Genomic DNA, 72,089 nt, shown 5'->3' with positions numbered 1-72,089 from the left:
CCGACCATGCATTTGCACACACACACACACACACACACACACACATAGCACCAGGTCAGAGTGATGCACATGATCTATTATTTGTTGAAAACCACGAGGAAAAATGAAACCCGATAAGCTCTAAGTGCACTTTCGTGTAACTGTATTCTTGTTTCTCTTCTGACGATATTAATCACACGAAAGTGCACTTGGGTCTTACTGCATTTCATTTTCTTGGTGGATATATATATATATATATATATATATATATATATATATATATATATATATATATATATATATATATATATATATTTTTTTTTTTTTTCTTTCAAACTATTCGCCATTTCCCGCGTTAGATCCAATAGAATATATCTTCTCAAACTCATCATCAATAAACTCTGGACTGCAAATACGTAATGCCCTAAGGAACATAGATTGAAATGATGATAATTTGATCTTTCATTGATAAATCCCTTAAGTTAGCAAGGAAATCATTATATAGAATTGAGCCCAAACCTCCCATTGACACCAAGAATCTTTTAGTTTTCCCTTTTAATAATAATTTCACTTTACTTCCCATGTTGCTTAAATCCTTTAATGTAAATGTTGCCTTCAGCAACAATAATGCCATAAAGAATATCTTAATCAGGAATTCACCAGAAAATTCTCTTGGATGCATCAATAAAATGCCATGTGGAAATTGTGATAGATTTTATGTTGGGCAGACTGGTAAGGATCTTTCTGTTAGAATTAAGCAACATAGATATAAGAACGGGACAAGAATCAAATGCTTTGTTTAATTACGTTAGAAACTATGATCATTGTATTGACTGGAGTAGTGCCATCTCAGTTATTAACTCTAACTCTAATACCACGAGAAATATCATTGAACCTTCTATTATTGAATATACAAAGAATTATAATCTTAATATTTGTGATGGTCCATACAAATTAGATGACTTTACTGTTGATAAAATTTGTAAAATGATAAGTTTATGAACGCTCGTTGTATGTCCTGGACAATCGCATGTTTACCAAATGGTGTCCTAGCTTCGTCTCTTCGGTGTATATCAGCTGACTTACATTTCTCTCTTGTGTCTCCCCTGATGATGTGATTATTACGCGAAAGTGCACTTGGGAACTTATCGTCTTTCAGTTTCTCCGTGGACTCATGGGAATATCTTGATCACACGCAAAACTGTGATCCTTTCCAATATATATATATATATATATATATATATATATATATATATATATATATATATATATATATATATATATAGGAAAAGTTGTCAATGATAATTATGAACCCTATTTAACTCAAGTCAAAAAATTTGTTGACTAGAGTAAACAAAATTTTCCTGAGCTTAATGTTAAGGAAACTAAGGAGATGATATTCAATTTCGGAACTAAAGATAAACATGTACCCAACTTATTAACAATTGAGGAAGAACACGTTCAAAGAGTAAACCAGTACAAGTATTTGGGACTTATGATTGATGACCAGTTGAAAGGCAGTGTTAATACGGATATGATGTCAAGGAAATGTAACCAAAGACTACACTTTGTACGTATATTGCGCAACCTAAATGTAGATAAAGTGATCATTAACTTATGTTACAGATCAATATTAGAATCAGTTCTAAATTTTTCAGTGACTGCCTAGTATGGGAAACTTACTTGTAAAGATAAAAATAAGTTGGGAAGAATTGTTAAAAAGGCAGGAAAATTAGGTGCGGCGACCACATCACTAATAAGCTTTATCAGACAGGCGAAATGAAACAAGTAGATAGGAATATGAAAGATGTAACCCATCCGCTATACAATTGTTACATATATTTAAAATCAGGAAGGAGGTTAGCTTTGCCCATGCAGCGTACTGATAGATACAGAAAGTCTTTTGTACCTAAAAGCATCCTCCTTTTCAATCATTTGTTATCACAATAGGAAAGTAAAATATTAAAGTGTTTCCTTTAATATTTTATTTCTTTATTGATTTTATTATTCTTTTAATGTAGAAACACTAGGGAGCTCTCAAAGCCAATAAGAATTTCATTTTGTAATATATCTTGTATTACAATTTGACTAATAAAAACTTACTTACTTACTTACTATATATCACGTAAGAATAAGAATGTATTCTTTATTTCCTTATCAAGACGCACATAAACATATCCTTGTTATATCCTTGCCAGAATAGCAGTTATTTGACTGATGGTTGCGTGTATAGCATAATATGTACATTCTCGAGGCCACAGTTCACATGAGTGTAAAGTTTTAGTCTTATAATCTCAGTTATCAGTGTAAAGAATAAATATTACCATGATCACTGCTGTATTTTTTTGCTCCAGTGCAAGTTGAAATATTTGCAGGAAGTATTCACGGACAATTAAATGACTGGGACGAGTCTGGACGCCATATATACTGTACCATAGAATATATCAATATGGTGCTACGAGTATTTTTGTCTTACATAACAAGGAACCGATGACAAAGAAAGGAGAATTTATGTGGATCAGGTGTCTGCTTTTAAGAATGTGAAAAATATTTAGAAAAACAGATGGATTTGTATGACACATTTATGATCTGGAGAAAACATCTGACAGGGTTGATAAACATGCCTTGTGGAAGGTCTTAAGACTATAGTGTGGGAGGAAAGCTGCCTGAAGCGGTGAAGAAGTTTTTATCAATGGTTTAAGGCATATGTATGGGTAGGGAGAAGATGAACGGTTCCAAGATTGGTTTGCGGCATGGGTGTGTGATGTCACCATGGTTCTTTAATCTGTTTATGGATGAGCTAGTGAGGGAGGTAAATGCGAGTCTTGGAGAGAGGGGTGAGTATGTGGAGGATAAGTGGGCTTGGAAAGTTAGTTGTTTGTTGATAATATAGTACTGATGGCGCACTCGAGTGAGAAGCTGCAGAAATTAACGACGAGTCTGGAGGACTGGGTGAAACGAGGAAGTTGAGAGTAAATTTGAATGAAATTAGGTTATTAGGTTTAGCAAGGTTGATGGACAAGTTAATTGGGGTGTGAGTTTGAATGAAGAAAACTTGGAGGAAGAGGAGAGTTTTAGATACCTGGGAGTAGACATGGCAGCAAATGGAACTGTGCAAGAGGAAGCGAGTCATAGGGTGAGTGACTGGACGAAGGTTCTGGGAGCGCTGAGGAATGTTACTGGACTTCACCTGCTCATGGTTACGCCGCGAGTGAAAAGTCACCTTTGATGAGACTGTAACAATGGGAATAACGTCGTCTACATTTCCCTGTTACTAGAAGTATCGCAGGCTTGGGATGCAGGGAACCATTAGAAATGTCTTAGGCAACACCCAGAATCTTTCATATGCATTAGTTGTAAGACAATGATTAATGATATGTACATAAAGGCGCGTCATAGTCTTCTCCTACTGGTTGTGTCAGTATCTGTTGCCGGAAGAGATTTCAATCGAGGAAGTTCTCACTCCAAAGGAGTCTATCATCTCCCTGCTTCTGAATGTAGCGCAGTTGAAGCATTAAACCCGCTTACTCTTCTTGATAGACCGGGTTTGTTTACCAAGTATGCAGTAATAATGTTGTTCACGTAATATATATATATATATATATATATATATATATATATATATATATATATATATATATATATATATATATATATATATATATATATATTCGCCATTTCCCGCGTTAGCAAGGTAGCGCCAAGAACAGAGGACTGATCCTTTGAGGAATATCCTCACTTGCCCCCTTCTCTGTTCCTTCTTTTGAAAAATCAAAAATAAGGGAGGCGGATTTCCAGCCCCCCGCTCCCTCTCCTTTTAGTTGCCTTTTACGACACGCAGGGAATACGTGGGAAGTATATCATATACACAGTTACACAATCAAATGTACCTAAGAGAGCAAAGCTACGGGAAGGTTAGCTTGATGCCACTGGAAAAAAACACCAGCCAAAGATCCACTGCATCATTAGTTACCCACTGGTTATGACGACAGGCTTCAGGTGGGAGTGTAACCAACCAACGTGGTTAGCACAACAGGCAAGAGTCAGAAAATATTTCGAGATGATATTTTCATATTGAAAATTGCGTGTGGATGAGTGGAGCAAGCCAAGTGAAGAAGGGGTGAATGCAGAAAGAAATGAATCTCAAAAAAGAATATGATGGAAAAGAAAGGTTATGGAATTAGGCTACGAGACTGTGAAACGCCTCTACATATGTGCAGACAGACAATTACACACTGTGAGGAATGCTAACCCCATCATGAGAATACCAAACTCATTCAAAAGGTTGAACAAAAATGAGGAAGTTTGAAAGCCTTTACGTCAGACATGCACGTTAAAAGATGAAACCTGACCAGTGTGTGTGTGTGTGTGTGTGTGTGTGTGTGTACCTCCGTAGACAACATACACAAATAGGTGATCACACACACACACACACACACACACACACACACACACACACACACACACATTTATGATTATCAGAAGTGATTATCAGCAGTGACACTCATGATTAATCAACAGTGACACTGGGAAACATGCTATTATTCTTAACACCTGATATCCAGTTTTAGTCATGTACGTCAAAATTTCCCTTACCAATACAGTACTTCATGAATGTGCGTGACTACGTGGAGGGAGTGGGCTATACACTACATCTTGTTTCTGCTAAAGTTAGCAGTTGAGCACTGACGACGATTCATGACACATTTACCTAAATACAATTTTTCTTTCATGTCTAACTCATGTTTGGCAGGAAAGAGAAAAACATTTGGTAACGTCTCTATACTATAAGATTTTTTTTTAGTATATACGTCCATAGTTACCCAGGTATATATGAATATATAGTTACTGAGGGGTCACTGTACAGCAGATGAAGGGTCAGTTAGCCAACAGCTGCTAAGGTGTTTGGTCTATTATTAAGGTACAACTCCCCTACAGATGACGCCGGAGAGTGGCGGTAATCGTCCAGGGTGGAGTGGCGCCGCCGTCGTGACACGGGAGAGGATCTCCAACTCCTCCGCCAAGATCCACCAGTGCCCCGTCTGCCCCTACAAAACCCCGATCACGTCTAACCTTAAGAAGCACGCGCGCATCCACACGGGGGAAAAGCCATTTGCCTGTCCTCACTGTCCATTCCGTGCTACCCAGATGGAGAATCTGAGAAAACATGTGCGAACACACACGGGGGAGAAACCCTATGCTTGTTCCCATTGTGCCTTCCGCTGCACTAAGAAGACCAGCCTGATGACCCATTACGTGTCGCACCATAATTAAAGGTAAACTGAAGTTCCATTTCGTGGCCTAAAACTTCTCCTGTTACGTTTACTCTCTTGTTCAATATGGCGAACCATGAACCTCCTTTCATTTCTCTATTACAAGTAATGTTCGTTGAATTTCCAATCAGAAAACATGTAGGAAACCTTTGTTTGGCGTTTAATAATATGGTATTGTATGATGTACATGATGTCCCCCCACTACAGTGTAACTCCATATGGATCCCTATTGTTGGAAGAGGAGGAATTTCCTCTCTCACTAGCGAGAGAATGTATGGATGATGCGAGAACCAGTATGGATGATGCGAGAACCAGTATGGATGATGCGAGAACCAGTATGGATGATGCAAGAGCCAGTATGGATGATGCGAGAACCAGTATGGATGATGCAAGAACCAGTATGGATGATGCAAGAGCCAGTATGGATGATGCGAGAACCAGGATGGATGATGCAAGAACCAGTATGGATGATGCAAGAACCAGTATGGATGATGCAAGAACCAGTATGGATGATGCAAGAACCAGGATGGATGATGCAAGAACCAGTATGGATGATGCGAGAACCAGTATGGATGATGCAAGAACCAGTATGGATGATGCAAGAACCAGGATGGATGATGCAAGAGCCAGGATGGATGATGCAAGAGCCAGGATGGATGATGGATGTGATATCCGAAGATCAAGACACGATTGCTTACCAATTGATAACTGTGTTGTTGGTAAGTGTTCATAATACCCAGTGTACTCAAGTGGGTGTCAGAGGTTAAGGGGTTGAGTCTTGATCATGTGGGACCCGACTTTACTCAGTACACATAGCTAGCCTCCAGCCTCAGTGGGCTCTCTGCCTCCCACTCCAAGACCATGAGTAGGAGAGTATCCCTTGCGCAGGAAGAAGGACATACGCGAAGACTTAAAGCGGACGTGTGTGCGCCAGGGAGAGGCGTTGAGGGAGGCGTAGTTAGGTAGCTGACGAGGGTCGACCCCGCAGGTGCAAACTCCTCAACGCTTCGCGGTAAACTCGGCCTTGTGACCAGACAGATGGGTGTGCAGTGGACATAGTAAATCACGGTTGACACAGTTTGCGGACATAGTTAGTAAATCACGGTTGACACAGTTTGCTGACATAGTTGGTAAATCACGGTTGACACAGTTCATAGCAAATTCAGAGATAACCGAATGGGTATACCGGTTAAGCTTAACTGGAAACATGAATTGATTATAATTCACATTATGTTCCATCTTTCGTAAAAGGAAAGATGAACAATAGTTTCCTAAGATTACGTGATTGGCTGAGATTTTGAGGCTTCTGAATATGTAGGCTGACCTAACTGCCTATTAGAACAGGTCATACATCTGTTGTGAAAACGGCTAAAAAAAATCAAAGATGTATATGACACATCTAACGCTACTGTCTTGAGGCATAGGATTATCGTACCTCTGATGTGCTACATCTAGGCTACAGCCTGACGCATGTTTGCATTCATGGGTTATCTGGTTACCTACCTAAATACAAGGAGCTTCCACGTATTATGCAGCATACAGAACACTCTGGTACTTGGATGAATACATAGTCACAGAATGATAGGAGAATAAGCTTTCAACACACATAACAGACAGACACAATATTCATAGTATATTCATCCACAGACACAATATTCATAGTATATTCATCCACAGACACAATATTCTTAATATATTCATCTACAGACACAGTGACACAGTATTCATGATATATTCATCCAAAGACACAATATTCATAGTATATTCATCCAGACACAATATTCATAATACATTCATCTACAGACAAAGTGACACAGTATTCATGATATATTCATCCACAGACACAATATTCATACTATATTATGCACAGACACAATATTCATAATACATTCATCTACAGACACAGCGACACAGTATTCATGATATATTCATCCACAGACACAATATTCATAGTAAATTCATCCACAGACACAATATTCGTAATACATTCATCTACAGACAGAGTGACACAGTATTCGTAATATATTCATCCACAGACACAATATTCGTAATATATTGATCCACAGACACAAATATAAAAAGAAACACGAAACAACGAACATTAGTGCAAAAGTCTTTCCTTGTAACATATAAGTAGGAATCACAATCATTGACAAACCATCTGCTAGCAAATATTAGAATCACATCTAAGTACATCAATAATGAAATGTTTGGCGAGCTATAAAACTAAACAAAAAAATGCTTCTCCGTTTTGGTTACCACACTTATAGAAGCACAAAGATCTGATAGAGAAGGTACAAAGGAGTTCAACAAAGATGATACACGAATTAAGAAAGTTGAGTTAGATTAAAAGCTATGAATCTGCCCACCATGAATGAGCAAAGGGTGAGGGATAATGTTGCCAGTCACAGTTCTTTAAGGAATGCAAAAACAGTGTAACCAACAATAAGTTATCAAGAAACAACTTCGATTTGAAAAACTGACTTTTGTCGTATCAAAGTAACTGATAAAATTTTTTGATTGAACCAGAAGATAGAACTGTGAATAGATACAGTATGAAAAGAAGTTCTATGATAATTGGGAAAGGTAGAGAGATGGGGGCCCCACGAGTGTATCATCACAAACACACACACACACACACACACACACACACACACACACACACACACATACTATATATATATATATATATATATATATATATATATATATATATATATATATATATATATATATATATATATACGAACATAGTGCATAGAAACCCGCACCTTCATTGAACATACAAACCTCCAACAGCCAGGATCAAACCCGGGGCCCCTGTGCAAGAGGCGGGAATGCTAACAATACCCATACAATACTAACAATGCCCATAGCCTAGCGGTTACATTCCCGCCTCTTGCACAGGGGCCCCGGGTTTGATCCTGGCTGTTGGAGGTTTGTATGATATACATATGTATGGATATATATATATATATATATATATATATATATATATATATATATATATATATATATATATATATATATATAACCACGAGGAAAATGAAACACGACATGTTCCCAAGTGCACTTTCGTGTAATGATCATATCGTTAGGGAAGATGCGAGAATGAAATAGATGTAGAACAGTTAGTTGATATACGCCACCAACCCGAACACCACCAATCGGAAACACTTGTTTACCAACGGCGTCTTAGCTTCGCCTCTTTGTATATCACTTGACAGTTTTAAGTCTTTTATCTCATTCTTGTATCTCCCCTGACGGTGTGTGGCCGGCAGTATGCAGGTGTTTGAAAGGCTACAGAAAGTTCAAGAGATGTAGAACTTTCTGCTGCCACTGGACAGTTAGGTGATCATACACACAGCCCCTCGGGGCTGGTTGAACAGTGAGTACGTGGCTAAGGCTGGTGTGTGTGTGTGTGTATGTGTGTATGTGTACTAACACAGGAAGAAAGACAGTTCACATATATACAAGGTTAAGGACGGGGTAACACGAGTATAAAACTCTCTCCCCGTAACACACACACACACACACACACACACACACACACACATGGTTCACTTGTCCCTATGCTTCAAGTGTCTACATTGTCTTTAAATGATTTTCAATGATTCTTGCTGTTTCACATGAAACGTTGAGGATCCAGATGGAACTTCCTACACACTGTGGACTAATGTTATAATTCTTGTCTGACAGATGGTGAACCGTGGCGGTGGCGGCAGACGTGGCGAGGACGCTGTGAACCTCTGGGGAAAACTTCCAAGGATCGTTCTGACCAGTGGAGGAGGCATCGCTGGTGGTGAGGCCAGCAAGACCCACCAGTGTCTGTACTGCTCTTATACCACCAACCTCCGATGTAATCTGCTGCGACACGAGAGAGTACACACTGGGGAGAAGCCATACCCTTGCCCCCACTGTGATTTTCGGTGTTCACAGAGCTGCGATCTTAAAAAACACATTCGTATTCATACTGGCGAAAAGCCTTTTGCGTGCGCACACTGTCCTTACCGTTCATCTCGGAAGGAAGTCTTGCGGAGTCACATGCGTACGCATGCAGCCAGTAAGGGGAGTTAAGCTAATTACGAAGAACTGTTCTTATCAAATCTTAAATTAGAAATAATTCAACGAATAGTGTCAGTCGTTATCGAGGATGTAATGAACTCTTTGGGAAGAGTCGGCCCTCACGACAGCACAAGTTTTGACTAGCTGCAAAGATATGTTCTGTTCGTCTGTGTGTATGTAAGTCTAGGGCCTTTGCCTCATGAGCGGAAGCTCTTCTACCACGTTTCCCTTATAAGATTTAAGGTACTCTAAGGTTCTACCGTGCCTCCATCACTTAGTGTGGTACGGACAAAATGATACACGAGTTCCTCGAAGCACAAATAATGAAGGTTGAGGAGTATTTACATAAACTATGGCAAACACAAAGTGACAGAACAATAGTCCTTATTCATAACTTCGTTCCATTTCTATCTGTTAGGCTTTTCTGGACCTTCTGCCTACTAAAGTTGGATAAGATATCGGTAAACAATTGGAGATCTTCACTACAATCTAAGACTTGAGTGCCTAGAGCAATTACGATAGGTTTAATGCTTCTATATGTTGTGAACTATCAATGCATATCCATATGTTATCCTTTATCTAAGTATGTACTCTTCACTATCATTACTAGTTAACGAGATGTTTATATTTTCTATGCACAGCTAAGTTACCATTATCACGTGAACTGCCATCCTTGTGATGGGAGAAAAATGTTTGGAAATAATCAATAAAGATGCATACTAGTAAAAAATGTTTGATTTACCTTTTCATACTTACTCTCTCTCGTTCTGTAACATTTCAAATCCAGATTAACGTCTATATGAAACATATGCATCTACAATGATTTTAGAGGAAAAAAAAAAATAGCACATTATTTTTTTAAACAAGTTGTGTGAGCATCGCTCTGCAGCTATCCGTCTTGGCTGAATCATTAGCGAAGGACCTGCCTCCTGGTGACCAGGCATGTGAAGCCTCTGTGAATGACTAGCTAAAAATCTGGCTAACTTTGTTTTATTGATCTTGTGGACAGTGTGGTGCCAAGTATCTTTCATGTGAAGAGATGTCGGAGGACAGTGTCAAATGGTGCGTTTATACTAGAAGTGTGTGGGAAAGGAGAGTGTGGTAAGTTAATCTATGATGCGTTGCGTGAGGTCCATGTGCTGTGTGGTAGCGGAGCGATGCGTTCAAAACCGTCCTAAAGAAACATGTTCACACAAAACCACACACCAGGAAGAGAGAGAGCATAGAACAACCACAGAGTCTAAACAACACCGTCACCAACTTAATTACTGGAAAGCAACCAGCAAACTGGCGTTCCTCAACTTAGCGATCTTAAACCAAAACTTTGGCGAGAGACAAGGACAATCCACATCTTCACACGATCAACTTGTAACCCAAACCATCATCTTTCAGAGACAAATATATTCAGGAAATGCGACTCAAATGTCAGCCACAAACCAGCCAAAATCATAAAAGCCCTACACATTGTCCACCCTGAAGCAACGGTTGCCCCACCCTTCCGTAGTTTCTTTATCATGTTGAAGACATAATTGTCTAACGTAAGGTCTGTAATCAGACCTACAATGCCTTCATCACTCACTGTGGTACGAAAATGATATACATTTCACCAGTGTTATGTGTTACGAAGCACAAATAAGGAAGGTTTATGAATATTTCCATGAACTATGGCAGACATAAGATGGAAAGAATTTTTATTCATTGCCTCATTCAGTTTTCATCTAACAATCATTTTGACTCAATGTAACATTAATGGAAAAGATATCAACGAAACACATGGAAAGGTTTGCTGTAGTTGAGTGCCTACAGGAATAACGGTAGGTTTAGGGCTTACTGATGTCCTAAATTATAATGTGCATTAATTGGTTATCATTTATGAATGTGTTCAACGGATATCCTTTCGATATATATTGAATTTTCACTGTCATGATCACCTTTCAAGATATCTACTTTTACTTTGCAAAGTTAAGTTACCACTATCCTGTGCTCGACGATCTCCATGAAGAAAATGTTTTGAAATAGTAAAAAATTCTGATAAGTAAAGATGTCTAAAGGTAACATTAGGGACAATTCAGTAATTTCACCGTTAGAGTTTTAGGTCGTTAGTCTAAAGGGCGATAACAGCCCATAACGAGGTAAGAAGTACGACTGGATACAACAAACCACCATGAAAACTTGGTCTTATGATGTACTTTATACATCAGGTTAAACAATATAGTGAAACAGATCAGTAAGTGAATAAACAAATGAGTCACAAAAATAGAAGCCGCGATCAACCAGTCTATATCAACCTATCATCATTAACTAGCATGTAAAATACACAATACAGAATATAAGATCATTCTTAATGAGACATTACAAATACACTTAACTGTAAGATGACGTCGACCCAGAACAGACAGGAGCACCAGATGGACGGTGGGGCAACAGACAGGAGCACCAGATGGACGGTGGGGCAACAGACAGGGGCACTAGATGGACGGCGGGGCAACAGACAGGAGCACCAGATGGACGGCGGGGCAACAGACAGGAGCACCAGATGGACGGTGGGGCAACAGACAGGGGCACTAGATGGACGGCGGGGCAACAGACAGGAGCACCAGATGGACGGTGGGGCAACAATAGCAGCAGACACAGTCGGTAGTGGTGTCGGGCCGGGATCAGTAGGGCACGGGTGATCACGCCAGGGAGGGTGGCTGGACTACACCGTTGCCAGATTGGTATCAAATATATACACATCTTGCACACCAGAGTCTCAGTAAACACTACGTGGCTGAATATATCACAACTTTGTCTTACGTAGAAAACTTAACAATCGTGGAAAATGTAATAAGACATAAAGATTTAATGTAACACAACAAAATATCAACTTTAATTACCCGCTACGAAACCCGACGAATAGGCGAGGGTCAGTAAACAAGAGTTTTTGATCCGTAACTAGCAGTAGGGCAGTTCAAACTATACCGTCCCATTACACATAGTTAATCACCGTGCAGACATCCAGTCCTGACACCTACTCTCTCTCTCTCTCTCTCTCTCTCTCTCTCTCTCTCTTCGGTCACATATACCACTTGTCAACAAGTAACTCATGCATACTCACCATTTCCCGCGTTAGCGAGGTAGCGTTCAGTTACAGATGACTGAGCCTCAGAGGGAAAATCCTCACTTGGCCCGAGTCTATGTTCCTTCTTTTGGAACAGTATGATCTGGGCGTCACCAGTCACTTTCAGAAAGTGAGTCGTGAGGAGAGAGCCTAGACGCTGTGCGTGGTGGCGCCTTACTCTGAAACAGGTCGATGCCATACATTCACATACCTATAGCAGAGACTGAGCCAACCAGCTACCAGCAGCCCAGCGGGACTTCGACGTTCGTCAGACTCAAGTCCAACTCGAAGTAAGAACACAGTAAATCCTTATAATGTGAGTCAGGCTTAATACTGTAGAAGAACACGTCAAAAGTAATCCCACAAGTAAGTCATGCAATAATGCAAAATAAGGTTGAAGACGTGTATACAGGAGGATGAAGACATGTGTACAGGAGGATGAAGACCTATAGACAGGAAGTTAAATAACTATAGACAAGGTTAAGACCTATAGACAGAAGGATGAAGACCTGTAGACAGAAGGATGAAGACTTATAGACAGAGGGATGAAGACCTGTAGACAGAAGGATGAAGACCTGTAGACAGAAGGATGAAGACTTGTAGACAGAAGGATGAAGACCTGTAGACAGAAGGATGAAGACTTGTAGACAGAAGGATGAAGACCTGTAGACAGAAGGATGAAGACCTGTAGACAGAGGGCTGAAGACCTGTAGACAGAAGGTTGAAGACCTGTATGTAGATAGGGATGTTTCGAATTTTGTTTTCAGTCGACATCTGTACCTCACACAACTTGTGCTGAACATTGAAAAAATGTAGGAAGCTGCTGACAAATAAAACAAGAGCAGACTGTAATACTGTATTATATGCATGAATCATGATACAAAAGCAGACTACAATACTCTACGAGGTGCCTGATTTATAAAACAAGAATAGACTGTAGTGCCCAAGTTACAATACAGTGTTTGAGGTTCGACATTTATAGCTTCATAAAGGTTCAATGATCGTCAGAATCCGTTACAGTATAGATCTGTTGTCCAAGTCTTGGTGGCTACATCCATCCAATCACAGGAAAGATTAGTCATAACAAGGAGCAGCATCGGCCACCTCAAGGTGCTTGTGTTGTCGTCTGTAAAGTACAGAGCAATAAGGTCTTGGCTTATTGCCTCTGCAAAGCCGATGAAGTGAGTGCTAGGTTCCTGCGGTATCCCTATGGCGCTGTCGTACAACTTAATACAGATCATATGGTCTTGGTTCGCTCAGCGTCATGGTGACAGTGATGCCACCCGAGTTCATAACAGCACAGACTTGATTCTTTCCTTGCCATGTTATCTGGAAGTTGTTCGCTATGGTACAGAGCAGTTCGAGCTGGGTCCATCCACCCTCAGAGTTTGGTGTTGGCCATTAGCCAGAGACGATGAGTATTGTTCAGCTAACGTCGTCAGTAACAGGGATGTGGGTCGTCAGTAGCAGAGATATGGGTCGTCAGTAGCAGCGGTGTGGGTCGTTTCATGATTACAGATTTTTTTCATCGTCGACAGATGCTATACATGACAGAAGCTATACATGACAGAAGCTATACATGACAGATGCTATACATGACAGATGCTATACATGACAGATGCTATACATGACAGATCACTTAAGAGAAAAATTGTTCTAACACTATTTTTTTGTTCAATATGCAATATACTCTTTCCTTCAAACATTTCAGATCTTTGCACCTCCCACATCTTGCAGTTGTACCATTTTCTCTTTCCATCACTCGTCTGCTGCATATATTATCCAAAACTCCCCCTGCATCCATTGTTTTCTATTTCCGTTATGTCCACACAATCCATATTGGAGCATAAATCGCCAACAGATCACTTCTTTCTATTCTTTAAAGTGTACGTTTCTCAATGTTTTCCTTCCTCCCCAAAAAGGAAATAGAATGCCATTATTTGCGCACTTTTTGTCATGTTGTTGCTGGAGAAATATGTTGCAGTGCAATAAGATGAACCACATCTTCCAACAGACCCCACAATATCGTCATTTCTATGTTATCCTTTTCATGAATCATCGGTAATGTGATCAATCACTTCTTGACCTGCAATCTAACATTCTCAATTACTTCAAACTATATTCGATGAAATGGGTTCCACTTCTGAGATGCATCCATATTACTCTTATCTACTCTAAATTAATCTTTCTGTGTATTTACACTCTCTGCGAACACAGTTTCTGCATAATACTTTCAGAACATTGTTTCAGCACACTTCCAGCACGCTATACCATGTCGTGTAGCGTCTCTTGCTGTTTCACTTGTGGAAACATTACCGTCCTCGTAAAGTTGAGATCCATAAATATCCAGACGTGCACCAATATCTGCTACTACTACTACTATTGTTAGTGAAGTGTTTTCCTGAGTTCTCTCACTAAGGAAGCATTGCAGAAATAATCTGTCTCACGTCATCTCTAACCACCAGATTCCTAAGACGTTCCTCTCATTTTTCCTTGCATGTCCTCTGTACATAGAACCTCATTGCTCCTTTCTATTACTTTCTACACATAGCGCTGTTGATACGTTCTACGGTCTTTTTCTATCTAGCTATTTTTCTATATTAACAAAGGCACTTTACAGCCAACTTAAACTACTCAGGATTTTTTTTTTTTTTTCATCAAGTCAAAGGTCTGGTCCGCACCCGCACAGCAACGCCTCCAACTTTCAACACACAAACGAAGACAACAGGTAGACTTTCGAGAGATTATCTATTGATTAAAAAAAGAAGAAAAAACAGTTGAATTACATAATAAATATGAGATGAGGGCCTTAGTATCCCATTTTCAAATAGGCAGACACCAGGCCATTATACTGTTCTAGTTTAGTTTCCAGAGGTCACTGCTTAAATCAGGGTCGAGTTCGCTGGTCTGTCATTTCTCGAACGGCGATGGGGTTCTTGCTATGTTCACCTTACGCTGGTCAGCGAAACTGTCGTTAAGAACTAACGTGTGGGAGTAATCATACCAGACGAGCATCTTTAGCCATGCCATAGAAAATGGAGTCGGGGCGCTCAAGTAACGCCGACGGGCTGTCGAACTCAGCAATGCTACCTTCCTTCAGCACCATCACCCTAAGGGCAGAAATGTCTCTTATGATTTTCAGACACAGAATAAATGCTTATAAAAAGTGAAATATAAATACAAGATACAGATACAGATCCCTAAGTTATAGTGCAAGGAAATTTTCAGTTCAGCAACTACAGTATGAAAAATCCGAAGAGCCAAGTATAACACAAAGGTAAGTGATAAATGATATAGAGTGATTTACTTTGTACAGTGTACGGTAAAGAGCATGACACATTCATTCACCTTTCAGAGTCCACGCACACTCACTACTATGATCCACGAGTCCATGAGTCGTACAGTATAATGATTGACCTAACATGAGTCCCTGAGGAGAGAAGCGTTATTTAGCAGCCAAACACTAATCTCTAATGTTAGTACGACATAGAAATTTCCCAGTTACAGCCCTAGTCACAGATGCGACGTGTAACCCAACTATCGCAATGCATGAAGAAGAAATATGATACAGTGACATGTTACACTGTACTACGTCACTGTCAAGATATCTGATAGTGATATATAGTGACTTACCGATCGCAGTCCATGATGGTGTTAAGACGGTGAGCTATAGTGAGGACGGTACAGTCAGTAAACTGGTTACGGATGGTCGTCTGGATGAGGTGGTCGGTGTGCAGGTCGACCGCTGCCGTCGCTTCGTCTAGCACAAGAACTTGTGAGTTCCGGAGCAGCGCCCGTGCTAGACATACCAACTGTCTCTGGCCAACACTGGAAGGAAATGTGTGTACTTTAGAGTAGATCCCTAGCTGTCTAGGCGGTTACTACAAGACTCAGAAACACTGGCTATAAAGGAAAACGGGTTTGCAGAAGAACGAAGACAAAGTAAAGGCGATACCAACAAATGGGTTGAATGGGAGAAAGCCTGATTATTTTTGTGTTCCTGAAAAAGACTATATGCTAGCAGGGATAATAGATGAAGGAAATTTGGGCTACTTAGAAATATAAAGTAAAGGTTTTGATAAAGCATGGATGAACGTAAATTAACTTGATAAAAGATAAACATTCAAGTGATTTCTTCATTTTATCTCTCATATCCCTTCATTTTCTTCTTAACCGAGATGGTCATGATCGGGCATGTTTTGACCTTGCCATTTCGGTCACTATAGTTTTGAGTAGACATACTTGTGTTAAGTGTGCCTCATTCTAAGTGCACCAGTATATTTCCCACAGCCCGACGATACCATTGCATTGAAAAAGAATTGACTATCTGTTACGATATTTAACTGTGCCACTTACAGCTCGTATCTGTTTTTATGCAAAAAATTTAATACAAAGTTTTTGCAATTACTCCAGCTTTATGTTATTAACTAGTGTTTATATTTGGTGCGTCAGCAACATATGAATTCAGTTACCTTGTGGATATGACAAAGACTTCCCGTTCCTGGTGACTTGTGAAGAAAGAAATTAGTACAGACATTTCTGGAATTGATTGATCTTTAAGATATTCATAATTCAGTTTGCTTTATTTACTCGTTTTATACGAACCAACAAGCTTCCTTATCACCAGTCTGTGTTGCTGTGTTTCGAAGCATCACACTAAACAGCTATTATCCCTTTGTCTCTCGGGCTGACGTATTACCTGAGGTTGGACCCATCCTCGTCGACAGTGTGCTCCAGACCCTGGGCTTGCTGGCGGACGTAGTCGCTAAGATGAGCGAGCTCGAGGGCTCGCCAGATGTCAGCGTCTTCGCAGACTCCAAATGGATCGAGGTTCAGACGGAGCGTCCCGCTAAACAGCACCGGGTCCTGGTGGTAGTTAAGACTGTTGTTATCTTGTTACTTTTGGGGTCATAGATGATGTTAATGTTTACGTTAACTCTAAACAGCATCATCCAACCTGATCATAACTACCGGTCGTTGGCTTCCCCCGCTCACCTGAGGTATGATGCTGATTTGACTCCTGAGATCATGGAGGCCAATCTTGGCAATGTTGATGTCATCAATGGCAATGTGTCCACCAGCGGCTTCAATGAGGCGAAATAGCGCCTGCATCAGGGAAGACTTGCCCGCGCCCGTCCTACCTACAATGCCGACCTGCACCGCGGTCAAGGGTTTATTATTCTTCTGGGCTGAAGAGAACATCTCTGAGGAATTACCAACTAAGATTCTATCAGAATCATACAACTTTAACTTATGACAAATGATACCGGAAGAAATTCTTGTGAAAGTTTATATATGCAGTATATGTTTGGTTTATACACACACACACACACACACACACACATACACACACACACATACACACACAAACACACAGCCTGAGCATGCAGGAGGGTGAAAGGTGTGCAAGGAATAGAATGAATTTGAACGATATGGTATACCGGGGTCGACGTGTTGTCAATGGATTGAACCAGGGCATGTGAAACATCTGGGGTAAACCTGGATGTGGAAAGGGAGCTGTGGTTTCGGCGCATTATACATGACAGCTAAAGACTGAGTTTGAAGGAATGTGGCTTTTGTTGTTTTTTCATAGCGCTACCTCGCGTGCGTGCGGGGGGAGGGGGTTGTCATTTCATGTGTGTCGGGGTGGCGACGAGAATGAATAAGGGCAGACAGTATGAATTATGTACATGTGTATACATGTATATGTCTTTGTATGTATATATATGTATACGTTGAAATGTATAGGTATGAATATGTGCGTGTGTGGACGTGTATGTATATACATGTGTATGTGGGTGGGTTGGGCCATTCTTTCGTCTGTTTCCTTGCGCTACCTCGCTAACGCGGGAGACAGCGACAAAGTATGATAAAAAATAATATATATATATATATATATATATATATATATATATATATATATATATATATATATATATATATATAAACCTTGGTTAGGGCATTCAGTTGCCCGTGTCGTGTCGTCTCAGCTAACAAAATACTTCGTCATCCGTTACAACCTACTTTCTCAGCGGGCTTGATGGAGCAAGTGATGCCCTTCAGAACCAGGTCCAGCCCCGGCCTGTACCGGGTCTTGTAGTTGTTGAAGGAGACGTGACCAGCCTCTGGCCACAATGCCGGTGGTGCTCCGTCTTCCACCTTCCATGCTGCTTCCTTCTTTATCTGACGAGGATATATGTATATATATATATATATATATATATATATATATATATATATATATATATATATATATATATATATATATACATATATATAAAGCTAGCATGATTACATATCAATGTACGTATGATTCATTAAGTATTTTTCTGGTGTTCCCACAAGGTACTAATTTCTCTTCTTATTCCGATGTATATAGATAGCTAACCCTCAACTTTATTCCAGTATGTATTTATCGAAATAAAGTTTTAGTCTTTTCTTTATATACGCATAGTATAGATACATGCATACATGAATTAATGATTACACATATGATTAGTCCTTACTTATACATTGGAATGAATACAGGAATTAAAATGCTTACCTTCATGTATTCGTTGATCCTTTCCACCGATACTATGTTCGCCTCCAGGTCCGACACAATCCGTACCACCCAATTCAGAATGTTTGTTATCTAGGAGGAAAAAAACTGTAATATAAACACTAGATCTGTACAACACGCTGTCTAGGTAGGTAAAATATAACATGGTATTACTTACATAGATGGTAAAGACAGACATCAAGCACCTTTCTTAGTTCCATGTTCACGGATCACACGGGGGAACCCTAGGTACACACTTCCTAATTCCAAACGATCTCAAGTGTGGGGCCAACAAGTTTACTGCCGCCAAGAGCTGAGTCGTCTTGCCTTCGTCTCCGTTTGATAGCTACTCTGTCAGTAACAGCATCTTTAGAAGGATTAGCCGAGAGAAGAGAACAATTATCGTTAATAATGTTAAAGCTGGAGAAAGGTTTGGTACAAGAGATAACCGACAAATGATTGTGAGGTAAATTTCAACTTGGAAAAAAAAGCTTCAGTAAAACTTTCAGAGCAGTGGTGGGATCCTGCGCCGGTCTTTTTCATGGACGAAGTCGAAATGGTTTGAGCGATGATGTAAAGATTTAGCACATAAGAAAGCAGCATATAAGAAACTCAGAGATACCAATACCTAAAATGATAGAGTAAATCATACAGAAACTGCGAAGAGAAACTAAGCGAATTATACGCGAAAATAAACGTGAGTATGAACTGTGTGTCGCTAAAAATAGCAAAAGATACACTAAGGAGTTTTACAGTTATATCTAAGGCAAGAGGGTCTTCACCCAGTCAATGAGTCTATCAATTACGGAAAACGGTAGCTTGTTCCAAGACAGCGAAGCCATGGCAAAGATCTGAGATGATTTTTAACACCTGTCTCTACTGCTGAAGACACAACTCATGTCCCAGATCCAACTGAATGAACATTTGGCAATGAACCAGGGGACAGAATCGGAACCTTAAAACGACTACAGTGGAAAAAGAATATTAGAAGCTTGTCTTTCTGAATGATATGACAACTGGCAGCTTGGAGTCATGTGATAAAATGAAGTTGGACGAAGATATACGACGGGAGGGGATGATTACACACACACACACACACACACACACACACACACACACACACACAGAGTAAGAAACTCCGGTTGCACTGTTAATATCAAATGATCACAAAGAAAATGACAATAAGACTTACATTCAGAGCGTAAGTAACGGAGAGGCCGACAATGCCTGGGCTGATGGTTTCCCTCCCTGCTACACCCAGGACGGAGGCCGCGAAGGTAATGACATTCCCCATGGTCTCCAACAGCACACCCAGCCACCTACAGTCAGACACGGTAGTTACACTCGTCTCTATTTAGAACTATTGTGTTATCTATATCTATTGGTCTGTTATCTATAACTACTGGTCTGTTATCTATAACTACTGGTCTGTTATCTATAACTGCTGGTCTGTTATCTTGCCTAGGGCGCTCTGTTAACGAAGGCGCATTAACGTAAGCACAAGCATGAGGTATACCACGAGTATTTCACTGTAACAGCATTATCTCATTGGAGAGTTATTTAGTGTATTTAGTGTGTGGCGGGGTGGCGACGAGAATGGATGAAGGCAACAAGTATGGATATGTACATGTTATATATATATATATATATATATATATATATATATATATATATATATATATATATATATATATATATATATATATACATATATATATGTCTGTGTATGTATTTGTATATATACGTCGAAATGTATGTGCATGTATGTGTGCGTGTGTGGGCGTTTATGTATATACATGTGTATGTGAGTGGGTTGGGTCATTCCTCGTCTATTTCCTTGCGCTACATCACTAATGCGGGAGACGGCGGTTAAGTATGATGATGAACAATGATATAACGTGGAACTTACCTGTTGACCCCTATGTTTATATATGCTGCTTTCAGACTACATTCTATCCTTCGAAGAGACTCATTGAAAAAATTACTCTGCTTCTTGTAAGCCCGAATTGTTGACACGCCTGCAAGAAAGATGAGGAAAGTGTTAGTGTGAGGATGTATTGTGACCAAACATCATAGCTACTAAGTCTATTGAGAGATGTGAGTGATAGATAATGGCGTATCGACCTTATCTAACATAATTTCAATTCTTCAAAAAGACCTTGTCTCTTATCACGAGGCGCCAGCGATTTCGCGGCTGCACTCCAACCAGGAGCAGGGAAACGCTTGCCTTGAATAGTTTCGTTGAAGTGTGAGTAGATGGGCGACTTGGAGACCGACTCAATACGCATAAGCTGCCTAGAGGTGGCGACGAACACCTGCTGGATGAAGTAGTATAGACCCATGATGGGAACGATGAACACGGCCGTGATGGGCGTGGCTGCCACTATCACAACCATCGTAGTGAACACCTGAAGCGAAGCCAACTTGGTTATACAGGTTAGGTTAGGTTAGGTTAGGTTAGGTTAGGTTAGGTTAGGTTAGGTTAGGTACAGGATACGCCTCATCCTCATCAATGTCTAACTGTGACAGGTATGAGTCCCAGCGTCCTGCTACAAAGGGCAAAATTGTCACAGTCGTATGACTAAAATGATTGTATGTATTCCAAGTCAAAAGGATCGTTTCCCTGACGAGTGTGGAGGTTCATAGTGTGTGCGTCTCGACACTGTCTTCGTTGCCTGACTGTCTGTATTCCTAGGTTTCTCAGAAAGAGTTGCAGCGACCCTTAGTTGACTACATGATTCATCAGTACAACTAAGTTCCCTTCCTTCTGCTTCAGTGTCTCTAGCCTCAGAGTGGTGTTCGCAGGTTAAGAAAGAATGCTAACTTCTGAAAGGTATAAGGAAGTTATAAAGCTGCCAGGAGGGAAGTCACTTGTTTACCAAATGGCGTTCTAGCTACGTCACTTCGTTTTATATCAACTGACTGTGATATTTCTCTCTTGTGTCTCCCCTGATATGAACATTACACGAAATTGCACTTGGGAACTTATCGTGTTTCATTTCCCCGTGGACTCATAGGAATATATATATATATATATATATATATATATATATATATATATATATATATATATATATATATATACATATATATATATATATATATATATATATATATATATATATATATATATATATATATATATATATATATATATATATATATATATATATATATATTATATATATATGTATATATATATATATATATATATATATATATATATATATATATATATATATATATATATATATATATCATTCATTTATTTTGCTTTGTCGCTGTCTCCCGCGTTAGCGAGGTAGCGCAAGGAAACAGACGAAAGAAATGGCCCAACCCACCCACATACACATGTATATACATACACGTCCACACACGGAAATATACATACCTATACATCTCAATGTACACATATATATTCACACACAGACATATACATATATACACATGTACATAATTCATACTGTCTGCCTTTATTTATTCCCATCTCCACCTCGCCACACATGGAATAACAACCCCCTCCCCCCTCATGTGTGCGAGGTAGCGCTAGGAAAAGACAACAAAGGCCCCATTCGTTCACACTCAGTCTCTAGCAGTCATGTAATAATGCACCGAAACCACAGCTCCCTTTCCACATTCAGGCCCCACTTTCCATTGATTGATATATATATATATATATATATATATATATATATATATATATATATATATATATATATATATATATATATATATATATATATAATGATATTAATGATAATAAAGAAATCATCTATGCATTCTTTCTGTACGAGATGTAGTTTTGAAATACTTAGGCTTTTCAGGTATACCAAAAAGCAGTCGGAAAACATCACTGACTTGGAAGATGTTGTTGATGAAGGCCCGGATGATCCCAGGTAGAACGGTGTCCAGGGCGTTGATGTCCTTACTGAAGCGGTTCATGATGCGACCGCTGGGGTTGGTGTCGAAAAAGCTCATGGGAAGCCGGATGATGGTGTGGAGGAGGCCATCATGGAGGTCCCGGGATGCGCGGACGCCACCCAGCATGAGACACAACATCCCCACGAACAAGAAGAAAGCTGGGAGAGAGGAATATTACCTTGATAACCACAAGGGAAAGCTGGAGAGAGGAATATTACCTTGATAACTACAAGGGAAAGCTGGGGAGAGGAATATTACCTTGATAACCACAAGGGAAAGCTGGAGAGAGGAATATTACCTTGATAACCACAAGGGAAAGCTGGGGAGAGGAATATTACCTTGATAACCACAAGGGAAAGCTGGGGAGAGGAATATTACCTTGATAACTACAAGGGAAAGCTGGGGAGAGGAATATTACCTTGATAACTACAAGGGAAAGCTGGAGAGAGGAATATTACCTTGATAACCACAAGGGAAAGCTGGAGAGAGGAATATTACCTTGATAACCACAAGGGAAAGCTGGAGAGAGGAATATTACCTTGATAACCACAAGGGAAAGCTGGAGAGAGGAATATTACCTTGATAACCACAAGGGAAAGCTGGAGAGAGGAATATTACCTTGATAACCACAAGGGAAAGCTGGGGAGAGGAATATTACCTTGATAACTACAAGGGAAAGCTGGGGAGAGGAATATTACCTTGATAACTACAAGGGAAAGCTGGAGAGAGGAATATTACCTTGATAACCACAAGGGAAAGCTGGGGAGAGGAATATTACCTTGATAACTACAAGGGAAAGCTGGGGAGAGGAATATTACCTTGATAACCACAAGGGAAAGCTGGGGAGAGGAATATTACCTTGATAACCACAAGGGAAAGCTGGGAGAGGAATATTACATTGATAACCACAAGGGAAAGCTGGGAGAGGAATATTACCTTGATAACCACAAGGGAAAGCTGGGGAGAGGAATATTACCTTGATAACTACAAGGGAAAGCTGGGAGAGGAATATTACCTTGATAACCACAAGGGAAAGCTGGGGAGAGGAATATTACCTTGATAACTACAAGGGAAAGCTGGGAGAGGAATATTACCTTGATAACCACAAGGGAAAGCTGGGAGAGGAATATTACATTGATAACCACAAGGGAAAGCTGGGGAGAGGAATATTACCTTGATAACCACAAGGGAAAGCTGGGGAGAGGAATATTACCTTGATAACTACAAGGGAAAGCTGGGGAGAGGAATATTACCTTGATAACTACAAGGGAAAGCTGGGAGAGAGGAATATTACCTTGATAACCACAAGGGAAAGCTGGGGAGAGGAATATTACCTTGATAACTACAAGGGAAAGCTGGGAGAGAGGAATATTACCTTGATAACTACAAGGGAAAGCTGGGGAGAGGAATATTACCTTGATAACCACAAGGGAAAGCTGGGGAGAGGAATATTACCTTGATAACTACAAGGGAAAGCTGGGGAGAGGAATATTACCTTGATAACTACAAGGGAAAGCTGGGAGAGAGGAATATTACCTTGATAACCACAAGGGAAAGCTGGGGAGAGGAATATTACCTTGATAACTACAAGGGAAAGCTGGGGAGAGGAATATTACCTTGATAACTACAAGGGAAAGCTGGGGAGAGGAATATTACCTTGATAACTACAAGGGAAAGCTGGGGAGAGGAATATTACCTTGATAACCACAAGGGAAAGCTGGGGAGAGGAATATTACCTTGATAACTACAAGGGAAAGCTGGGAGAGAGGAATATTACCTTGATAACTACAAGGGAAAGCTGGGAGAGAGGAATATTACCTTGATAACCACAAGGGAAAGCTGGGGAGAGGAATATTACTTTGATAACTACAAGGGAAAGCTGGGGAGAGGAATATTACCTTGATAACTACAAGGGAAAGCTGGGGAGAGGAATATTACCTTGATAACTACAAGGGAAAGCTGGGGGGGAGGAATATTACTTTAACAACCACAAGGGAAAGCTGGGGGAGGAATATTACCTTAACAACCCCAAGGAAATAACACTAATACATACATATACACGACCTATGGCATTGGTGGTCACATTTCCTACTTGACCTTCCCACCTGACCCCTCACCTGACGAGGTCAGGCACCTTGTGTGTCACACACACATTTCTGTAAAACCTACATTTGTTCATTAGTTCTGTACCCAGGTATACGGGAGCTTAAGGATCCAAAGAGATGGAAAACATGTGCCGAATATAATTGATGAATTCGAATCTTGGAGTAATGGGGGAAGGGAGGGTCATGTGTCCATTAAGAAGAAGAAAAAAAACCCTGAAATTCAGTCTTATAGAAACGCAACTGAGGATACAAGGAAAGGGTTGTGGGTGTAGGGACACGGCTGAAGAATTCTGAGAAAGACAACGACGTACGTGTGAATGTTATCTCAGTAAAAGCAAATTTCATGTTGGAGAGAATAAAGAGAACTTTCATACTTATGAATAACAAATGTTCATCCCAAACCTTGTTGAGAGACACTGGTATGATGGAGAAAGGTTCTCCAATTACTCCCTGAAGTAGAGGAAATAAAGACTGGAACGTTTCAACACAGAAGATATCCACAAAGAAACTTAACTGAAGTTTTGAAGTAGTCACATCTCGTGTGTGTGTGTGTGTGTGTGTGTGTGTGTGTGTGTTTGTGTGTTCACATTAAGTTAATTTGAGACCTCGCAAACTCAGTGCTTTGGCGACCATCTCAAAGATATCAATATTTCTTACCTTGACTAATGCCGAATGCGCCATAGACAGCCAGGAACACGTCCTTGTCAACCACAGTCTCATTGGTGGCGTTCAAATGTGCTGAACTGGACCAATGGGAAAGCCACACGTTGCTGCCGGCGTTGCTAGCCTGTAGGGAAAGAATATATATATATATATATATATATATATATATATATATATATATATATATATATATATATATATATATATATATATGTATATATATATATATATATATATATAAATATACATCAAATATATCTATATCTATATTGACTCAATGAATTTGAATAAACTGAACATATAATGAATGGAACCTACTTGTCCTAAAGACACGAAGACGATAGGGATGATGACGAAGATCATTCCCATTGCTCTTCCGTACACCAGGTACACCAGGCGAGCCACCTGTGGATGACAGAACAGCAGCAACACTTTTTTAGCCCAAGTTCCCGGTCATCAAGAATGGCGTGTGTGTGTGTGTGTGTGTGTGTATGTGTGTGTGTGTTGATATCACGTTCGTCAAACATATTTGATCATTAAGCCGTTTCTTTGATAGGTAGATGGTAGATATAACGTTTTACCTTACGTGCATCACACACTTACCTTGCCTGTCTGAGAAATTTCTTCATCAATCAACTTCTGACCTTCTCTAACTGACGATTTCCCACCAGCACTGAGCTTCGCCTCTGTATTAGTTGGGTTCTTTGATCCAGAGCCATAATTAGTCATCCTTAGATTCATGGACGAACTATCGTAGTCTTTGGGATCACTACCATCATGGTGGGCGCTGGTGGAACTAGGACGGCTGTTGGTTGTATGTGATCGAGATGCGACGTTGTTAAGATGACCCTGGTACAGGAGCGGCCAACTGTCATTGTGGCTCTCCACCACTGGACGCCAGGAGCAGCGCTTGCCGTACCCTGCATCAGTCTCGCTCACACTCCTGTGTCGGCCGCTCACATGTCGCTCTCTGGGGAGACAAATATATCATTCACCAGAGCTCTTGATTATATATACATACATACATACATACATACATACATATATATATATATATATATATATATATATATATATATATATATATATATATATATATATATATATATATATATATAAAGAGCGTGGTTGAGAGAGCAGAAGAGGGTTTTTTGAAATGGTTTGGGCACATGGAGAGAATGAGTGAGGAAAGATTGACCAAGAGGATATATGTGTCGGAGGTGGAGGGAACGAGGAGAAGAGGGAGACCAAATTGGAGGTGGAAAGATGGAGTGAAAAAGATTTTGTGTGATCGGGGCCTGAACATGCAGGAGGGTGAAAGGAGGGCAAGGAATAGAGTGAATTGGAGTCATGTGGTATACTGGGGTTGACGTGCTGTCAGTGGATTGAATCAAGGCATGTGAAGCGTCTGGGGTAAACCATGGAAAGCTGTGTAGGTATGTATATTTGCGTGTGTGGACGTATGTATATACATGTGTATGGGGGTGGGTTGGGCCATTTCTTTCGTCTGTTTCCTTGCGCTACCTCGCAAACGCGGGAGACAGCGGCAAAAAAAAAAAAAAAAAAAAAAAAAAAAAATATATATATATATATATATATATATATATGTATATATATATATATATATATATGTGTGTGTGTGTGTGTGTGTGTGTGTGTGTGTGTGTGTGTCTGTTACCGCACTCCTGCTTGGAGTTACACCGTCAAGTTTCCTACGCTGCGTCGGAAGTACAGCTTCGCTAAAGAACGTATCATCACAAAGGAGTCCATCATTTCCCTCCTCCTAAGTAGCAAAGCCATCCCCTCTCTCCCTCCCTTCCTCCTTCCCTCCCTTCGAGGCAAAGTCTCATCACAGAACCTGATCCTCACCTTATGAGTGTCTCACCTGATACTGCTGGTGTGGGAGCTTCTCCTGAAGGACAGCTGACGAAGGAGGACGTCTCCGCCAGCCACGTCCTCTAGATGGTCACACAGTTCCTCCAGTTCTGTAGTTGAATGACATTTGCTACCATCTTGAGTCGTATGAACAGGAGTACCACTGTAATCACAACTACTACAACTACTGTAGAGTACAAATGCATCATATAGAAGTACCCTTATACCTACCTCAATTTATGACGTCCTTTTATCTTAATGTGTAATGCATGGAGCTAGGATCATTCCCTTATTTGCTTCATTCCTTGTGATGCTGCCTGCACTTATATATCATTCTGCGTATTACAGTAAATGAAAAAGCCATTCTAATATCGCCAAAATTATGATTATAAACAGATTATGAAAATATTACAAGCCTAAATACAAGTGGAGGTTATAACTTCAGTTTCCACTTTCTAAAGAGCTACAGTTTTCATTTTTACTTTTTAGCCTAACCTTAGGTCACAGTAGTACCACAGATTATTGTACGAATATTGGACATGGTATTACATGAATACCATGTTCATCCTGAGATGGTAACATGGTCTCAAGTCTCCGCGCAAGGAAACGCCGGAGTACTGCCAAAACATGTGATCTAACATGGACAGTTATGCTATACATCCAGTGTAGTTTATCACTTGATCTCCGTGGTGTAGCAGTTGGTGATGCTGACTGTGATGCATCAACTGTCGCCAGGGATTGAGCTCGCATGGGTTCGAATCCAGGTCGAGGCAAGCGTTCTGCGGCAAACCTAGCCATTCATCCTCCCCAAGGTGCTGTGCAATAAACTGGGTACCTGGCTACGGCTAGAGTATATATATATATATATATATATATATATATATATATATATATATATATATATATATATATATATATATATATATATATATATATATATATATCAGCTTTCTTCTTTCATACACTTTACCAAACTCAGTCACCAGTTTCTGCAGTTTCTCACTCGAATCAGCCACAAGCGTTGTATCATCAGCGAACAACAACTGACTCACTTCCCAAGCCCTCTCATCCACAACAGACTGCATACTTAACCCTCCCTCCAAAACTCTTGCATTCACCTGCCTAACAACCCCATCCATAAACAAATTAAACAAACATGAAGACATCACGCACCCCTGCAGCAAACCAACATTCACTGAGAACCGACCACTTTCCTCTCTTCCTACTCGTACACATGCCTTACATCCTCGATAAAAACTTTTCACTGCTTCTAGCAACTTGCCTCCCACACCATATACTCTTAATACCTTCCACAGAGCATCTCTATCAACTCTATCATATGCCTTCTCCAGATCCATAAATGCTACATACAAATCCATTTGTTTTTCTGAATATTTCTCACATTCTTCAAAGGAAACACCTGATCCACACATACTCTACCACTTCTGAAACCACACTGCTCTTCCCCAGTCTGATGCTCTGTACATGCCTTCACCCTCTCAATCAATACCCTCCCATATAATTTACCAGGAACACTTACCTTTATCCCTTCTGCCTTTGCACAATGGCACTATGCATGCATTCCGCCAATCTTCAGGCACTTCATCATGAGCCATACATACATTGAATATTCTCGCCAACCAGTCAACAACACAGTCACCCCTCTTTTTTGATAAATTCCACTGCAATACCATCCAAACCCGCCGCCTTGCCGGCTTTCATCTTCCGCAAAGCTTTCACTATCTCTTCTCTGCTTACCAAATCATTCTCCGTGACCCTCTCACTTTGCACACCACCTCGACCAAAACACCCTATATCTGCCAATCTATCATCAAATACATTCAACAAACCTTCTAAATACTCACTCCATCTCCTTCTCACATCACCACTACTTGTTATTACCTCCCCATTAGCCCCCTTCACCGATGTTCCCATTTGTTCTCTTTTCTTACGTACTTTATTTACCTCCTTCCAAAACATCTTTTTATTCTCCCTAAAATTTTATGATACTCTCTCACCCAAACTCTCATCTATCCTCTTTTTCATCTCTTACACCTTTCTCTTGACCTCCTGCCTCTTTCTTTTATACATCTCACACTCATCTCCACTATTTCCCTGCAAAACTCGTCCAAATGCCTCCCTCTTCTCTTTCACTAATAATATTACTTCTTCATCCCACCACTCACAACGTTTTCTAATCTGCCCACCTACCACGCTTCTCATGCCACAAGCATCTTTTGCGCAAGCCATCACTGCTTGCGCAAAAGACCTGAACATCGAAGTACAGGTCTTTGGAATAATTTGTCTTACAAACTTTCATCATCTTTTTGGACGGAAATCCTACCTTTCTCTGCGTCTTCTTCCTCCATGTCATGAATGTGTTGCACAATGTACTGAGCAAAGTCTCCTCCTGATGCCAGAAGGTTGTTATAACTCCCCTTCTCCCCGAGTCTTCCATTCTTCAGGACGATAATCTCGTCCACTTGAGGCAGGAACGTTACAGCATGAGTTACCAAGATACGAGTCTGTGGGAAAGTGAGAATAAGACATATCACTTGGTAAATCTTGAAGCGCCTGCCTCATATCATCATCTTGAAGTGCTCCTTGCTTTTTAGCGTGAGTGAGTTTGCTTACCTTACCCTGTAGTATACCACAGGGACCTATAACGTTCTCGAAGATGTGTTTCCCCACATGAGCGTCCACAGCGCTGAGCGGGTCGTCCAGCAAGACTATCCCCGCCCTGCTGTACGCCGCCCGGGCCAGGGCCACACGCTGCTTCTGGCCACCGCTAATGTTGATACCCTGTGGGGAGATGTGCTTCGCTAAGAGAAACGTGCGCTGCTAAATGTTATATCTCGTCTCTGTCAAAGTTCCACAGAGATCCTCTAATACACAATACAGTCGACAGTTTTAGTAATTTGCTGGTACAGGAAACGGAAGATTTTTCTATGATTTAAGCATTATCTATGAAATAAAGTTCTCACTTGGAGCATCCGAAGCTTTCATGGGTAAATCTTGATTTACGAGAGCCCAACATTATGTGACCGTATGAACCTTCCTCTGGGCCTGCCTTACTTTGAACATTTTGTTAAGATTACTCATCTTCTGAAGGCCTGCGACATCAAGGTATCACTCAAAAATCTTAATGCAATTAGAAAGTCATTCAACAAGAACTCTCCTTTTAACTCCTATGGTTGTATGTACTATAATGGTTGTATGTACTATAATGGTTGTATGTACTATAATGATTGCACGTACTATAATGGTTGTATGTGCTATAATAGTTGTATGTACTATAATGGTTGTATATACTATAATGGTTGTATGTACTATAATGGTTGCACGTACTATAATGGTTGTATGTACTATAATGGTTGTATGTACTATAATAGTTGTATGTACTATAATGGTTGTATGTACTATAATGGTTGTATGTACTATAATGGTTGTACGTACTATAATGGTTGTACGTGACAATGAACAACAGCAAGATGAATGAGGAAAAAGATATAGGAAATCGACCACACACGTGCGATAACCAACACCATTTGCCTCCTTCGTTTCCAACCATACCTTACCTTTTACTACCATTTATTACCTAACTACCTTATTGAAAAAAAAAGGTGCGTTATTACAGAACAAGATAGAGTACAGGTGTAAAAGAAGATGATATAGAAAGAAAAGGAGTTTGTGAATGCGTCAGTGACATATATAGAGTGAAGGAGTAAGCGTGAAAGGAGGTATGACTGACAGACTGGAGAATAGGACGATATGTGCCAGAAGTGTCGTATTAAAGTGAGGGAGTGTGTGTGAGTGAGGTGTGCTGACAGTGAGGCGGATGTCGTGACAATATGAGGGAGTCCTGGATGATGGATTTCTTCATGTACAGAGATGGACCCTGAGGACACAATGGGAGTATTATCATACAGTGTGGGAATATGAAGTGAGAATGGTGTCATAACAGAGTGTGAGAACAGAGAGTAAGGTGTGAGGGTACAGAAGGTGACAGAGAGTATATGGAAAAGCTGATGTAGTTATTAAAGTAGTAAGATTCAAATTTCTTCTTCCTTTAAACAAGTACCAGTCCTAACTGAGGGGTACATGAGCTTACCTTTTCCCCAATCTCTGTCAAGTCTCCTGCAGGGAGCATGTCCAGATCCGCTTGGAGTGCACACGCTCTCACAACTTTCCAGTAGCGATGATGCTCAAAAGGCTGACCCCAGATAATGTTATCCCTCAGAGTGGCGTTCTGTAGCCACGCCTGTTGAGGCACATACGCTAAGTTGCCCTGAGAAACAAAGGAACGTGACAAATTGTTAATAACTTCTTCCGAATGGAATCAAACCAAGCCTGTCAAGCAAGGACATGAATTTGAAGTTGTTCTACCAACTTGAGGTTATCAATAATTATATAATCAGCTTGCAAAGAGTCACTCACATTGACTATAACCTTGCCAGCATCCTTCCTCATCTCCCCCAGTAACGCGGCCAGCAGAGAACTCTTGCCCGAACCAACTGTCCCTACCAGCGCCACCAACTGACCCTTGAGAATTTTAAAGTCTATATCTTGTAGCTGCCAGCTGGTCTGTCCCTCCTCTCCTTCCCAGCTGAACTGGCCCCCACGCACCACCACTGCGCCATCTGCAAGAAATTATACGGTGAATCTTCTCAGTTTTGTCACAAGGTATTCACAGAAATACGGGCATGATTCTTGAAGCGGTTGTAGCGAAGTGAGAGTCTCTAAGGCTGAGTAAACGGCGTCAGGGGTAATAGATGCCATAATAAGAACTCACCACAAATGCCTATCTTATACCCACTGGAGAGTAGGTTCAGATTCTCATGAAGTAGTGTTAGTAAACGTATTGTATCCTCATTCAACCTTACGATTCTGACACGATCATGTTCACTCGTTTCCTCATTCCTCACTCTCGTCACTTCTCCCACCTTTGACCTGGCATACAAGTACTCTCTTAGTTCTCATTTCTACCTTTATTTTCTTCGTGTACTCATATCACCTCTGTACAACCCATCTTAGTTATCTGTTACTTTTCAAATTCTTCCATTACCTTATAAATTCCAACTTTTCATGCAACTAAACCCATAATTCCCCTTTTTTCTACATGTTTCATCATAATTGTCTACACTCTGCTCTTCAGCCAAACATCAGAATAAGTTATATCTCTCCTGACATTAGTTCTCTCTCTCTCTCTCTCTCTCTCTCTCTCTCTCTCTCTCTCTCTCTCTCTCTCTCTCGGTCCTGGTGCTAGTTGACAGACGACTACAGAAAAGAATGGTACAAAAATTATCCTGATAGTGAGGTATTTTGATCCATCACTTATATCCTAGGTTAAGTTAGAGCTATGATATCTTACTGTTACTTCTAAGGTAGGTTAAAGTTATGATATCTTCCTGTTACTTCTAAGGACAAGTTAGAGCTATTATATCTAACCTTTACTAATTAGGTTACGTTAGAGCTACGATATTGAACTCTAACTTCTAAGGTTAAGTTAGAGCTGTGATATCTTACTGTTACTTCTAAGGTAGGTTAAAGTTATGATATCTTCCTGTTACTTCTAAGGACAAGTTAGAGCTATTATATCTAACCTTTACTAATTAGGTTACGTTAGAGCTACGATATTGAACTCTAACTTCTAAGGTTAAGTTAGAGCTCTGATATCTTACTGTTACTTCTAAGGTTAGGTTAATGTTATGATATCTTACTGTAGTACAAAAGAGAGGCTAAAGATATCTCACTGTTGGTTAAAATATATACATATTACTCACGCTCGGAAGGCTCACTGTTCACTGCCATAGGATCTAGTTCGGAGGAGGAAATGTATTTCTCCATTCTCTTCACTGCCACACTTGCCTTGGGAAATAAAACGTGAACATATACCAACCGACATATTTATGAAACTGAATTGATATTCATATACTCTCCCTTTCTTGATATTACCGTCGTTTCCCACTTCCGCTAGGTAACGCCAGGCTTACACAAACACCTGCCATATTTGTCAATAGCCACTCTCTCACCGATATATGTTCACTGAACACCAAACCAGAACCCACCATCCACAGCCAGACTCACAGACCAGTCCATGGTTTCCCGTGACTGTTCCTATGTCCAGCTTCATCTCAATGACAATACGTCTCCTCCCCTCCCCATATAGCGCCTCGCTTCAAATCACTCTTTCTCATGCACGCCTCTCGCCTTCCAGAATAATCAGGCACCAGTAACTCAAAGTCTTGTTCATTCCAGCTGTCCATATCTTTCTCTGTCTTCCACTTACCCACTGTTCCCTCCACTTTTCACACGTAGATTCTATCCGTCATCTTTATTTGCTTATTTTCTCTGTATGTCAAAGTTATTTCAGTAGCCTTATTACCATGACAGGCAAAGTCCTCTTTTTACAAGCTTGGAGACTTACATTAATCTGGTAACAACCATTATTCTATTTTTTTTTCTCAATTTTCTAATCAAATTAAATCGAACATTATAGATGCTTGACCTGTGCTAGGTGACTTGGGTAGCTCATGAAAACTAGATCATAAACTTCGAATAGTTCTTAGCGAGAGAGATAGATAGATAGATAGAGAGAGAGAGAGAGAGAGAGAGAGAGAGAGAGAGAGAGAGAGAGAGAGAGAGAGAGAGAGAGAGAGAGAGAGAGAGAGAGAGAGAGAGAGAGAGAGAGAGAGAGAGAGAGAGAGAGAATGCACAATATCATTTCAGATTATCACAAATGGAACTGAAGAGACGTTGCATTTCCGTGAGTGACATTCCTCTATACCTGGATGAGTTGGGAAATAACGTTGGGCATCTGTATCATGGGCATCCGCATTATATTGAAGAGAGCGATGGACACAAAGGCGGTCTCAGCGTCCAGCACATTCTCCGCTGACACAAGCAGGAAGGTGGTGAAGGTGGCCAGAGCTACCTGGAACAGAAGATACCGTAACTGGAGTCACTATAGCAAGACGAGCTACCTGGAACAGAAGATACCGTAACTGGAGTCACTGTAGCAAGACGAGCTACCTGGAACAGATGATATCGTAACTGGAGTCACTGTAGCAAGACGAGCTACCTGGAACAGAAGATATCGTAACTGGAGTCACTGTAGCAAGACGAGCTACCTGGAACAGAAGATATCGTAACTGGAGTCACTATAGCAAGACGAGCTACCTGGAACAGAAGATACCGTAACTGGAGTCACTGTAGCAAGAGGAGCTACCTGGAACAGAAGATATCGTAACTGGAGTCACTATAGCAAGAGGAGCTACCTGGAACAGAAGATATCGTAACTGGAGTCACTATAGCAAGACGAGCTACCTGGAACAGAAGATATCGTAACTGGAGTCACTGTAGCAAGACGAGCTACCTGGAACAGAAGATATCGTAACTAGAGTCACTATAGGAAGATAAACACCTCAGATGGCGAAAAGAAAAGGGTTTTTGGTGAAAAACTGGAATGATAACACTGTCGGAAAGGAAGGTAAGGAATAACGAAATAACAAACAAGATTTTTATTTTTTTTAGATGACTTTAACACATGAATTTGTGTATATCTGAAAACACAGTTGGGGTAGTTTGTGTAGTAGGATGAGAGACGACACAGGGAGCCATGTGTGTAAACATATCAATATTTCCAAGTCCTATTGAACCTATAGACATGAAAACTGACAGAATAAGAAATTGAATTATTGTTTGGTACAAAGATATACATATATGAATAACAGGAGACGTACATAATATTACTGGAACTGTGTGAATGAAAAGATCTCGCAGTCTACGTCAGTGATCAGGCATATCTTCAGTTATAATGACGTAATCATGTGATGCTAATGATACTGGCTATCAAAATAACAGGAGCAAGACTCTCTCAGATTAGTTAAAGATGATAACAAATCATAACTAACTTAGCACGTGGAAATGATAAGTTCAATCTGATTATCCAAACATGCCTCAAAAAGAAAAAAGATGAAAGATGGACCGGGTAAATATAAAACAATTATTAAAGAATATCTAATGACACACACACAAAAAAAGGAATTCGTGTGATACTATAGAAAACGTACCATGTAAGGAGCAACGTGGAAAATGAAAGAACTAAACGCCTGTAGTACACCACACGTCTTATATAATTTCATTTCCTCTTTCCTCACAGCATCAATCTTGGCACTAAACGCTGCTTCCCAAGCATAGAACTTGAGAACCTGAGGGAAGGAGACAAAAACATTGATTACACTGATTGCATCATGGTCATTTCCATTGTCTTTTTACACACACACACACACACACACACACACACACACACGGAGCCTTCGTCCGGATTAGGCTAGCGTTACTGACCATGAATTAGCACAGCCTTGGGGCCCGAGCATGGGTTCAAGTCCTCTGGGCGAAGCAGTTGACCCGCACTCAACCCATGTGTTCATCCTCTCCTCGAGGTGGACAAATGGGTATCTGGCTTAGACTGGTGTGTGTGTGTGTGTGTGTGTGTGTGTGTGTGTGTGTGTGTGTGTGTGTGTGTGTGTGTGGTTTTCTTACAGCGTCCCCAGGCACAGGTTTGTATGTTGCTGTAAGGCAGACTTGTCTTACTTGTCTTGTAAGTGTGAGTATGTGATAGGTAGTTTGAGTTAGTGTGAGATGATTAACAACAGTGTGTGAGAGTGTGATAGGTAGTTTGAGTTAGTGTGAGATCAACAACAGTGTGGGAGTGTGTGATGAGTGGTGTTGGGCGGAGTTGGGGGGAGAAGAACGAAGACCAGGGTGAGGGAAGAAGAGTAACAATAAGTGGGAGACCATCTCAGTTTAGAGGAGAGCAATTCTCTAGATGGATCCTTGTGCTGTATGTTAGCGAAACATCACACTTGATTCTCATAATGAAAAAGTGTCGTAAACATTAGAATACAAGTTAGAAAAAAAGACAGATAGTTTACATGGCTGTTGAAGGCAGATGATGCTTATGGAAACGAACACATTAAGAGCCACTCATGGTACTAATGGGATCTTCCTGCCTAGTCATAACTACAATGCAGAGCGCGTGTAAAACTGTGAGTGCGCACGTCTGTGATGGACGACTGAAGCAGCATATGTCATTTCCTACCTTGATTCCACCAATGATCTCGTTAATCATCTTGACTCTTTTGTCTTTGAAGGTCATCGTCTTGAACTGAACCTCTTTCGTCTTCTTAAGAATAGCGCTGTTGATGGGAACGATCATGAGCAGCACTGCCAGGCCAGCCAACACAGACGGACCTAAGGAAGGGCACGAGGAAATCCGTGGGTCTGCTGAGGTTCGTATGAATCTACAGTGAATGACAACTCATACCCATGACAACCAGGGAAATACGCACGAGAGAAGGAGTGCAGTATCACTACACGGTATTCTTTTGAGACTTTCTACTTCTAATCCTAAATGATCTAATGAAGTTATAAGCGATCGAGCTCACCTAATCTTACCCACAGAAATGTGAGAGCGACTATGATGACAACCGGCGCGAACATTAGATTACAAAGGTGGAACATAGTGTCCCCAACTGACTGTGCGTCCACAGCCATCAGGTTAACAATCTGGCCCACAGTGGAGTCCCTACGAGCGGCGCCAGAGAGATGTAACGCCTGGAATATAGAAGGTATATGGTAGATACATATGTATGTATGACAGTGGCATGTAAAATATCACCTCTTATTTCGACAACTATGAATCCTTGTCGACAGAAAAGTCACCAAGATTACTAAATTTGAGGACACAGACGTAAACTAAATATATTCTTTTTTTCACAATGTCTTACCTTGTCGTACACAGCAGACATTAACGTCGATCGGACCTTGACAGAGAGGATTATGACGCAATTGAAGTAGTAGTTCCTGATCAAAGTCGTAAGCTCGCAAGTCAAAAACAAGGACACAGCGTAGAGGTAGCCATGCCAGACTGGCTCTGTGTTGTCAGTCATGAAGCGGATCAGGAGACTGCAACGTTACCACAATAAAGCTTATGAGATGAATTATGTCTAATGAAAAAGAGAGATTGATTGGTCTATATAACCTGGTTGACTAACAAGCCATCAGTCTACTAATCACTATTTGAAGCTGATATCCGACTCAATTGTAAGGTCTTAGATTTTCCTGACAATAATTTTCTGATTTCAAAACTAATTTTGTTTCCACTTTGTCGTCTCTCTGTTTTCGTCCCCGTTCCATGGATCATGTCTGAAGGGGCTCCTGCAACTTCAAATCTACGCTGTAATCAGTAACTTTCTAAGTCATGATCACATCCATGAAATGGTACCATGATTACGGATGAAGGTTTGATAACAACTTGATCTCTTCCTATATATTGTCTTCCACAATCTGACTTTATGGAACAACAGCGTTATAGAAAACGATGAAGTTCTGCTTATATTTGTGTGGGGTTACACATCTATATTAAGAAATACACTCAGACTCCCTTAAATATAATCTAATGGCATGCAAGAGAAAAAATCTGCAGGCTTGTGAATCATTCTTCTCCAGTGATGATGACAAAGACCATGAGGGAAGAAAGAGTGTAAAAGCAGAATGGAAACAGAAGAGTGTGGGACGAGAATATGAAGAAATCAAACATTTCACTGAGGGGGACAAAGATGTAGAATACTGAGAAGAGGAAAACAATAAAGAAGAGACATGACGATTGTGACTGAGGATGATGAGCGCTGCAAGTGAAGGAACATTTAAACTGTGCAGGAGAACGATGAAAAGGGTTGAGGAAACGTGCAGGACGAAGTGAAGTGCTGAGCGGAAAACTCTCGAGAATCTCTGAGGAGAAAGACGGAGAAGTGGTGAAGGAGAACATAACTGGAGAGATCTTATTCCACGAAATGTTGACCATTACCTGAGAAGGTGAGGAGAGAGGAAGCGACAACATTCCGACAAGAAGCACAGGAGACACGCAAATAACACGGACCATCGGGTCAGTAGCCATAGCCTTCTCACTAACGAAATTCTTGTGGCCTTACGAACAGTTGTTATGGTCAAGTTCTTGCTCTTGATCGTATCATTCTTCATTTTACATTTGGCTCTTTCTTCCCTGAAATTCAAAACATCACATGTTACACAATCAGGAAATATTAAGTGCACGGGATGGAGGAATGTCTTAAATTCAGGCCTATCATCCATATGCCAGTGTCATAGAAGCCGTCAACGCCGAACTACATCCACCAACCGAAAAATATTCAAACTATTTCTCAAGTGTTTATCCTTAGGAATTGGGGAGGAACCATATTTCCCAAGTATTCCTCACGTGTCGTAGAAGGCGACTAAAGGGGGCGGGAGTGAGGGGCTAAAAACCCTCCCCTCCTTGTATTTTAACTTTCTAAAAGGGGAAACAGAAGAAGGAGTCACGCGGGGAGTGCTCATCCTCCTCGAAGGCTCAGACTGAAGTGTGTAAATGTGTGTGGATGTAACCAAGATGATAAAAAAGGAGAGACAGATAGTATGTTTGAGGAAAGGAACCTGGATGTTTTGGCTCTGAGTGAAACGAAGCTCAAGAGTAAAGGGGAAGAGTGTCTTGCGAGTAAAGTCAGGGGTTGGTGAGAGGATAAGAGCAAAGGAAGGGCAGCACTACTCCTAAAGCAGGAGTTGTGGCAGTATGTGATAGAGTGTAAGAAAGCAAACTCTAGCTTGATATGGGTAAAACTGAAAGTGGATGGAGAGAGATGGGTGATTATTGGTACCCATGCACCTGGTCATGAAAGGAAAGATCGTGAGAGACAAGTGTTTTGGGAGCAGCTGAGGGAGTGTGTTAGTAGTTTTGATGCACGAGACCGGGTTATAGTGATGGGTGATTTAAATGCAAAACTGAGTAATGTGGCAGTTGAGGGTATAATTGGTGTACATGGGGTGTTCAGTTTTGTAAAGGGAAATAGTTAAGAGCTTGTGGAATTTTGTGCTGGAAAAGGACTGGTGATTGGGAATACCTGCTTTAAAAAGAGAGATATACATAAGTAAACGTATGTAAGTAGGAGATATAGCCAGAGAGCGTTATTGGATTACGTGTTAATTGATAGGCGTGTGAAAGAGAGACTTTTGGATGTTAATGTGCTGATAGGGGCAGCTGGAGGGATGTCTGATCATTATTTTGTGGAGGCGAAGGTAAAGATTTGTAGAGGTTTTCAGAAAAGAAGAGAGAATGTTGGGGTGAAGAGAGTGGTGAGAGTAAGTGAGCTTGGAAAGCATACTTGTGTGAGGAAGTACCAGGAGACTGAGTGCAGAATGGCAAAAGGTGAGAGCAAATGACGTAAGGGGAGTGGGGGATGAATGAGATTTCTTTAGGGAAGCAATCACGTGATGGCTTGCGCAAAAGATGCTTGTGGCATGAGAAAAGTTGGAGGTGAGCAGATAAAAAAGGGTAATGAGCGGTAGGATGAAGAAGTACGATTGTTAGTGAAAGAGAGGAGAGAAACGTTTGGACGATTTTTGCAGGGGAGTAGTGCAAATGACTGGGAGATGTATAAAAGAAAGCGGCAGGAGGTCAAGAGAAAGGTGCAAGAGGTGAAAAAGAGGGCAAATGAGAGTTGGGGTGAGAGAGTATCATTAAATTTTAGGGAGAATAAAAAGGTATTTTGGAAGTAGGTAAATAAAGTGCGTAAGAAAAGAGAACAAATGGGAACATCGGTGAAGGGGGCTAATGGGGTGGTAATAACAAGAAGTGGTGAAGTGAGAAGATGGAGTGAGTATTTTGAAGGTTTGTTGAATGTGTTTGATGATAGAGTGGCAGATATAGGGTTTTTGGTCGAAGTGGTGTGCCAAGTGAGAGGGTCAGGGAGAATGGTTTTGTAAACTGAGAAGAGGTAGTGAAAGCTTAGCAAAAGAAGGAACCCGGCAAACGGCTGGTTTGGATGTTATTGCAGTGGAATTTATTAAAAAGGGAGGTGACTGTGTAGTTGATTGGTTGGTAAGGATATTCAGTGTATGTATATTTCATGGTGAAGTGCGTGAGGATTGGCAGAATGCATGCATAGTGCCACTGTACAAGGGGATAAAGGTGAATGTTCAAATTATACAGGTATAAGTTTGTTGAGTATTTTTAAGAAAATATATGAGAGGGTATTGATTGAGAGGGTAAAGGCATGTACAGAGCATCAAACTGGGGAAAAGCAGTGTGGTTTCAGAAGTGGTAGAGGATGTGTGGATCAGGTGTTTGCTTTGAAGAATGTATGTGAGAAATACTTAGAAAAACAAATGGATTTGTACGTAGCATTTATGGGGTCTGGAGAAGGCATATGATAGGGTTGATAGAGATGCTTTGTGGAAGGTATTAAGAGTCTATGGTGTGGGAAGTAAGTTGCTGGAAGCCGAGAAAGGTTTTTACCAAGGATGTAAGACATGCGTACGAGTAGGAAGGGAGGAAAGTGATTGGTTCGCAGTGAATGTTGGTTTGCGGCAGGTGTGCGTGATGTCTCCATGGTTGTTTAATTTGTTTATGGATGGGGTTGTTAGGAAGGTGAATGCAAGAGTTTTGGAGAGGGGGCAAGTATGCAGTCTGTTGTAGATGCGAGGGCTTGGGAAGTGAGTCAGTTGTTGTTTGCTGATGATACAGCACTAGTGGCTGATTCAGGTGAGAAACTGCAGAAGTTGGTGACTGAATTTGGTAAAGTGTGTGAAAGAAGAAAGCATAAGAGCAAGGCTATTAGGTACAGTAGGGTTGAGGGACAAGTTAATTGAGAGGTACGTTTGAATGGAGAAGGAAATGGAGGAAGAAGTGTTTTAGACATCTTGGAGTGGATTTAGCAGCGGATGGAACCATGGAAGCGGTAGTGAGTCACAGGGTGGGGGAGGGGGCGGAGGTTCTGGGAGCGTAGAAGAATGTGTGGAAGGCGGAGGAGGGTGGATGCGTTGGAAATGAAATGCTTAAGGACAATATGCGATGAAGTGGTTTGATCGAGTAAGTAATGAAAGGGTAAGAGAGATGTGTGGTAATAAAAAGAGTGTGGCTGAGAGCAGAAAAGAGTGTGTTGAAATGGTTTCGTCACATGGAGGGAATGAGTGAAGAACGACACATGCATTCTGCTTGTTCTCAGGCACCTCTCATCTTGGGTCGTACAAACAAATAAGTGCTTGACAAACCAAACAGTAACACTGTTATTCCTTTTCTTGACACAGTCAACTACAGTCCCAACCATTCCCGCCACTTTGCCACACTTTAACTTCACTTCCCACCGTGTCCATAGTCGCTTATTCTTGACACATCCCTGACGTAACTCATCCCCGGTACTCTTACCTGAAACTGTTGCACTTTGCTCCACTTCCACAGATCACTGCCTACCTGGTACTGTTTCTCAAGTCTTTCTCCACTTCCTCGCTCAGATTCCTGCCTCAAATGACATTTCTCAAGTCCTCTGTTACCTCACTTTCCTACAATGTTTTTGTACACTATCCTCTTTCATGTTACCGTATTGTTCCAGAATATTTGAATCTTACTTCCTCCGGCACTACCTTCACTTTCATCTTGCAAGTGAATTCACTCTGCTTTCTGTATTTCTTTTCTTCTTCTTTTTCATCTTAGTCATATTCTTTTCTTTGGAAAACTTTCACCTTCGTTTCCCCGCACATTCACTTTCAACTTCCTGATTCTTCACCTTTTCCTGCAACATTTGTTCACTTTCCTCAAACAACATTGGATTTTTATACATAAAAGCACTTGGCGACTTTCATACTTACCTGTTTAATAATGTTTCCTCTCCATCATATTGCGATCCCACTTTCATTTTATCACAACGTCCACATGCACGACGATGAACCACAAACATACCATACACTCTTGTCCAACTCCCACAACCACCCTAAAATGTCTTCTTACTTCGATATATAATCATTCCTCCTTCAATGTTTTTATAAGAGGTCACCACAGCTCCCAGCAAATCACCTCTCACACCACGAATCCCTAATACCTCCCACAGTCCCTTCCTCTCAGCCCTAACCTATGCTACTGGTTGGAAAAAAAAAAAGTATGAAATGCCACACTTATGGTGTAAGTAGATAGATGATTGCTGCTACTTATGGCTCAAAACGTTGTTTGGTAATTTATGTTAACTAAATGATGAAAAATTGATAATCACTTTCCAAATAATTATCATTTTGATTAATATGAATCCCTAGCTTTGTAAGGCACGCCATGAGTTTGAAAGCACTACGTTTTTCCACCACTCTCATCAAATTTTCACACACAACATTGAGTAAATAATCACTGACTGACTGACGGTTCCGAGCTGCTACATTGACTATGGCTTCGACTTCAGACTATGCTTACTCTGTCAAAGTTAATGAAGCGTTGGAATAAAGATTTTGTTGAGAGTATGTATGGTATACACAAATCAATAATCCACACGCCTCGACCCTTATAAAGGCCTGTTCCTGTTAATGAGGAAAACATATATATTTGGGGCTTAGTTGCAAGCCACGGAGCCAAACGTTGTGTGTACGGGTTTCGATCACAAGCTTTCAAATATACTGGCAGGAAACATGTCTTGACTCTCACCAACATAGAGACGACGGACGAAGGAATCACAGAAAGATTAGAATGGCCGGCATGCTAGAGGGTTAGGACTACGTTAACACAGTTGATACAACCTGATATACACTATGTACACAGGGTCGGCTCTGGCCTTTCCGGGACCACTAAGTTGCGCCACTTTTGTGGTCTCTTCTACTCTTCAAACTCCCGCGTAATTTGCGAGATCTAGGATGCCCAGGGAGACAAAAATCAAATTACATTTTAAGGGCGTCTGGGACAGCTTTTCATGCTTACTAAAGGGTACCATTAAATGTCGGGACTAAGGAGCCCCCTCTGCGGTCGGAGCCCTACGCTCTGAGCGTATGGGAAGGGCCGACCCAGTATGTACACAGAAAACACCTTCAGCAAGTTAGTCTATAGCATAAGGTAGATACAACCAGGTTTTCAGCCAGCTACCTGGCCCAGGCCTCACACTCCCAAAGAGATTTGACCAGGTGGTTCGACCTCCCCCCCCCCGCATGCCGCTCAAAATGGCTTCCTCACTCATCATACTACCTCGTCCGAATCGAACTACATCCTTCTTCCTGTCGTCTGCCACATTCAACAGTCCTTCATAGTACTAACCCTATCTCTTTTTCCAATCTTGGCCTGTCATCACTTTCCCATCCGCTTTCCTCATTACATGTATACTCACGTTACATACACATATGTAAACATACACATATAAATACATGTTGGTAGGGTAATCTATCCAGCTGTAGTACCTGGTGAGGGTGGCTTGCCACGCGTCGTACACAGCTGCAGCCGTCAGGTCAGGCGCCACATCCCACAGGTCCTCTGGGGTGAGAGGCCGTCGCCATCCTAGCCAGACCAGAGGAGCGCTCCACAGGAAGAATATGCGACTCGGGAATGATGCATCGAGTTCTGGACTTGGTTTCTAAATCCGGATACGTTTCTGTTATCATTCTATCCCATATATTTTTACTTGCAATATATATATATATATATATATATATATATATATATATATATATATATATATATATATATATATATATATATATATACAACTAGGATGCCAACGTTCTCAGGCAAGGCATAATGTGCTGTAACTTGATACATGTTGTTAAATGAGGCATCTTAATTCAAAATGTAAGGCTCCAGCATATAACTCCAAACTGCTTTGCAAATTGTACGGGCAACAAGAAGATAATGACAGCAATCAAAACTGAGATAATTGTAACCAAAGTTAATCATATCAGATCACAAGTCTCTGAGTTGCGACCTTCCATCATAGTTCCTATACTTCAAGTGTGTCGATCTTACTTATTACCAACCTCTGCTGCAAATCCAGATTAAGAAGTAAATGATAACGGAAAAACATCTATTAAAAGGACGAAATATATCTACGGTTTATGGTAGAATAACCAAATATCAAATACTCAGAAACGTACCTCAGTCTTATACAGAGTCTGGAGTTTGGATGGAGCATCACTCAAGCAATTTGTGATGAAGAGAACTACGCAGCACAGGTATTGTATGAAGAATGTCACCACAAGAATGGCCGGCACTCTAAGGTCCTGCAAAATTAAAAAAAAAAAAGAACATTCCTAAAATAATGGAGTTTTGTCGAAAGTGAACAATATGAACATTCACGTAAAACTTGAACTTATACATCGGTGATCTGTTACAAGTTCAGTGTTCCACCTTTCTGACGTGGGACTTAACCTCGCCAGTTCAATGATAAGAAAGACAGAAGGTGTTGAGTACTCTGATAAGGTATAGTCATGAAGATATAATGGATATCGATGATAAAAACTATATTAGTATGTGCCCAAATGTTTGGATGTCGGGGCTGACAAAAACCATGAAAGCGAAGGTTTAGGTTTTGTTCTGAAATCAAGATGTTACTTTCATAAATGCTCGAAGCGAGTTGAGAGGAATTATTAAAGAAATAAGGAACGAAATGTTTATGAGGAACCCATGAGAGAAGGCAATTTGGAGAGACAGAACAAAATGAGTAAAGTTTAAAGTTTTGTAAGAAGATTTGCGTCAAATTAAAGGCTTACCTCAAAGCACCACACTGGCATATCCCCCATGACAACGTCGGGTAATGAGTAGACGGTGAAGACACTCAACTGGCAATGGTCATTGCAGCCTCTTGTCTAGTTATACTTAATAGTGATAACGTGTCCTCAACACACTAGTGACTGAGTAATGATTAGAATGATCACTGTCGTGAAGTTGGTCAAGTCAATTAATCAGAGGAAGGAAAGTTTGTGCTAAAAGGCATCAGATTTGGGACGAAAGGAAAAAAGGATAAACGGGAGAATTTCAAAAAAAGATTAGTACAGGGGAAGGAGGAGGAAGAAGACGGGGTGTCCACCCAAGGAAGAAGACGTCATGGTTGAGTACCTTCCTCACTACGGGTGGGGTGGGTGCTCGCCTAACACTGCGGTAGATGATGACGACAACTGAGAGGTATTTCTTGCACAGTACCTTACACATCAACGTAGAAAACGTAGGTTGTGAGTCGTGGTAGTTACAGTTGATTTATCACTGGGTGTACACGCGATTTACCCGTAAACTGTGGAGGTGTGAATCACTTAACCCCCCCCCACGTAAAAGGTGATACCGAAGACTCAACACTTTCTCATGATACTGGGATTAAAACGACCTGCTGGTGTGACTGGCAAATCACACCGTTGGTCAATGATGGTGGCTCATCCCAAACATAGGAGGGTTTTTGAGGCTGAGAGAGGGTGGAGTCTCTGACCATCTCTTTGTTAAGTCAAATGTATAATAAAGATAATGAAAATAATAATGATAATAATGATAATAATAATAATAATAATAATAATAATAATGATAATAATAATAGATAATAATAATAATAATAATAATAATAATAATAATGATAATAATAATAATAATAATAATGATAATAATAATAATAATAAAGATAATGAAAATAATAATAATAATAATAATGATAATAATAATAATGATAATAATAATAATAATAATAATAATAATAATAATAATTATTATTATTATTATTATTATTATTATTATTATTATTATTATTATTATTATTATCATTATTATTATGGAAGGTTTATTTACCAAGAAAGTTATACTCAGTGTGGCTGGGGACTGATCGGCGTCCTTTTGTGTCAATGGAAGGTAATTCCCTTGCATAGTGGAGGAGATCGTGACAACATATTGTTGGAAGCGGTGACTGACTCACTGATGGTAATGCTGTATCAACGTATTGCCATAGCAGAAACTAAGGATTCCTTCCCTCCCCAGTGAGAAGTAAAAGAACATTGTTGACTTTAAACTCTTACACTCGAAGCGGTGTTGAAGATTCACAGTGACTGGTGTGTCACGAGACCAAGAGAACTTACCCCGTGCACTGTGGAGGTGACTGTGGTGTACAGCTGCGGCAGCCCACACAACAACATAGCGAACCAGAAGAACCAAATGATGCCACTGCTACGTTCACTACGGCGTCCTCCCAGAATAACTAACGTCAAATGTAGCTTCTGGTGTCAGGGAAAAATGATGTTAAATAATCAAAAGGAAAGACTCAACATACGTCATACACGTCCTTTTTAAATATACTCTACTGTTGCTTCTCTGGCATTGCTTTTCTTTCTTTTGCCATTACCATCTCTCATTTCGCTCTGACATAATTCTTTCGTTCGTCTTCGTTCATTTTACAAGCCACGAGTCTCTTATATACAACAGATCTGTATACAATTTCTCAGTAAACTTTGGGCCACGTTCAAACTATATCTTACTTTATAGATTCGCAAGATATAAAAGATATACAGAAAAATCTTTGTTTCAATCAAAGCTGTTTGTATCCGAAGCCATCACCATGATAAGAATAAGGAAACACTAATTAAATACAAAACAAGTTACGAAAATAACTTTAGCACTCACCATATCTTTACGTCTATGTGTTGAAGCTCACCTGAGTAATCAGAAGAAACGCAGGTGCTATGAAGTCTGCAATGGGCACTACATTAGGGCCGTTCGCCACAGCCCAGACAAGCTCGGCAGTCGACACCATCAACAACAGTACTGAGACCATCTGTTGCCAGGGATAACACAAGTGTATAGAGCTGGTGTGGTAAACAATGTACATAGATAACAATTCTGATTGTTTATAGAGCTGGTGTGGTAAACAATGTACATAGATAGCAATTCTGATTGTTTATAGAGCTGGTGTGGTAAACAATGTACATAGATAGCAATTCTGATTGTTTATAGAGCTGGTGTGGTAAACAATGTACATAGATAGCAATTCTGATTGTTTATAGAGCTGGTGTGGTAAACAATGTACATATATAGCAATTCTGATTGTTTATAGAGCTGGTGTGGTAAACAATGTACATAGATAGCAATTCTGATTGTTTATAGAGCTGGTGTGGTAAACAATGTACATAGATAGCAATCCTGATTGTTTATGTGTGAAGATATCACTGTATTTAGTAAACCAGTGTAAACAATTCACTTCTGTGCGGAAAGGATTCTAACTCGAGTTAAATTCTAGACAACTAAGGAGCAATATTTGACCCGGGTTCGAATCCTAGGTGAATTGTTTAAATCGATTCCTGTGATGAGCAAATGGAAGCGGCATGCCAGTGTTTATAGTTCCTTTATTTAATAGATTAAAAAAAAGATGTCACAACTCTCCCAGATAGTGAGACACGTACATATCTGTCTAGTCTAATTAATGGAGCCACATTATATCATCACCGCCAGACATGATTATGCCTGTCATCAAGATGAATTTGAAACGTGTTGTGCATACTGACTGTGTTATCTCGTGTGAAGGCATTCACCACATTAGCTTATCTTTGGGCTCATACTGTATGATGTATTGTAGTGATTACCTTGTTGAAGCATCCCCCTGCGTAATACATCATACCATATAAGCCCAAAGATAAGCTAACGTGAATGCATTCACACAAGAAGAATTCTCTGTAGATATGTATTACAATACTGGTCACCTCGATATACCTCTGTTCATTATCCTACTCCCCAGTGGGTTGCGTTTGATGATAATCTTTCCTCAGTGGTTTGTTATTATACTCGATAACCCACTGTGTCTATGGTCACTCCACTGCTTATTATCTTGAAGCCTAGTCGCGTGCAGTGTACAGCTCGCTCGCTTGGTGTACCATAGGCCGCTGTGTATGGTGTTCATTAGTGACAACTCCATCGATGTAGATTCTGACATATTTACTGCAGCACTCACTGCACTCATCTGCATTATAGGCTACCTGATGTAGCGTCTTGAAGTATTCGCTGTATATATGAGTATTTTGACTGTGCTGTATGTACCGTATGCACACAACTCTCTATAATTGTAATGTAGAGGAGTAACCAGTGTAAATCTTAAGCCATGCGAGAGATGGTCAGTATGAAGTGACAGTATGTTCACTAATTTGGTCTGGATGAGGTCAGTCAATTTTCATGTAAGAGAAATAGTCAACATTATATAGTATATTCTTTTCGCGATGTTGTGTTGCAATACTCACCACTTTTGTGTAACTGAGGGCTGTCCAGGGTAGTGGATAAACAGGCCTTCGTTTGAGGATGAATACATAAAAGGGACTACATAACCACAAGAAGAGACAGGGAATCCACACCAAAACTGTCCGTTCGAAACATATCCCAAAATCAGGCGATGATGAATTCCACGCACGGGTGAAAGTCTGCAATGGACAAGAGATGACAGTGAGAAAACAAATGAAATCATGAATCCTGTTTGAATAATGTCAAGTTCTTGTTATACAAATTGGTAGGCGAACTGTTAATTGTTATGGGGTTTAGAATCTAAGCTGCTCTTCCAGTAATCTTTATTACTTCGCCTCCCCTATGCAAATATCATATATCGCTTAGGTTTTGGTATATATCAACGGCAGTCAGTCACGACAATAGATGATTATAGGGCGAGGGCGAGCCATTCGTATGTTTATACTGGTATAAGATCTTCGATCTTTTTTTATTACGGCAGAAAAAATATTCCGTTTCTCCTCTGCAATTCTAGACTACACACTGAGTGTGTTAGTTGAGAAAACAACCCTTAAGATGAACTGCTAAGGAAGTGTACTTGTGAATAAGGTTAGTAATGTAATCCATGATTTCTAAGTATTCTTATTGCTAATTATTGTGTGTGTGTGTGTGTGTGTGTGTGTGTGTGTGTGTGTGTGTGAGTGGTGCGCTGAGTGTAATTACTGAACCAATTGCGAGTTCCCTCTCTTGTGGTGACGCGTTCTTGAATAAATATTACAGTGTTTACAGTGTGACTTTCTCTTCTCCTCCGTCGACAAGTGTGTCAGCATGACTGTGTTCTTATGTTGGTCAGACCTTGCGCTACCTCGCTAACGCGGGAGACAGCGACAAAGCAAAATAAATAAATATAATATATATATATATATATATATATATATATATATATATATATATATATATATTTATTTATTTATTATACTTTGTCGCTGTCTCCCGCGTTTGCGAGGTAGCGCAAGGAAACAGACGAAAGAAATGGCCCAACCCCCCCCCCCCCCATACACATGTAAATACATACGTCCACACACGCAAATATATATACCTACACAGCTTTCCATGGTTTACCCCAGACGTTTCAGATGCCTTGATTCAATCCACTGACAGCACGTCAACCCCGGTATACCACATCGATCCAATTCACTCTATTCCTTGCCCTCCTTTCACCCTCCTGCATGTTCAGGCCCCGATCACACAAAATCTTTTTCACTACATCTTTCCACCTCCAATTTGGTCTCCCTCTTCTCCTCGTTCCCTCCACCTCCGACACATATATCCTCTTGGTCAATCTTTCCTCACTCATTCTCTCCATGTGCCCAAACCACTTCAAAACACCCTCTTCTGCTCTCTCAACCACGCTCTTTTTATTTCCACACATCTCTCTTACCCTTACGTTACTCACTCGATCAAACCACCTCACACCACACATTGTCCTCAAACATAGCCCACGCCTCGCAACCATACAACATTGTTGGAACCACTATTCCTTCAAACATACCCATTTTTGCTTTCCGAGATAATGTTCTCGACTTCCACACATTCTTCAAGGCCCCCAGAATTTTCGCCCCCTCCCCCACCCTATGATCCACTTCCGCTTCCATGGTTCCATCCGCTGCCAGATCCACTCCCAGATATCTAAAACACTTCACTTCCTCCAGTTTTTCTCCATTCAAACTCACCTCCCAATTGACTTGACCCTCAACCCTACTGTACCTAATAACCTTGCTCTTATTCACATTTACTCTTAACTTTCTTCTTCCACACACTTTACCAAACTCAGTCACCAGCTTCTGCAGTTTCTCACATGAATCAGCCACCAGCGCTGTATCATCAGCGAACAACAACTGACTCACTTCCCAAGCTCTCTCATCCCCAACAGACTTCATACTTGCCCCTCTTTCCAAAACTCTTGCATTTACCTCCCTAACAACACCATCCATAAACAAATTAAACAACCATGGAGACATCACACACCCCTGGGGATAGGGGAGAAAAAATACTTCCCACGCATTCCTCACGTGTCGTAGAAGGCGACTAAAGGGGACGGGAGCGGGGGGGGGGGGGGCAGAAACCCTCCCCTCCTTGTATTTTAACTTTTTAAAAAGGGAAACAGAAGGAGGAGTCACGCGAGGAGTGCTCATCCTCCTCGAAGGCTCAGATTGGGGTGTCTAAATGTGTGTGGATGTAACCGAGATGGGAAAAAAGGAGAGATTGGTAGTATGTTTGAGGAAAGGAACCTGGACGTTTTGGCTCTGAGTGAAACGAAGCTCAAGGGTAAAGGGGAAGAGTGGTTTGTGAATGTCTTGGGAGTAAAGTCAGGGGTTAGTGAGAGGACAAGAGCAAGGGAAGGAGTAGCACTACTCCTGAATCAGGAGTTGTCGGAGTATGTGATAGAGTGCAAGAAAGTAAATTCTAGATTGATATGGGTAAAAGTGAAAGTTGATGGGGAGAGATGGGTGATTATTGGTGCATATGTACCTGGGCATGAGAAGAAAGATCATGAGAGGCAAGTGTTTTGGGAGCAGCTGAATGAGTGTGTTAGTGGTTTTGTTGCACATGACCGGGTTATAGTGATGGGTGATTTGAATGCAAAGGTGAGTAATGTGGCAGTTGAGGGAATAATTGGGATAAATGGAGTGTTCAGTGTTGTAAATGGAAATGATGAAGAGCTTGTAGATTTATGTGCTGAAAAAGGACTGGTGATTGGGAATACCTGGTTTAAAAAGCGAGATATACATAAGTATACGTATGTAAGTAGGAGAGATGGCCAGAGAGCGTTATTAGATTACGTGTTAATTGATAGACGCACGAAAGAGAGACTTTTGGGTGTTAATGTGCTGAGAGGTGCAACTGGAGGGATGTCTGATCATTATCTTGTGGAGGCGAAGGTGAAGATTTGTGGGGGTTTTCAGAAAAGAAGAGAGAATGTTGGGGTGAAGAGAGTGGTGAAAGTAAGTGAGCTTGGGAAGGAGACTTGTGTGAGGAAGTACCAGGAGAGACTGAGTACAGAATGGAAAATGGTGAGAAGAATGGAAGTAAGGGGAGTGGGGGAGGAATGGGATGTATTTAGGGAAGCAGTGATGGCTTGGGCAAAAGATGCTTGTGGCATGAGAAGCGTTGGAGGTGGGTTGATTAGAAAAGGTAGTGAGTGGTGGGATGAAGAAGTAAGATAAGTAGTGAAAGAGAAGAGAGAGGCATTTGGACGATTTTGGCAGGGAAAAAATGCAGATGAGTGGGAGAGGTATAAAAGAAAGCGGCAGGAGGTCAAGAGAAAGGTGCAAGAGGTGAAAAAGAGGGCAAATGAGAGTTGGGGTGAGAGAGTATCATTAAATTTCAGGGAGAATAAAAAGATGTTTTGGAAGGAGGTAAATAAAGTGCGTAAGACAAGGGAGCAAATGGGAACTTCAGCGAAGGAGGCTAATGGGGAGGTGATAACAAGTAGTGGTGATGTGAGAAGGAGATGGAGTGAGTATTTTGAAGGTTTGTTGAATGTGTTTGATGATAGAGTGGCAGATATAGGGTGTTTTGGTCGAGGTGGTGTGCAAAGTGAGAGGGTTAGGGAAAATGATTTGGTAAATAGAGAAGAGGTAGTAAAAGCTTTACGGAAGATGAAAGCCGGCAAGGCAGTAGGTTTGGATGGTATTGCAGTGGAATTTATTAAAAAAGGGGGTGACTGTATTATTGACTGGTTGGTAAGGTTATTTAATGTATGTATGATTCATGGTGAGGTGCCTGAGGATTGGCGGAATGCGTGCATAGTGCCATTGCACAAAGACAAAGGGGATAAGAGTGAGTGCCCAAATTACAGAGGTATAAGTTTGTTGAGTATTCCTGGTAAATCATATGGGAGGGTATTGATTGAGAGGGTGAAGGCATGCACAGAGCATCAGATTAGGGAAGAGCAGTGTGGTTTCAGAAGTGGTAGAGGATGTGTGGATCAGGTGTTTGCTTTGAAGAATGTATGTGAGAAATACTTAGAAAAACAAATGGATTTGTATGTAGCATTTATGGATCTGGAGAAGGCTTATGATAGAGTTGATATAGATGCTCTGTGGAAGGTTTTAAGAATATATGGTGAGGGAGGCAAGTTGTTAGAAGCAGTGAAAAGTTTTTATCGAGGATGTAAGGCATGTGTACGTGTAGGAAGAGAGGACAGTGATTGGTTCTCAGTGAATGTAGGTTTGCGGCAGGGGTGTGTGATGTCTCCATGGTTGTTTAATTTGTTTATGGATGGGGTTGTTAGGGAGGTGAATGCAAGAGTTTTGGAGAGAGGGGCAAGTATGCAGTCTGTTGTGGATGAGAGATCTTGGGAAGTGAGTCAGCTGTTGTTCGCTGATGATACAGCGCTGGTGGCTGATTCATGTAAGAAACTGCAGAAGCTGGTGACTGAGTTTGGTAAAGTGTGTGAAAGAAGAAAGTTAAGAGTAAATGTGAATAAGAGCAAGGTTATTAGGTACAGTAGGGTTGAGGGTCAAGTCAATTGGGAGGTAAGTTTGAATGGAGAAAAACTGGAGGAAGTAAAGTGTTTTAGATATCTGGGAGTGGATCTGGCAGCGGATGGAACCATGGAAGCGGAAGTGAATCATAGGGTGGGGGAGGGGGCGAAAATTCTGGGAGCCTTGAAGAATGTTTGGAAGTCGAGAACATTGTCTCGGAAAGCAAAAATGGGTATGTTTGAAGGAATAGTAGTTCCAACAATGTTGTATGGTTGCGAGGCGTGGGCTATGGATAGAGTTGTGCGCAGGAGGGTGGATGTGCTGGAAATGAGATGTTTGAGGACAATATGTGGTGTGAGGTGGTTTGATCGAGTAAGTAATGTAAGGGTAAGAGACATGTGTGGAAATAAAAAGAGTGTGGTTGAGAGAGCAGAAGAGGGTGTTTTGAAATGGTTTGGTCACATGGAGAGAATGAGTGAGAAAAGATTGACCAATAGAATATATGTGTCAGAGGTGGAGGGAACGAGGAGAAGTGGGAGACCAAATTGGAGGTGGAAAGATGGAGTGAAAAAGATTTTGAGTGATCGGGGCCTGAACATGCAGAAGGGTGAAAGGCGTGCAAGGAATAGAGTGAGTTGGAAGGATGTGGTATACCGGGGTCGACGTGCTGTCAGTGGATTGAGCCAGAGCATGTGAAGCGTCTGGGGTAAACCATGGAAAGTTCTGTGGGGACTGGATGTGGATAGGGAGCTGTGGTTTCGGTTCATTATTACATGACAGCTAGAGACTGAGCGTGAACGAATGGGGCCTTTGGTGTCTTTTCCTAGAGCTACCTCGCACACATGAGGGAAAGGGGGTTGTTATTCCATGTGTGGCGAGGTGGCGATGGGAACAAATAAAGGCAGACAGTATGAATTACGTACATGTGTATATGTGTATATGTCTGTGTGTGTATATATATGTGTACATTGAGATGTATAGGTATGTATATTTGCGTGTGTGGACGTGTATGTATGTACATGTGTATGTGGGCGAGTTGGGCCATTCTTTCGTCTGTTTCCTTGCGCTACCTCGCTAACGCGGGAGACAGCGACAAAGCAAAATAAATAAATAAATGAATATATATATATATATATATATATATATATATATATATATATATATATATATATATATATATATATATATATATCCCTGGGGATAGGGGAGAAAGAATACTTCCCACGTATTCCCTGCGTGTCGTAGAAGGCGACTAAAGGGGAGGGAGCGGGGAGCTGGAAATCCTCCCCTCTTGATTTTTTTTTTTCTAGCTTTCCAAAAGAGGGAACAGAGAAGGGGGCCAGGTGAGGATATTCCCTCAGAGGCCCAGTCCTCTGTTCTTAACGCTACCTTGCTAATGCGGGAAATGGCGAATAGTTTGAAAGAAAGAAAAAAAAGATATATATATATATATATATATATATATATATATATATATATATATATATATATATATATATGTATATATATATATATATGTATATATAGTATTAAATGAATACTACTTACCCAGAAAGGTTCATGACACAGTTGTGCGACATCAAAGAAACTATATGAAGACTTATCGTCGGAAGAAACCATTTCGGTGTTCGAATCAGTGCCGCTCATACGTTTGGCTGTTTTTTCCACCACCTGCAAGATACAACTGGCTAAAGGCTTTGGAGCTCAATGTATAAAGACTCAGGCTAATCTAATCATAGCTAGCGGGAATATTTCTTATCAGCTTATGTTTACTGACAAATGTTGGATCCCTATTACCTAATTCGTAATCGTCGGAGGTATATAGGTGTGCGGTAGATGTATGTCTTTAGATGTGTTTGCTGGTATATGCATGTGTGTGTATCTGATATTGTATCATTCTTATACACAGTATGTATGAGTGAGGAAAGATTGACCAAAAGGATATATGTGTCAGAGGTGGAGGGAGCGAGAAGTGGGAGACCAAATTGGAGGTGGAAGGATGGAGTGAAAAAGATTTTGAGCGATCGGGGCCTGAACATGCAGGATGGTAAAAGGCGTGCAAGGAACAGAGTGAATTGGACGATGTGGCATATCGGGGTCAACGTGCTCTCAGTGGATTGAACCAGGGCATGTGAAGCGTCTGGGGTAAACCATGGGATGTTTTGTGGGGCCTGGATGTGGATAGGGAGATGTGGTTTCGGTGCATTATATATAACAGCTAGAGAATGATTGTGAACGAATGTGGCCTTTGTTGTCGTTTCCTAGCGCTACCAAACTCAGTCACCAGCTTCTGCAGTTTCTCACCCGAATCAGCTACCAGCGCTGTATCATCAGCGAACAACAACTGACTCACTTCCCAAGCACTCTCATCCCCAACAGACTGCATACTTGCCCCTCTCTCCAAAACCCTTGCATTCACCTCCCTAACAACCCCATCCATAAACAAATTAAATAACCATGGAGACATCACGCACCCCTGCCGCAAACCGACATTCACTGAGAACCCATCACTTTCCTCTCTTCCCACTCGCACACATGCCTTACATCCTCGATGAAAACTTTTCACTGCTTCTAACAACTTGCCTCCCACACCATATATTTATTAATACCTTCCACAGAGCATCTCTATCAACTCTAACATATGCCTTCTCCAGATACATAAATGCTACATACAAATCCATTTGCTTTCCTGAGTATTTCTCACATACATTCTTCAAAGCAAAAACCTGATCCACACATCCTCTACCACTTCTGAAACCACACCGCTCTTCCCAAGTCTGATGCTCTGTACATGCCTTCACCCTCTCAATTAATACCCTCACATAAAATTTCCCAGGAATACTCAACAAACTTATACCTCTGTGATTTGTGCACTCACCTATATCCCCTTTGCCTTTGTACAATGACACTATGCAAGCATTCCGCCACTCCTCAAGCACCTCACCATGAGTCATATATACATGAAATATCTTTACCAACCAGTCAACAACACAGCCACCCACTTTTTTTTTAATAAATTCCACTGCAATACCATCCAAACCCGCTGTCTTGCCGGCTTTCATCTTCCGCAAAGCTTTCACTACCTCTTCTCTGTCTACCAAATAATTCTCCCTAACCCTCTCACTTCGCACACCACCTCGTCCAAAACACCCTATATCTGCCACTCTATCATCTAACTTATTCAACAAACCTTCAAAATACTCTCTCCATCTCCTTCTTACATCACCACTACTTTATATATATATATATATATATATATATATATATATATATATATATATATATATATATATATATATATATATATATATATATATACATATATATATATATATATATACTTATTTATACTTTTGTGTAATAATCACATTATCAGGGGAGACACAAGAGAGAAATATGTCACTTGATATACATTGAAGAGACGAAGCAAGGGCGCCATTTGGTAAACATGCGATTGTCCAAGACAAACAACGAGCGTTCATAAACTTTACCTTTTTGCAAATTGTATCAACAATAAAGTTATCTAATTTGTATAGACCATCACTAATATTAAGATCATAATTCTTTGTGTATCTAATGATAGAAGATTCAATGATATTTCTCGTGGTAATAGAGTTAGATTTAATAACTGAGATGATATAGTGATGGTCTATACAAATTAGATAACTTTATTGTTGATAAACTTTGTAAGATAAGTTTTTGAACGCTCGTTGTCTGTCTTGGACAATGGCCGTTTCCCGAGTATCACAATAGAACAGACAAAAAAAAAGAAATAGTCTCATATGGTCATATCCACTTTTTAACTGTAAGAGCATAATGCAACGAAACCAGAACTCACTATCCACAGCAAACTTACTCATAAGCACGTCACCCGGTGTATATCACATCGCTCCAATTTTCTTTGTCCCGTGCACGCCTCGGACCCTTCTGCATGTTCGGGCCCAAATCACTGAAAGTATCTTTCACTCCATTCTATACTGACAATTCATGATACGATTAGGAAATACCACTTCACACCTTAAGTATACCTCCTCAGAAATAGATTGCTGTAGCCACAGACAGTATGATATTGGCAAACATTAGTGAATATCACCACTTCACAGCACTAAAGGTCCCGGCACAGTGAGCTGGTAACGCCTCATGACACTCCACACGTTTCCAATGTCTGATACGTCGGGTAGCAACACTGCCACTGTGAGCACGCCGGAGACTATACATGCCACTAACCTCAGACTTCCATAGATCCACTCACCACCTCTAAAACGTGTGCTCGACTAGCGAGAAACTCTATTGCAGGCGAGTGTAGGTAATGCCACTTAAGGATCCAACATGTTTGACCTTCAACTTGATTTACAATGGTTACTGTCTTCTCGGGATAGCCTTCAAACTGCTGAGCTATAGTTACGGTGGTTATTGCCATTTCTAGTCACAGTGGGTGTCAACATCTTCCAACATTGTGTTTGCGTCATATTATGACACATTTGGTGCCTTCAGATCAGAATATAACTGGTGTCAGTGTTAACGTGTTTCACGGAAATTGGTTATTGCTCTTAAGCTTAGTCTTAAGCTAAGTCTTAAGCTTAGTCTTAATCTAATTCATGGTACTGTTATTTTGTGTGTTCTATCGGGATTAAATACTTAAGCGTTAATAGAAGTCTTTCAGTAGTAGATCATCTTAATCCATATTTGTTCTCCCCGTTACGTAATTGCAGTTGCAACAGAATGAGGCACATTGACTTAAGGTGGTGCAAACATAGACGTGTTCTGATTAGAACTAGATAAGGCACATTGACTCAAGGTGGTGCAACGTGAGGGGCGCTCTCTCTGCTGTTGTAGAAACAAATTTCCTGAAGTACTTTTTTCTTTTAAACATAAAAGTGTCATCAGAACACATATGGTGACATCAGGACACATATGGTGACATCAGGACACATATGGTGACATCAGGACACATATGGTGACATCAGAACACATATGGTGACATCAGGACACATATGGAGACATCAGGACACATATGGTGACATCAGGACACATATGGAGACATCAGGACACATATGGTGACATCAGGACACATATGGTGACATCAGAACACATATGGTGACATCAGGACACATATGGTGACATCAGGACACACATGGTGACATCAGGACACATATGGTGACATCAGGACATATGGAGACATCAGGACACATATGGTGACATCAGAACACATATGGTGACATCAGGACACATATGGTGACATCAGGACACATATGGTGACATCAGGACACATTTGGTGACATCAGGACACATATGGAGACGTAAGGACACCATATGGCACATCACTGGAGAGTTATGTATGACACATATTATATAAGGAGATATGAGAGATAAGTTTCTCCCCTCACACAGGCTCGGATGGCCTTAACAGATGGCCGTGGCTTATCAATGACATATCTCTTCCCATCACAACGAGAGCGTGATGAAAGGGCACCCACCTCCGGGAAGGGAGGTGTTCCTTGTCATCTTCTCCTGCAGGTGTGCACACCGCTGGCGCTGCCACCTCACCTTCGGCGAGGTTGGTCCGTTGCCGACGAACAGCAACGAGTACAGACAGCCTCGTCAGGGACCTTCTCGCTCGATAGGATTCCATCATTTCCCTGCTGGTGCATGGGGCGCAGCCTCGATGATGCAAGATTTCAATAGAAAGAGGTCCTGCAACTGTATCTTTACGGAACACACACACACACACACACACACACACACACACACAGGTATGTATATATATATATATATATATATATATATATATATATATATATATATATATATATATATATATATATATATATATATATATATATATATATATTATCATTATACTTTTTCGCTGTCTCCCGCGTTAGCGAGGTAGCGCAAGGAAACAGACGAAAGACTGGCCCAACAAACCCACATACACATGTGTATACATACACGTCCACACACGCACATACACATACCTATACATTTCAACATATACATACATATACATACACAGACATATACATATATACAAATGTACATATTTATTCTTGCTACCTTCATCCATTTCGTCGCCACCTCGCCACACATGAAATGGCATCCCCCTCCCCCCGCACGCGCGAGGTAGCGCTAGGAAAAGACAACAAAGGCCACATTCGTTCACACTCTCCAGCTGTCATATATATATATATATATATATATATATATATATATAATCATGTCATTGCAGAGAGAGAGAGAGAGAGAGAGAGAGAGAGAGAGAGAGAGAGAGAGAGAGAGAGAGAGAGAGAGAGAGTGCATATGTGTACGTTAGAGTGTATGTACAATCTATATATGTAAACGTAAGTTGTGTGTGTGTGTGTGTGTGTGTGTGTGTGTGTGTGTGTGTGTGTGTGTGCATCAGCAGATAATGAATGACTCTTATGAATAAACTCACCTTCGATCACATATACGTGTGTCTTCACACTAAACTCCAGAGCTTATGTAAGTACGTGTGTGATCTGGTCGGTTGAGTATGTGAACGCATATGTTTTGACCCATCCTCTTGTGGGTAAATCCGTTCCCGGCCGACCTACACTGAACTTCTCACCCTCCATACTCACTTGAAATCATATTTTCAGATACAAACATCGTCGGAAATAGAAAATGTACCGTTGGTATTAACTGAACGTTACATAGAAAATGTACCGTTGGTATTAACTGAACGTTACATAGAAAATGTACTGTTGGTATTAACTGAACGTTACATAGAAAATGTACTGTTGGTATTAACTGAACGTTACATAGAAAATGTACCGTTGGTATTAACTGAACGTTACATAGAAAATGTACCGTTGGTATTAACTGAACGTTACATAGAAAATGTACTGTTGGTATTAACTGAACGTTACATAGAAAATGTACCGTTGGTGTTAACTGAACGTTACACAGAAAATGTACTGTTGGTATTAACTGAACGTTACATAGAAAATGTACTGTTGGTATTAACTGAACGTTACACAGAAAATGTACCGTTGGTATTAACTGAACGTTACATAGAAAATGTACTGTTGGTATTAACTGAACGTTACATAGAAAATGTACCGTTGGTGTTAACTGAACGTTACACAGAAAATGTACCGTTGGTGTTAACTGAACGTTACACAGAAAATGTACCGTTGGTGTTAACTAAACGTTACATAGAAAATGTACAGTTGGTATTAACTGAACGTTACATCATTTAAGAATGCGAATCATGATAATCTCTCTCTCGTATCACACACTGTTTCTTTATAATCCAACTGGAAAATCTGCTTCCTAATATTCCTGTATCTTTCAATCTTTTATATATTTGCACCATTCACTTTCAGGGACACGACCAGCACCACTCCTCCTCCACCTCTGCTGCTTCTCTCTCTCTCTCTCTCTCTCTCTCTCTCTCTCTCTCTCTCTCTCTCTCTCTCTCTCTCTCTCTCTCTCTCTCTCTCTCTCTCTCTCTCTCTCTCTCTCGTTTCAGACTCAACCCACTTAGATAACAATCCATGTGATTACACAAGCAGGTCCGAGAGGCCTCGACTCGCCTTGCACCGTTTGTGACGATGGTCCACAATGAACTGAGTTCATGGTTATTCTCTGACTCACATCCACTCATCTAACATCTTTTTTTTTTTATACATACATATATATATTCGCCTCTCGAGGATGACGCACTGGTTTGGTGACCCAGACTAATTAATGCCTCCTCACGACACCCAGGACGGCTAGCAACTTACACAGTAACCACATCTAGCGTTATTGCACAACGCTACACACAAACACTACTGATGATATAAGAAAAGAAAAATGATACACACACACACACACACACACACACACACACACACATATATATATATATATATATATATATATATATATATATATATATATATATTTACTCTTAACTTTCTTCTTCCACACACTTTACCAAACTCAGTCACCAGCTTCTGCAGTTTCTCACATGAATCAGCCACCAGCGCTGTATCATCAGCGAACAACAACTGACTCACTTCCCAAGCTCTCTCATCCCCAACAGACTTCATACTTGCCCCTCTTTCCAGGACTCTTGCATTTACCTCCCTAACAACCCCATCCATAAACAAATTAAACAACCATGGAGACATCACACACCCCTGCCGCAAACCTACATTCACTGAGAACCAATCACTTTCCTCTCTTCCTACACGTACACATGCCTTACATCCTCGATAAAAACTTTTCACTGCTTCTAACAACTTGCCTCCCACACCATATATTCTTAATACCTTCCACAGAGCATCTCTATCAACTCTATCATATGCCTTCTCCAGATCCATAAATGCTACATACAAATCCATTTGCTTTTCTAAGTATTTCTCACATACATTTTCTCACATACATACAAGAAGAAAGTTATTAGGTACAGTAGGGTTGAGGGTCAAGTCAATTGGGAGGTGAGTTTGAATGGAGAAAAACTGGAGGAAGTGAAGTGTTTTAGATATCTGGGAGTGGATCTGTCAGCGGATGGAACCATGGAAGCGGAAGTGGATCATAGGGTGGGGGAGGGGGCGAAAATTTTGGGAGCCTTGAAAAATGTGTGGAAGTCGAGAACATTATCTCGGAAAGCAAAAATGGGTATGTTTGAAGGAATAGTGGTTCCAACAATGTTGTATGGTTGCGAGGCGTGGGCTATGGATAGAGTTGTGCGCAGGAGGATGGATGTGCTGGAAATGAGATGTTTGAGGACAATGTGTGGTGTGAGGTGGTTTGATCGAGTAAGTAACGTAAGGGTAAGAGAGATGTGTGGAAATAAAAAGAGCGTGGTTGAGAGAGCAGAAGAGGGTGTTTTGAAATGGTTTGGGCACATGGAGAGAATGAGTGAGGAAAGATTGACCAAGAGGATATATGTGTCGGAGGTGGAGGGAACGAGGAGAAGAGGGAGACCAAATTGGAGGTGGAAAGATGGAGTGAAAAAGATTTTGTGTGATCGGGGCCTGAACATGCAGGAGGGTGAAAGGAGGGCAAGGAATAGAGTGAATTGGAGCGATGTGGTATACAGGGTTTGACGTGCTGTCAGTGGATTGAATCAAGGCATGTGAAGCGTCTGGGGTAAACCATGGAAAGCTGTGTAGGTATGTATATTTGCGTGTGTGGACGTGTGTATGTACATGTGTATGGGGGGGGGGGGGGGGGTTGGGCCATTTCTTTCGTCTGTTTCCTTGCGCTACCTCGCAAACGCGGGAGACAGCGACAAAGTATAAAAAAAAAAAAAAAAAAAATATATATATATCCTTGGGATAGGGGAGAAAGAATACTTCCCACGTATTCCCTGCGTGTCGTAGAATGCGACTAAAAGGGGATGGAGCGGGTGGTTGGAAATCCTCCCCTCTCGTTTTTTTTTCAATTTTCCAAAAGAAGGTACAGAGAAGGGGGCCAGGTGAGGATATTCCCTTAAAGGCCCCAGTCCTCTGTTCTTAACGCTACCTCGCTAATGCGGGAAATGGCGAATAGTACGAAATATATATATATATATATATATATATATATATATATATATATATATATATATATATATATATATATATATATATTTATTTATTCATTTTGCTTTGCCGCTGTCTCCCGCGTTTGCGAGGTAGCGCAAGGAAACAGACGAAAGAAATGGCTCAACCAACCCCCATACACATGTATATACATACACGTCCACACACGCAAATACACATACCCATACACCTCAATGTACACATATATATATATATATATATATATATATATATATATATATATATATATATATATATATATATATATATATATACACCCACAGACAAATACATATATACACATGCACACAATTCACACTGCCTGCCTTTATTCATTCCCATCGCCACCTCGCCACACATGGAATAACAACCCCCTCCCCCTCACGTGTGCGAGGTAGCGCTAGGAAAAGACAACAAAGCCCCATTCGTTCACACTCAGTCTCTAGCTGTCATGCAATAATGCCCGAAACCACAGCTCCCTTTCCACATCCAAGCCCAACAGAACTTTCCATGGTTTACCCCAGACGCTTCACATGCCCTGATTCAATCCATTGACAGCACGTCGACCTCGGTATACCACATCGATCCAATTCACTCTATTCCTTGCACGCCTTTCACCCTCCTGCATGTTTAGGCCCCGTTAAGTAAGGGTAGAAAAATTTGTAAATTTCATTTGTTGGCCAAACACAAAAAACATCATCTACATATCTAAACCAAATTGCATTAGAAGGTAAGATATCCTTAAGTAATTTTGTTTCAAAAAATTCCATATAAAGCTTACCTAGTACAGGTGAAAGAGGGTTATCCATTGCCATACCAAATTTTCGAGCATAATCTCCATTGAATTGCAATACACAGTCCTTTATACAAAATTTTATCAGTTTAATGAAAACAGACTTTGAAGCAGGTAAATGAAAATCATCCAAGACATCAAACAAATATTCTAAAAGGTCATCAACTGGAACTTTTGTGAAAAGTGAGGAAACATCAAAGCTAACTAGTTTGAAATCAAAATTAACATTGATATTGTTAAGCTTGTTGACTAAATCTATATGGTTCCTGATATTAAAATTTGTTATCTTACCCACTAAAGGGCTTAATAAAGAAACTAACCATTTTGACAATTTATATGTGATGGAGCCTACCGAACTCACTGTGGGTCTTGCTGGAAAATTTTGTTTTTGTGCTTTGATAAGTCCATATATATATGGCAATGAAGGGGACAAAGATGACAAAATTTTGAGAAGAGAACCATTACCTTTCAACAAAAACTTCATTTCTTTATTGAAATTGGAATTAACTGCTTCTAGGGGATTCTTACTGAGTTTAGAATATGTTGTGTCATCATTTAGAATGGATTTGTATGTAGCATTTATGGATCTGGAGAAGGCATATGATAGAGTTGATAGAGATGCTCTGTGGAAGGTATTAAGAGTATATGGTGTGGGAGGCAAGTTGTTAGAAGCAGTGAAAAGTTTTTATCGAGGATGTAAGGCATGTGTGCGTGTAGGAAGGGAGGAAAGTGATTGGATCTCAGTGAATGCTGGTTTGCGGCAGGAGCGCGTGATGTCTCCATGGTTGTTTAATTTGCTTATGGACGGGGTTGTTAGGGAGGTGAATGCAAGAGTTTTGGAAAGAGGGGCAAGTATGCAGTCTGTTGTGTATGAGAGAGCTTGGGAAGTGAGCCAGTTGTTGTTCGCTGATGATACAGCGGTGATGGCTGATTCGGATGAGAAACTGCAGAGGCTGGTCACTGAGTTTGGTAAAGTGTGTGAAAGAAGAAAGCTGAGAGTAGATGTGAATAAGAGCAAAGTCATTAGGTACGGTAGGGTTGAGGGACAAGTCAATTGCAAGGTAAGTTTGAATGGAGAAAAACTGGAGGAAGTGAAGTGTTTTAGATATCTGGGAGTGGAGTTGGCAGCGGATGGAACCATGGAAGCGAAAGTGAATCATAGGGTGGGGGAGGGGGCGATAGTTCTGGGAGCGTTGAAAGATGTATGGAAGTCGAGAATGTTATCTTGGAGAGGAAAAATGGGTATGTTTGAAGGAATAGTGGTTTCAACAATGTTATATGGTTGCGAGGAGTGGGCTATGGATAGAGATGTGCGGAGGAGGGTGGATGTGCTGGAAATGAGATGTTTGAGGACAATATGTGGTGTGAGGTGGTTTGATCGAGTTAGTAATGAAAGGGTAAGAGAGATGTGTGGTAATAAAAAGAGTGTGGTTGAGAGAGCAGAAGAGGGTGTTTTGAAATGGTTTGATCACATGGAGAGAATGAGTGAGGAAATATTGACAAAGAGGATGTATGTGTCAGAGGTGGAGGGAACGAGGAGAAGTGGGAGACCAAATTGGAGGTGGAAAGATGGAGTGAAAAAGATTTTGAGTGATCGGGGCCTTAACATGCAGGAGGGTGAAAGGCGTGCAAGGAAGAGAGTGAATTGGAACGATGTGGTATACCGGGGTGGACGTGGTGTCAATGGATTGAGCCAGAACATGTGAAGCGTCTGGGGTAAACATGGAAAGTTGTGTGGGGCCTGGATGTGGAAAGGGAACTGTGGTTTCAGTGCATTATACATGACAGCTAGAGACTGAGTGTGAACGAATGTGGCCTTTGTTGTCTTTTCCTAGCTCTACCTCGCTCAAATGCGGGGGGAGGGGGTTGTCATTTCATGTGTGGCGGGGTGGCGACGAGAATGAATAAGGGCATATATATATATATATATATATATATATATATATATATATATATATATATATATATATATATATATATATATATATATATATATATATATAAAGAATAAACATTTCCGGATATGCGTCACAGGAATCGTCTGAGAGAGCAGCAACTAACGACATGGATGTGACGCCATTTCCTGCATCCGTCCCCCCACCCCACCCTACCCTACCCAGTCCTCATTCCTGGCGAAGAGCAAGAACGCACTTGCATATCTCATCGCGGCTATCTTATCAAACTGCATCAACACACACACACACACACACACACACACACACACACACACGACGTAAAAATATATGTTATATATATATATATATATATATATATATATATATATATATATATATATATATATATATATATATATATATATATATATATATAAGTTATACATAAGTTGTGTACACTGAAGCTACTCCGAGGGTTGGGACATCCCACAACTGACCAACCACGTAAATGCAGAGAGAGAGAGAGAGAGAGAGAGAGAGATAGGCGCGATGTATGGACGAACATGACCGAGTACATTTGATGATAATATTAAACACAATAACGTGAGTGTATATCATTATGCTAATGCGTGGACTGCAAGGGTAGGTTACCTAAGAGTAACAAGGTTACCCCGGCAATAGGCAAACATATTACGAACGTTTCTCTGCATCGGCAATATGCTAGGAGCTCAGCAACATGTCATGTTTGGACAAGTGGATGCCTGATGTGACACATTCAGCGTTCATGGGAAGGAGATGAATTTTCTATAGGTATCATCTCGGCTGTTGCTCTCGTGGGCTGTTTGGTTGTGTCGCTGTCCCTCAGAAATGAGTACATGGCACTTAAATGGCTGCTTCTTCCCGTGGTTTCTGTGTAAAAGGCCAGGTACACGAAGATTGGCCATTGTGATAACCCTCTCCCTATTCGTACAGCCAAGTTGTAGACTTACTTTACTTTAGTCTTCCTTTCCCCCTAACTAAAACTTTTCCACCTACAACATTCAGATTTACAAACACTGCAAACGTTTCATCAACCCTCACCTTTTTTTTTCTTGAAATTCATCATTTTACCTTTTCAAACGACGTGGCCACGACTGGGTCATTTTTGGCAGCTAAGAAAAATAAGATGAGTTAGATTTCAAGAGTAACACATATTTTTGCGATTTTATACAGCTTAACTTAATGAAGTTGCTGTTTCTTCTTTGAGAAGTCATTCAAAAATCTGGATTAGCAAAAGGGGATTTGGCTAATACGATTAGCGATTATCGGGATCAGAAGAGGAGAGAAGGGCGAGGAATATCGAGGGAAACTGTTTACATATGAGACAATAGGTTTAGAGAGAGACAAAAGAGGGTAGATGATGGGGCAGATGGTTTAGACATGATAATAGGGGAGAGTCCCCGTTATTAACTATTACCGCGATGGAACGATTGGAAAGTTGTTTATGTCCTGGATGAGAAAGGGCAGCAGAAAAGCTAAAGGAAATTTGTCTAATAGTGCCAAAGACTTGTGCCACAATTTGTCAAATACTTTTCATGTAACGGTAATTGATTTACTGAAATCTCTAACACAGGAGAACCAATGAGGGTCATTAGATGTTACACCACAAGAGTCTTATAGGTGATGTGAGCGAAGGCAGCAGGATTAAAAGAGTTCGGTGAGACTGGAAATGAAGAAAGACCTTGAGACTGGAAATACTGGAAGTTTGAGCGCTGGAGTAACTGGTAGAAGAATTCGAACATGTTCCTTTTTCAGGAACGGACAAAACTTAAGCATGGCTTCAGGGAGGGATGCAGTGTGTTTTTAGACGGAAGCAAATTACAAGCGCAAGGAATGGAATAAGTTAGGAGGCTCAATCCTTTAAGAAGTGGGAAGGAATGCAATCTGCATTTAAACATACGTCTGGCAGAGAGCTAGAAGGATCGATGTTGCCAGACGACAATACTGTTAAACAACCCTGGTTATCACTGACTATCACTGCGTGATTAGAGAGTACAGCACTAGCTAGCGACGGCAGAGAAGGGTTTGTAGACCGCTTAACAGCAATATGTAAAGGTGAGGCACAACATTTGTCCTACAACTGAGTTATATTTAGCGATGACAAGCAGTGTTATTGATGTCTGAGCCGTTCAGCCAGTACACAGGAGCTCTGAAAATGCTTGGGAATTCACTTTGAAAAAGTCTCGTCTACTAATAATGAAAAATAAATGCCCATGCTGATTTTGATATCATAAGGAAATATATGTTTTATTCATAACTGATTTCGATCGGGGGGTGGGGTGGGGGGACGTCATCCGGGAGACAGAAGTTGAGTCTTGCAACTAACAGATGAACGATGCTAGGAAAAATAGTTTATTACCACCTTATCAGATTTACACGACACACATAAATATCCACTACATTACAGTACATTGCTCTGTAGTTACACGCACGCATCCCTGTGTCAGTAATGGAACACTAGGCTCACACATCCGACAGCGGGCCAGACGTAGCCTTGGCGAATGTTGACATACATTATCCCCTGACATCAGTATTTCTCAACCAGTTCATGTGAAAGAACGGGATGCCAGTGAAAGTGTTAACTGAACCCATTCAATAAATAGAGTTTTTGACAAAAAAAAAAATTTCAAGACAAAGTAAGGTGCATTGTTCTCTGCTAGTCGTCCACTTTATTCTACCTTCAACTCTTTTACGAAATATGTTTAGGCACAAGTAGCTCAGGGAGACCGGTTAAATATCACATAAAATAACTCTTCTAAATAAAGAACAATAGGGGTCTGAAAATTGCTAATAACCATAATATATGCATTCCTTTTTATGTGAAAAAGCTTAAAAGAAAAATCATAACCAGATACACTTATATAGAGGAAAAGAAACTTTTGTTTCGAACGAGGTTGCATATGTAGTGAAATCGTATGTGGTCTTAGAATTATGTTTGATAGATGATGTTAAAGATTTTTGGGCTTGATTGACCCTAGCAGTTGATTGACCTAACGCCCAAACAACTAAACACAAGACACTTGGCAATGGAACTAGTTATGATAACCAGCAAGAGTTTACCAGAACCATTACCTATATAATGGAAAATTACAGGATGGAGAATCTGCCAAACCAACACAGATGACCATTAATAACTGTCAGGAGCACAGACTTACCATCATTTTGCAGGCATATTCAACAGCTTGTGCGCTGTGGTGGTCTTGACAAGTTGTTATCACGTGAGAAAACACCGGATGTCGACGTAATGATAGCACAGTCTGCCTCTGGTTTAGTTGAACCCGACTGGCAGTAGTGGTGAGACCCTCTCTGCATGCTTAGAGACCAGGATTGCAACAATATGTGAGTACTACTAATATGTATCATTATTATTATCATAATTCTATTATACTTGATCGCCGTTTACATTCATTTATATTTATTTATCATACTTATCATACTAATCATATTGGGAAAGAGCATTGTGGTTTCAGAAGTGGTAGCGGATGTGTGGATCAGGTGTTTGCTTTTAAGACTGTATGTAAGAAAAAGAAAAACAGGTGGATTTGTATGTAGCATTTATGGATCTGGAGAAGGCATATGATAGAATTGATAGAGATGCTCTGTGGAAGGTATTATGAATATATGGTGTGGGAGGCAAGTTGTTAGATGCAGTGAAAAGTTTTTATCGAGGATGTAAGGCATGTGTACGTGTAGGAAGAGAGGAAAGTGATTGGTTCTCAGTGAATGTCGGTTTACGGCAGGGGTGTGTGATGTCTTAGAGTCACAAAAGGACTATCGCTCGCTTTATAAAGCATCTAAGCTGAGTAACTTGAGTGATTGCGAACTTGAAACCCTAGCTTTGTTGATTGATTATCCAGCACATATCAACCAACAGCTGAGAGTCGGAAGTTATCTAGCTTTCAAACTATTCGCCATATCCCACACCATATATTCTTAATACCTTCCAAAGAGCATCTCTATCAACTCTGTCATATGCCTTCTCCAGATCCATAAATGCTATATACAAATCCATTTGCTTTTCTAAGTATTTCTCACATACATTCTTCAAAGAAAACACCTGATCCACACATCCTCTACCACTTCTGAAACCACACTGCTCTTCCCCTATCTGATGCTCTGTACATGCCTCTACCCTCTCAGTCAAAACCCTCCCATATAATGTCCCACGAATACTCAACAAAATTATACCTCTGTAATTTGAGCACTCACTTTTATCCCCTTTGCCGCAGTACAATAGCACTATGCAAGCATTCCGCCAATCCTCAGGCACCTCACCATGAGTCATACATACATTAAATAACCTTACCAACGAGTCAACAATACAGTCACCTTTTTTAATGAATTCCACTGCAATACCATCCAAACCTGCTGCCTTGCCGGCTTTCATCTTCCGCAAAGCTTTTACTACCTCTTCTCTGTTTACTAAATCATTTTCCCTAACCCTCTCACTTTGCACACCACCTCGACCAAAACACCCTATATCTGCCACTCTATCATCAAACACATTCAACAAACCTTCAAAATACTCACTCCATCTCCTCACATCACCACTACTTATTATCACCTCTCCATTTGCCCCCTTCACTGAAGTTCCCATTTGTTCCCTCGTCTTACGCACTTTATTTACCTCCTTCCAAAACATCTTTTTATTCTCCCTAAAATTTAATGATACTCTCTCACCCCAACTCTCATTTGCCCTCTTTTTCACCTCTTGCACCTTTCTCTTGACCTTCTGCCTCTTTTCTTTTATACATTTCCCAGTCATTTGCATTATTTCCCTGCAAAAATCGTCCAAATGCCTCTCTCTTCTCTTTCACTAATAATCTTACTTCTTCATCCCATCTCTCACTACCCTTCATAATCTGCCCACCTCCCACGCTTCTCATGCCACAAGCATCTTTTGCGCAAGCTATCACTGCTTCCCTAAATACATCCCATTCCTCCCCCACTCCCCTTACCTCCTTTGTTCTCACCTTTTTCCATTCTGTACTCAGTCTCTCCTGGTACTTCTTTACACAAGTCTTCTTCCCAAGCTCACTTACTCTCACCACTCTTTCACCCCAACATTCTCTCTTCTTTTCTGCAAACCTCTACAAATCTTCACCTTCGCCTCCACAAGATAATGATCAGACATCCCTCCAGTTGCACCCCTCAGCACATTAACATCCAAAAGTCTCTCTTTCGCGCGCCTATCATTTAACACGTAATTTAATAATGCTCTCTGGCCATCTCTCCTTCTTACATCCGTATACTTATGTATATCTCTCTTTTTAAACCAGGTATTCCCAATCACCAGTCTTTTTTCAGCCCAAACCACCCCCATACACATGTATATACATACGTCCACACACGCAAATATACGTACCTACACAGCTTTCCATGGTTTACCCCAGACGCTTCACATGCCCTGATTCAATCCACTGACAGCACGTCAACTCCGGTATACCACATCGATCCAATTCACTCTATTCCTTGCTCCTTGCCCTCCTTTCACCCTCCTGCATGTTCAGGCCCTGATCACACAAAATCTTTTTCACTCCATCTTTCCACCTCCAATTTGGTCTCCCACTTCTCCTCGTTCCCTCCACCTCCCACACATATATATCCTCTTGGTCAATCTTTCCTCACACATTCTCTCCATGTGCCCAAACCATTTCAAAACACCCTCTTCTGCTCTCTCAACCACGTTCATTTTATTTCCACACATCTCTCTTACCCTTACGTTACTTACTCGATCAAACCACCTCACACCACACATTGTCCTCAAACCTCTCATTTCCAGCACATCCATCCTCCTGCGCACAACTCTATCCATAGCCCACGCCTCGCAACCATACAACATTGTTGGAACCACTATTCCTTCAAACATACCCATTTTTGCTTTCCGAGATAATGTTCTCGACTTCCACACATTCTTCAAGGCTCCCAGGATTTTCGCCCCCTCCCCCACCCTATGATCCACTTCCGCTTCCATGGTTCCATCCGCTGCCAGATCCACTCCCAGATATCTTAAACACTTTACTTCCCCCAGTTTTTCTCCATTCAAACTTACCTCCCAGTTGACTTGACCCTCAACCCTACTGTACCTAATAACCTTGCTCTTATTCACATTTACTCTTAACTTTCTTCTTTCACACACTTTACCAAACTGAGTCACCAGCTTCTGCAGTTTCTCACATGAATCAGCCACCAGCGCTGTATCATCAGCGAACAACAACTGACTCACTTCCCAAGCTCTCTCATCGCCAACAGACTTCATACTTGTCCCTCTTTCCAAAACTCTTGCATTCACCTCCCTAACAACCCCATCCATAAACAAATTAAACAACCATGGAGACATCACACACCCCTGCCGCAAACCTGCATTCACTGAGAACCAATCACTTTCCTCTCTTCCTACACGTACACATGCCTTACATCCTCGATAAAAACTTTTCACTGCTTCTAACAACTTTCCTCCCACACCATATATTCTTAATACCTTCCACAGAGCATCTCTATCAACTCTATCATATGCCTTCTCCAGATCCATAAATGCTACATACAAATCCATTTGTTTTTCGAAGTATTTCTCACATACATTCTTCAAAGCAAACACCTGATCCACACATCCTCTACCACTTCTGAAACCACACTACTCTTCCCCAATCTGATGCTCTGTACATGCCTTCACCCTCTCAATCAATACCCTCCCATATAATTTGCCAGGAATACTCAACAAACTTATACCTCTGTAGTTTGAGCACTCACTCTTCTCCCCTTTGCCTTTGTACAATGGCACTATGCACG

The 72,089-nt window shown here is 40.7% G+C and overlaps 2 protein-coding genes across 18 annotated transcripts in view; one reads left to right on the top strand and one right to left on the bottom strand.

The window, feature by feature from the left end:
* Positions 1-13,260: 13,260 nt before the first annotated feature.
* LOC139746976 (multidrug resistance-associated protein 1-like) lies at positions 13,261-57,397 on the bottom strand. Of its 4 annotated transcripts, none has more exons than XM_071658669.1 (32): positions 57,287-57,397; positions 54,583-54,705; positions 48,568-48,744; positions 46,995-47,114; positions 46,423-46,560; positions 44,467-44,592; positions 43,777-43,949; positions 38,393-38,587; positions 37,314-37,491; positions 36,972-37,140; positions 36,626-36,777; positions 35,595-35,732; positions 34,310-34,456; positions 33,306-33,390; positions 31,960-32,162; positions 31,634-31,810; positions 30,157-30,324; positions 29,867-30,047; positions 27,533-27,632; positions 26,251-26,617; positions 25,966-26,052; positions 25,642-25,771; positions 22,817-23,037; positions 21,186-21,366; positions 20,868-20,976; positions 20,151-20,277; positions 18,962-19,051; positions 18,442-18,600; positions 17,413-17,571; positions 17,117-17,283; positions 16,051-16,245; positions 13,261-15,527 (listed from the first exon to the last, which is right to left on the bottom strand). In XM_071658669.1, exons 2-32 carry the CDS (start codon positions 54,679-54,681, stop codon positions 15,416-15,418), a joined length of 4,830 nt encoding a protein of 1,609 aa, XP_071514770.1. In that variant the 5' UTR covers positions 54,682-54,705; positions 57,287-57,397; the 3' UTR covers positions 13,261-15,415. The 4 variants fall into 4 exon arrangements, with proteins under 4 accessions (XP_071514770.1, XP_071514769.1, XP_071514768.1 ...); XM_071658668.1 differs by having other exon boundaries at positions 57,262-57,301; XM_071658667.1 differs by lacking the exon at positions 57,287-57,397 and adding an exon at positions 56,891-57,233.
* Positions 57,398-67,276: 9,879 nt separating this feature from the next.
* LOC139747210 (uncharacterized) overlaps positions 67,277-72,089 on the top strand; it is a 54,328-nt gene continuing 49,515 nt past the window's right edge. For 8 of the 14 annotated variants that reach the window (XM_071659243.1, XM_071659239.1, XM_071659240.1 and 5 more), the window contains exon 1: positions 67,362-68,639. The gene's annotated coding sequence lies outside the window, so the exon portion shown is untranslated. The other 6 variants (XM_071659238.1, XM_071659232.1, XM_071659231.1 and 3 more) reach the window with 5 other exon arrangements.

Source organism: Panulirus ornatus, chromosome 67 (genome assembly GCF_036320965.1).
Source record: "Panulirus ornatus isolate Po-2019 chromosome 67, ASM3632096v1, whole genome shotgun sequence".
In the NCBI taxonomy this organism is placed as follows: Eukaryota; Metazoa; Arthropoda; class Malacostraca; order Decapoda; family Palinuridae; genus Panulirus; species Panulirus ornatus.
Note: the sequence above shows the minus strand (reverse complement) of the source record. Positions and strands in the feature narration are given on the sequence as shown.

Coding starts and splice junctions, on each gene's coding strand:
- LOC139746976 (XM_071658669.1), bottom strand. CDS start 54,681: ATGAGCGGCACTGATTCGAACACCGAAATGGTTTCTTCCGACGATAAG. Junction 38,588..43,776: donor TGGCAAGCCACCCTCACCAG/GTACTACAGCTG, acceptor TTTGAATTTCAG/GGAAGAAAGAGCCAAATGTA. Junction 18,601..18,961: donor GGATCAACGAATACATGAAG/GTAAGCATTTTA, acceptor TATCCTCGTCAG/ATAAAGAAGGAAGCAGCATG.